The sequence below is a fragment of the Callionymus lyra genome, chromosome 11 (genome assembly GCF_982586985.1).
Source record: "Callionymus lyra chromosome 11, fCalLyr1.hap1.1, whole genome shotgun sequence".
NCBI classification, from domain to species: domain Eukaryota; kingdom Metazoa; phylum Chordata; class Actinopteri; order Syngnathiformes; family Callionymidae; genus Callionymus; species Callionymus lyra.
This window is the reverse complement of record NC_141828.1, coordinates 2,163,963-2,230,000: the sequence shown is the minus strand read 5'-3', so window position 1 is coordinate 2,230,000 and position 66,038 is coordinate 2,163,963. Positions and strand designations below refer to the sequence as shown.

The 66,038-nt window shown below is 39.4% G+C and overlaps 1 protein-coding gene across 2 annotated transcripts; it reads right to left on the bottom strand.

Annotated features, from left to right (window-relative positions):
• Positions 1-6,014: 6,014 nt before the first annotated feature.
• Positions 6,015-60,284, bottom strand: oprm1 (opioid receptor, mu 1). 2 transcript variants are annotated; one of them, XM_087802031.1, is made up of 6 exons: positions 59,899-60,284; positions 18,625-18,971; positions 16,874-17,049; positions 12,385-12,563; positions 9,776-9,962; positions 6,015-8,222 (listed from the first exon to the last, which is right to left on the bottom strand). In XM_087802031.1, exons 1-6 carry the CDS (start codon positions 60,141-60,143, stop codon positions 8,217-8,219), a joined length of 1,140 nt encoding a protein of 379 aa, XP_087658157.1. In that variant the 5' UTR covers positions 60,144-60,284; the 3' UTR covers positions 6,015-8,216. The 2 variants fall into 2 exon arrangements, with proteins under 2 accessions (XP_087658157.1, XP_087658158.1); XM_087802032.1 differs by having other exon boundaries at positions 9,779-9,962.
• Positions 60,285-66,038: the final 5,754 nt, after the last annotated feature.

Sequence of the window (66,038 nt, the reverse complement as noted above, 5' to 3'; positions counted from 1 at the left end):
CATGTCGCTGTGACATCATGACCCATGACATCATGTCGCTGTGACATCATGACTCATGACATCACGTCACTGTGACATCATGACCCATGACATCACGTCGCTGTGACATCATGACTCATGACATCATGTCGCTGTGACATCATGACTCATGACATCATGTCGCTGTGACATCATGACCCATGACATCACGTCGCTGTGACATCATGACCCATGACATCACGTCGCTGTGACATCATGACCCATGACATCACGTCGCTGTGACATCATGACTCATGACATCATGTCGCTGTGACATCATGACCCATGACATCACGTCGCTGTGACATCATGACTCATGACATCACGTCGCTGTGACATCATGACTCATGACATCATGTCGCTGTGACATCATGACTCATGACATCACGTCGCTGTGACATCATGACCCATGACATCACGTCGCTGTGACATCATGACTCATGACATCACGTCGCTGTGACATCATGACCCATGACATCACGTCGCTGTGACATCATGACTCATGACATCATGTCGCTGTGACATCATGACTCATGACATCATGTCGCTGTGACATCATGACCCATGACATCACGTCGCTGTGACATCATGACCCATGACATCACGTCGCTGTGACATCATGACCCATGACATCACGTCACTGTGACATCATGACTCATGACATCACGTCGCTGTGACATCATGACTCATGACATCACGTCGCTGTGACATCATGACTCATGACATCACGTCGCTGTGACATCATGACCCATGACATCACGTCTCTGTGACATCATGACTCATGACATCACGTCGCTGTGACATCATGACCCATGACATCACGTCTCTGTGACATCATGACTCATGACATCACGTCGCTGTGACATCATGACCCATGACATCACGTCGCTGTGACATCATGACTCATGACATCACGTCGCTGTGACATCATGACTCATGACATCACGTCGCTGTGACATCATGACCCATGACATCACGTCTCTGTGACATCATGACTCATGACATCACGTCGCTGTGACATCATGACCCATGACATCACGTCGCTGTGACATCATGACTCATGACATCACGTCGCTGTGACATCATGACTCATGACATCACGTCGCTGTGACATCATGACCCATGACATCACGTCGCTGTGACATCATGACTCATGACATCACGTCGCTGTGACATCATGACTCATGACATCACGTCGCTGTGACATCATGACTCATGACATCACGTCGCTGTGACATCATGACTCATGACATCACGTCACTGTGACATCATGACTCATGACATCACGTCGCTGTGACATCATGACCCATGACATCATGTCGCTGTGACATCATGACCCATGACATCACGTCGCTGTGACATCATGACTCATGACATCACGTCGCTGTGACATCATGACTCATGACATCACGTCGCTGTGACATCATGACTCATGACATCACGTCGCTGTGACATCATGACTCATGACATCACGTCACTGTGACATCATGACCCATGACATCACGTCGCTGTGACATCATGACCCATGACATCACGTCGCTGTGACATCATGACCCATGACATCACGTCACTGTGACATCATGACTCATGACATCACGTCGCTGTGACATCATGACTCATGACATCACGTCGCTGTGACATCATGACTCATGACATCATGTCGCTGTGACATCATGACCCATGACATCACGTCGCTGTGACATCATGACCCATGACATCACGTCACTGTGACATCATGACTCATGACATCACGTCGCTGTGACATCATGACTCATGACATCACGTCGCTGTGACATCATGACTCATGACATCACGTCGCTGTGACATCATGACTCATGACATCACGTCTCTGTGACATCATGACTCATGACATCACGTCGCTGTGACATCATGACCCATGACATCACGTCGCTGTGACATCATGACTCATGACATCACGTCGCTGTGACATCATGACTCATGACATCACGTCGCTGTGACATCATGACCCATGACATCACGTCGCTGTGACATCATGACTCATGACATCACGTCGCTGTGACATCATGACTCATGACATCACGTCGCTGTGACATCATGACTCATGACATCACGTCGCTGTGACATCATGACTCATGACATCACGTCGCTGTGACATCATGACTCATGACATCACGTCACTGTGACATCATGACTCATGACATCACGTCACTGTGACATCATGACTCATGACATCACGTCACTGTGACATCATGACCCATGACATCACGTCGCTGTGACATCATGAGTCATGACATCACGTCGCTGTGACATCATGACTCATGACATCACGTCGCTGTGACATCATGACCCATGACATCACGTCACTGTGACATCATGACCCATGACATCACGTCGCTGTGACATCATGAGTCATGACATCACGTCACTGTGACATCATGACCCATGACATCACGTCGCTGTGACATCATGACTCATGACATCACGTCGCTGTGACATCATGACTCATGACATCACGTCGCTGTGACATCATGACTCATGACATCACGTCACTGTGACATCATGACTCATGACATCACGTCGCTGTGACATCATGACCCATGACATCATGTCGCTGTGACATCATGACTCATGACATCACGTCGCTGTGACATCATGACCCCAGAAGAGACGAGGCGTCCACTCGACTGGAGATTTAGTCACGACCCGTTGTTCGGGCGAAGAGTTTAATCGGAGCTGTTTCTAGAAAAATCAATTTAACGATACTTTTCACACCAGAGATGGTGTTGGATTCCGGTGTGAACGGACCGAGAACCCAGACCAGAGCTTTAGCCTTTTATCTCACATTGAAAAGGTAAGATTTGAAGTCTAGGTCCATCAGAGTATTATATATGTCAGATTTACACAAATGTAACCGAAGCTTCAAACCGTCATGTAACCGGTTACACAACAAACATTTCATCTTTTTATTGCAGTTGTTTTATGTAAGAACTAGAGGGTTCTGTCTACATTCAAACACCACAGTATTACTTCATCAGTCACCACAGTATTACTCCATCAGTCACCGCAGTATTACTCCATCAGTCACCGCAGTATTACTCCATCAGTCACCACAGTATTACTCCATCAGTGACCACAGTATTACTCCATCAGTCACCACAGTATTACTCCATCAGTCACCACAGTATTACTCCATCAGTCACCACAGTATTACTCCATCAGTCACCACAGTATTACTCCATCAGTCACCGCAGTATTACTCCATCAGTCACCGCAGTATTACTCCATCAGTCACCACAGTATTACTCCATCAGTCACCACAGTATTACTCCATCAGTCACCGCAGTATTACTCCATCAGTCACCACAGTATTACTCTATCAGTCACCGCAGTATTACTCCATCAGTCACCACAGTATTACTCCATCAGTAAGTAAGTAAGTAAGTAAGTAATATATATTTATATAGCGCTTTTCGAGACCAGGGTCACAAAGCGCTTTAACAATCAAAACAATACTCAAAACAGTACATACTTCAAAGATCAAGACAACACCGAGAACAACACAGGAGTTCGAGAAATTCAAGGAAAAACCTGCACAAATAGAAACGTCTTAAGATGTTTCTTAAAGGAGTCAGTAGATCATCAAGAGCAAAGAGAGAGAAGATCGTTCCAAAGCTTAGGAGCAACAGCCTGAAAAGATTTCTCTCCTCTGGTCCTGAGCCGTGTGCGTGGAACCATAAGTAGATTCTGATCCACAGACCTCAGACACTGCAGTATTACTCCATCAGTGACCACAGTATTACTCCATCAGTCACCACAGTATTACTCCATCAGTCACCACAGTATTACTCCATCAGTCACCGCAGTATTACTCCATCAGTCACCACAGTATTACTCCATCAGTCACCGCAGTATTACTCCATCAGTCACCACAGTATTACTCCATCAGTCACCACAGTATTACTCCATCAGTCACCACAGTATTACTCCATCAGTCACCACAGTATTACTCCATCAGTCACCGCAGTATTACTCCATCAGTCACCACAGTATTACTCTGGGAGTCATTGCAGTATTCCTCTATCAGTCACTGCAGTGTTACTCCATCAGTGACCACAGTATTACTCCATCAGTCACCACAGTATTACTCTATCACCACAGTATTACTCCATCAGTCACCACAGTATTACTCCATCAGTCACCACAGTATTACTCCATCAGTCACCACAGTATTACTCCGGGAGTCATTGCAGTAATCCTCTATCAGTCACTGCAGTATTACTCCAACAGTCACAGCTGTATTACTCCATCAGTCACCACAGTATTACTCCGGGAGTCATTGCGGTATTACTCTATCAGTCACCACAGTATTACTCCATCAGTCACCGCAGTATTACTCCATCAGTAACCACAGTATTACTCAGGGAGTCATTGCAGTATTCCTCTATCAGTCACTGCAGTATTACTCCATCAGTGACCACAGTATTACTCCATCAGTCACCACAGTATTACTCCATCAGTCACCACAGTATTACTCCATCAGTCACCGCAGTATTACTCCATCAGTCACCACAGTATTACTCCATCAGTCACCGCAGTATTACTCCATCAGTCACCACAGTATTACTCCATCAGTCACCACAGTATTACTCCATCAGTCACCGCAGTATTACTCCATCAGTCACCACAGTATTACTCCATCGGTCACCGCAGTATTACTCCATCAGTCACCACAGTATTACTCCATCAGTCACCACAGTATTACTCCATCAGTCACCACAGTATTACTCCATCAGTCACCACAGTATTACTCCATCGGTCACCGCAGTATTACTCCATCAGTCACCACAGTATTACTCCATCGGTCACCGCAGTATTACTCCATCAGTCACCACAGTATTACTCCATCGGTCACCACAGTATTACTCCATCAGTCACCACAGTATTACTCCATCGGTCACCGCAGTATTACTCCATCAGTCACCGCAGTATTACTCCATCAGTCACCACAGTATTACTCCATCGGTCACCACAGTATTACTCCATCAGTCACCACAGTATTACTCCATCAGTCACCACAGTATTACTCCATCAGTCACCACAGTATTACTCCATCAGTCACCACAGTATTACTCCATCAGTCACCACAGTATTACTCCATCAGTCACCACAGTATTACTCCATCAGTCACCACTGTATTACTCCATCAGTCACCACAGTATTACTCCATCAGTCACCACAGTATTACTCCATCAGTCACCACTGTATTACTCCATCAGTCACCACAGTATTACTCCATCAGTCACCGCAGTATTACTCCATCAGTCACTGCAGTATTACTCCATCAGTCACCACAGTATTACTCCATCAGTCACCACAGTATTACTCCATCGGTCACCGCAGTATTACTCCATCAGTCACCGCAGTATTACTCCATCAGTCACCACAGTATTACTCCATCGGTCACCACAGTATTACTCCATCAGTCACCACAGTATTACTCCATCAGTCACCACAGTATTACTCCATCAGTCACCACAGTATTACTCCATCAGTCACCACAGTATTACTCCATCAGTCACCACAGTATTACTCCATCAGTCACCACAGTATTACTCCATCAGTCACCACTGTATTACTCCATCAGTCACCACAGTATTACTCCATCAGTCACCACAGTATTACTCCATCAGTCACCACTGTATTACTCCATCAGTCACCACAGTATTACTCCATCAGTCACCGCAGTATTACTCCATCAGTCACTGCAGTATTACTCCATCAGTCACCACAGTATTACTCCATCAGTCACCACAGTATTACTCCATCGGTCACCACAGTTAGAAACACTACGTCACACCTTTAGAATCATCGCTGTCTTCAGTCAAAACTAACAAACGAGAAGAAATCAAAGGCAGCATCGATCATTTACAAATACTTTATACATTTATATTATTATTATTTATATATTATTTATACATTTTTTGAATAGAATAAAGCGCAGAAGAGAAAGAGAGAACAGGGATCACAATACTTTATTTACATTCAGTCATATTTCATGACGATATACCAGTAAGACACGATGGAAAGCTGTAGATATTCTATATTACAGTATTTCTTCCGGAATACGATGAAGAACATCAAGTAGTTGTACTTCAGTGAAACTACTCGTCCAGGTGATCATGCAAACACAAGAGCTTCACTTATTTGTTTGTCAAATTATTTTCACCAAATAAATACATTTAAACTCTGTTGATCTTTTTCTTCCACTTCTTCGCAATAAACACAACATTTTTGATACGCATTTTAAAAGATAAATATTCTAGTATTGTATAAAAGGACAAGAACACACAGCATAATAAGAAATACATCGTTTTTCTCCTTTATTGTCCAAGAACTACCTAAAAATCAAAGCATATTTCCTGCTTCATGGATAAAATACAATTCAAACTTCAAATGTTGTGAATCATGTCAACTTGTCTCTGTTCGTCAAATACTTTAAGAAGGAATCGAGATAAAGTTCTTTATTTAACGGTATTTTACTCTGAATGTTCATTCTTTCATTTACATTACGATCACAACACATTATTTCATGTTCAGCTACTGACGTCTTTTATAGTCAACAACAGGAAGTGGTCGACGTGGTTCTTTTTGTTTCTAATCGATCAATATCTATTCTTCACTGCGATTGAAACGAGGCTGTATTTGTTGAGCAGCCGTCGTGACTCTGAGGGTATTTGTTGAACATTTTTATAGACAAAAGTTCAATGATTAGAAAAAGTATTTTCACTCTGCATCCACTTTTTATTTACAACGCGAATGACAAATGTATTTTTTTAATACAAATATAAAAAAGTCATCTATATAATATAACGAGCGTATTTGATGACACGGTTGTTAACTTTATACAAGAGGATTCATCAGTTATGGCTTTTATGACGTTTTCATTCCGAGTGGAAACATGAAGAATATACTTTAATGGATTCTGATGGAAAAGTTAATCATTTATTATTTTAAGAAAACTCAGAATTTCTTAAATGCTTTTTGCTTCATATATATATATGTTTATGTAACAGCGAGCGTTAACTTGTAAAGTAGACGAGTCATGATTTATATCTTCACTTTTCTACATTTGAAGAAACATTTCCTTCAGGCTCCTCAGAAAAGAGTGGACGACACACAGAAGAGCGACGGTCAAGGCAACTGTTGAGCAACACTTCACGAGAGCACGAGTCCAAATGGTCAGATTTACAATCGAGGCTGATTAAAACACATCAGCAGTGATGAAGGCCGGGCGGCGGCTGTAATGGCTGCTCGAGGTTAATCATCCACTCAGATGCATCTGCGCCGTAAAACACTAACACGTGGTCGTCGCTCGGCAAACACCGCTTTAGTGCTTCAGCCCAAGAGTTCAAACACAGCCGAGTGCTTTCTGTACATTCACTGGAGTTCAAGACTTTCTGTGGAAAAAGAACGTCGGACGCGTCGAGCTCTGAGTGATGCCTTCGATGACCCGCGATATAATCGCACAAACTGAAGCAAAAATGATCAAATATCTGGCAAATAAATCTTCAGATGTGTTTGATTCTTGTGGTTTGACTTGTGTGTGTTTTGATCTGCGATCGTAGGCGACACTCGACCTCATGACCAACTCACTCTCTCACTCCATCCTTTCGTCCACAAAACAAACGACTCTCTCTCCGTCTGATCGACCTCAACCAGAGTCATAAACATCCCATAATTAGGTCTGATATACAGAAACATATGTGCATGTTTGAGATTGATTGACGATGAAATCAGTATCTCAGCGACACGAGGCATCGAACGTACGGAGATGAAAACACGAGAGGAAACGATAACGACTGGAAAGGAAATGGCGATTAATCTTGTTTGGTGACGTTCAGAGCGATCGATGGACGAGGAGCTGCGATCAATGAGGCAGAACAACGACAAGAACATGTCGAGCTTCACGTTCCATCCTCAGGTTGAAGCCAAACAGCTGCAGAAAACAAAAGGTTCGAAGGATGTCGATGCTTCAGGAGATACGTTGGATGGTGGAGCTGCTACATCCCATGATGCGTCCGTTGATGCCTTCAGGGAGCAGCTTTGACCTTCCGGGGTCAGAGCCCCGTGGTGACCTGGGTCAGCTCCGAGTTGAGGTCGTCGTTAGCTGCGCCGCCGCTGCAGCGAGAATCTGCCGACGACCTCTCAAGGGCTAGTCATACCTGAGGAGAGAAGGTGGCTTTAAAACACACTCCAGACTGAACCCACCTTTGAAGAACGTGACGCCGGATCCATGACAACCTTTCCTTTCTTCTGACTCACAATCAAAAGCTTTTTTATGAAACAAAAAGCTACTCTTGAAGGAGATGGAGAAAAGTAAAATACTATTTTTTAACACTGTTTTCTGCTGCTGATCCAGGATCTTCACCACGTCATCGGATCCAGGATCTTCACCACGTCATCTGATCCAGGATCTCCACCACGTCATCTGATCCAGGATCTTCACCACGTCATCTGATCCAGGATCTTCACCACGTCATCAGATCCAGGATCTTCACCACGTCATCTGATCCAGGATCTTCACCACGTCATCTGATCCAGGATCTCCACCACGTCATCTGATCCAGGATCTTCACCACGTCATCTGATCCAGGATCTTCACCACGTCATCTGATCCAGGATCTTCACCACGTCATCTGATCCAGGATCTTCACCACGTCATCAGATCCAGGATCTTCACCACGTCATCTGATCCAGGATCTTCACCACGTCATCAGATCCAGGATCTTCACCACATCATCTGATCCAGGATCTTCACCACGTCATCTGATCCAGGATCTCCACCACGTCATCTGATCCAGGATCTTCACCACGTCATCTGATCCAGGATCTTCACCACGTCATCTGATCCAGGATCTTCACCACGTCATCTGATCCAGGATCTTCACCACGTCATCTGATCCAGGATCTTCACCACGTCATCTGATCCAGGATCTCCACCACGTCATCTGATCCAGGATCTTCACCACGTCATCTGATCCAGGATCTTCACCACGTCATCTGATCCAGGATCTTCACCACGTCATCTGATCCAGGATCTTCACCACGTCATCAGATCCAGGATCTTCACCACGTCATCTGATCCAGGATCTTCACCACGTCATCAGATCCAGGATCTTCACCACGTCATCAGATCCAGGATCTTCACCACATCATCTGATCCAGGATCTTCACCACGTCATCTGATCCAGGATCTCCACCACGTCATCTGATCCAGGATCTTCACCACGTCATCTGATCCAGGATCTTCACCACGTCATCTGATCCAGGATCTTCACCACGTCATCTGATCCAGGATCTCCACCACGTCATCTGATCCAGGATCTTCACCACGTCATCTGATCCAGGATCTCCACCACGTCATCTGATCCAGGATCTTCACCACGTCATCTGATCCAGGATCTTCACCACGTCATCTGATCCAGGATCTCCTCTATAGTCTTACTTCGACTGTAAAGTGTCTTGAGATAACTTTGTTATGATAAGACACTAAAATAGAATTTAATAAAATTCTATTTAATTAAATTATATTAAATTAAATTAAATTAAATTAAATTAAATTAAATTAAATTAAATTAAATTAAATTAAATTAAATTAAATTAAATTAAATTGCTCTTTCTCAACACAGGTTCTGTCGATGGTTCAAGAGACACTTTAACCTCCGTGGACAGATGTTCTAGTATTTATAAATGCAGGAACATGCACTGCAACAACTACCTGCTGGTTGGATCTCTCTGCCGTGTTCCTGCTGTTGTGATCCCTCTGCGGGGCCTTCCTGCCGGTGGCCCCGGTGCGGGACGAGGTCTGGATCTCCAGCACGGACGGACTCGGGGTGCAGAACTCCCTGAAGCAACGTTTGAAGTTTTCGTCCAGGTAACCGTAGAGGACGGGGTTGAGACTACTGCACACAGAACACAGAAGAAAGTATCAGAGAAGAACCTCTTAACAAACACTCGCCTTCTATTCAGGATTCAAAGACCAGCACCAACGACCAAGTTCTATTTCCAGCCTTGTCTCTTGTGTCCACTGGAGATGCTTTTAACATCCACAGGAAAAAAACGACTAAAAGTGTGTTTTTTCACATGAACTTAAAGCCTTATAGACGCAACAATGATCATCATGAACATGTTGAACATCTTTCTATGAATCCATATATATATACAATATATGCAAATAATAACATAAATAATCCATAAATATACAATATATATATATAGGAAGGTAGAACTTTATTGATTGTTAACTTTTATTAAAATTGTTTTTTTTCCAATTAGACACAGCAATACAGCAATTATTCATAAAAATTAAAATGAAAGAAGAACAAGAACAAATAGAAATAAAGAGAAAGTACAAGATGATACAATCTAAGTCTAAAGATAAAGTAAGTAAGAATCACATCACAGAAAGAAAACAAAGGATACAAAGACTAATATAGAATAGAACATCATGATACTGTAACATAAATGTAAATTATTTATATATATATAATAACATACATAATCCATATATATATTATATACATAATCCATAAATAAAATGTCAAGAACTTTAATTCTGATCATAAATATTATATTCAATAAAACAGAACGATTTCCAGAATGTCCTTCACAAACGACCCCTGACCTCTCAGTGAAGGTCAGGGAGGATAAACATGTCTGGTTTACATTTGAAGCATAACTATTACAAAATACTTACACAATATACTTCCAGAACTTCTTATGTTTTTGTTAGTTGTTCAAATATTTTAAATCGTTCCAATTTGAAGACATTTTAACCTCAATCTGTTCAGAGTAAGTAAAGTTCAGCTCCTTGAACAAATGAAAGTCTAGAGTGTAGGTTTTATAGAAAGAAACGTTTGATCTTGAATGAAACCATTTCAATCTTTCATTCTGTTGTACGAGGACACCTGAGCCACACCTGTGGTCTGAGATCTTCTATCGATCATGTATCTGTGACAGTATTGATCTTTGAGCTCATGTTCATCAATAACAGTTTCCACTCGACGGCGTGAGAGACGATATTTGAAGGTGATGAAAGGACAAGGGATGGAGTGGTTGGAGAAGGAGGGAAATAAAAGAGAAAATAAGACACAATCTAAACATCAGCTTTAAAGGCGGCTGGACTCGCTGTATCCTCTCGTCCTCAGTCAACGCTGGGATCTAGCAAGATTTTATTCTTTCTTTGGCTGCACAGAATGTAATGATAATAATAATAATAATAATAATTATAATAATATAATAATAATAATGTGATCTATTCATGATCAGACCTTCCATCAGTGATCTGATCCAGACTTACACCCCAGCTCGGGCTCTGAGGTCTGTGGATCAGAATCTACTGATGGTTCCTGAACTTCTGGACCAGAGGAGAGAAATCCTTGCAGCTAAAGTTTTAAAACTAAAACTCTGGTTATTGCTCCTGATGATAAGGTTCCAGGGTTGAGTCAATACTTGAGTGACTTGAAACCTGGTGTTATATTTGATAAATGTCTCGAGTTCAACACGGAACAAAACTGACACAAACTGTTTCAACTGAGAAAAATCTATAAACTTAGGAAAATGTTGTCACAACATGATCTGGATCTTATAATCCATGCGTTTGTTTCTTCTCGTCTGGACTATTGTAACAGTTTATGTTCATGTCTAAACCAGAAGGATCTTCTCGTCTGCAGTTCATACTAAACTCTGCAGCCAGAATTCTGAGCTGCTCTAGTAGAAGAACTCACATTTCTCCTTCAAACTCTTCACTGGCTGCTCTAGTAGAAGAACTCACATTTCTCCTTCAAACTCTTCACTGGCTGCTCTAGTAGAAGAACTCACATTTCTCCTTCAAACTCTTCACTGGCTGCTCTAGTAGAAGAACTCACATTTCTCCTTCAAACTCTTCACTGGCTGCTCTAGTAGAAGAACTCACATTTCTCCTTCAAACTCTTCACTGGCTGCTCTAGTAGAAGAACTCACATTTCTCCTTCAAACTCTTCACTGGTTTCTTTCAGGATCATTTTAATATTCTGGTTAAATTGTATAAGCGCTTTGTGACCCTGATCTAAAAAAGCGATCTATAAATATAAATGACTTACTTACTTAATGTAACCATAACTGCTGCCATCTAGTGGCCAGAAGTTTAAGTCAATACTGGAAGTTAAACAAAAAACCAGACTCAGGGTCGACATCATCCAAAAACTTGATCCAAGTCAACCCTTGAGTAAAGTAAAGATAAGTCAGAAGATAAAACACAACATAAACAAGACAGAAACACAAGAAAGCACCAAAATATTATTGTTTGCAAGAGGTTTGACACTGAGCTGCAGTACTCGTGCGCACCTGTTGGTGTAGCCCAGAGCGATGCAGAAGTGCCAGGTGATGGTCTGCAGGGTGGAGCTGGGGATGTTGATCAGAGCCGTGATGATCACGAAGATGTGGATCGGCGTCCAGCACACGATGAAAACGGCCACAACCACCAGAACCATGCGTGTGATGCGGCGCAGGTTGCGGTCCTTCTCCTGCGAACACAAGTATTTACGTGAATTAAAGTAAGATATTCAGTGAAACATTGTTTACAACATCTGTGGTGGTTGATTAAAATATACACGTTTATAATACTGTGTTTTTCAGACCTGGAGGCTCGTGACGAGGCCTCGCAGAATAATACTACAGATCCTTGCAGTATATAGAGTATTACTATAAAATCTTGTGTCGTTCTATGTAGCCCCGCTAAGTAATACTACAAAGCTTCGCAGTGTAATACTACATAGCCTTGCTAAGTAATACTACATAGCCCCGGCTAAGTAAAACTACAAAGCTTTGCAGTTTAATACTACATAGCCTTGCAGTGTAATACTACATAGCCTCTTTAAGTAATACTATGTAGCCCCGCTAAGTAATACTACGAAGCTTTGCAGTGTAATACTACATAGCCTTGCAGTGTAATACTACATAGCCTCTTTAAGTAATACTATGTAGCCCCGCTAAGTAATACTACGAAGCTTCGCAGTGTAATACTACATAGCCTTGCAGTGTAATACTACATAGCCTCTTTAAGTAATACTATGTAGCCCCGCTAAGTAATACTACAAAGCTTCGCAGTGTAATACTACATAGCCTTGCTAAGTAATACTACATAGCCCCGGCTAAGTAATAGTACAAAGCTTTGCAGTTTAATACTACATAGCCTTGCAGTGTAATACTACATAGCCTCTTTAAGTAATACTACGTAGCCCCGCTAAGTAATACTACGAAGCTTCGCAATGTAATACTACATAGCCCCCCTAAGTAATACAACAAAGCTTTGCAGTGTTATACTACATAGCCTCGTTAAGTAATACTACGTAGCACCCTTAAGTAATACTACATAGGCTCACTAAGTTATACTATGCAGCTCTGCTGAGTAATACTATGCAGCCTCACTAAATGTATTTATGTATTTATTTGATTGTATTTACATGTATTAATGGATCTTTGTTTGGATGGATGTATTTTTGTGCTGGACAAAATACTTTCTCCTCCGGGGATCAATAAAGTGTCTGTCAGTCTATCTATCTAAATAATACTACGTAGCCTTGCAGAAAAATACTATGAGGCCCCGCAGATTAATACTACAAAGCCTTGCGGTGTAATACTATGGATCCTCGCTGGGTGATACTATCGAGTATTACTACAGAGCTGTGTGGAGTATTACAACAAAGCTCCGCAGAGTAATACTAGGAAGCCTCGTGTTTATTCTGAATACTGGGATACCATCGTGACGAGGGAACATGTACTGAGTCATTACTGAATACTTTTCTTTCACTGTATTTGTAAATACTGTGCGTCTCGGATGCAATATTGACAGGAGCAGCAGAACGACTGTAACGACTGTAATGGAGACGAAGTGTTTCTCACACACACTGAGTGACGCGAACAACTGAACTCATTACTAGCTCTCTCTCTCTCTCTGTCTCGCTCGCCCACAGAACACACTCCTGTAATTGAAACTTTCCTTCAACGATGTAAACGTCTGACAAATATGTTCCTCTGAACATTAAACCCAACTTTAATGATAGAAAACCTACAAGAGTTTTGTGCCTCAGAGACAAACGAAGACACGTCCAGACGAAGTAAAGACAAGAGAGAACGAATGTTACTTTAGAGAAAGAAAAGTGTTGCCAGAATAAATCAAGATAAGAGCAGGTCTGTCGTCATATCTGTCCAGCGTTCTTGAGGTCACGTCGTAACTCATGAAGCCCTGATTTAATTTCTCCTGATAATTAAAGTGCACAATAACAGACTATCTTCACTGCAACATCCATTGAAGAGACGAGTTCAGCTTCTAAATGTAAATAAAGCTGAGCTTCAGTGAAAAGATGTTTTCAATCCACATTAACTAGTATTTTAAAGTTCGTCAAGTACATCATCAATCATAAGTAGATTTTATTAATAAATTAACACTTTTTTTTTTAAACATTGCGTTTGATATTGAAATTTCAATAATTAGTAAAAACATTTATTAAATTAAAAAAAATCAATTTGTAACCTTTAAATACATAAAGATGTTGGTTTAACAGTGTAGACATGTTTGACCAATCGCAGCAGAGTGGGTGTGGTTATGGTCAACAAAGTGTTTTTCAGTGGGCGGAGCTTAAGTTCAATTTCTAATGTCATATATATGCAATAGAGTCACACATCACAACAACACACACACACTGATGATACACTAGAGTCACACATCACAACAACACACACACACTGATAGAGTCACACATCACAACAACACACACACTGATGATACAATAGAGTCACACATCACAACAACACACACACACTGATAGAGTCACACATCACAACAACACACACACTGATGATACAATAGAGTCACACATCACAACAACACACACACACTGATGATACAATAGAGTCACACTTCACAACAACACACACTGATGATACAATAGAGTCACACATCACAACAACACACACACACTGATGATACAATAGAGTCACACTTCACAACAACACACACTGACGATACAATAGAGTCACACTTCACAACAACACACACACACTGATGATACAATAGAGTCACACTTCACAACAACACACACACACTGATGATACAATAGAGTCACACATCACAACAACACACACACACTGATGATACAATAAAGTCACACATCACAACAACACACACACACTGATGATACAATAGAGTCACACATCACAACAACACACACACTGATGATACAATAAAGTCACACATCACAACACACACACACTGATGATACAAGAAAGTTACACCTCACAACAACACACACACACGGATGATACAATAAAGTCACACATCACAACACACACACACTGATGATACAAGAAAGTTACACATCACAACAACACACACACTGATGATACAATAGAGTCACACATCACAACAACACACACACTGATGATACAATAAAGTCACACATCACAACAACACACACTGATGATACAATAGAGTCACACATCACAACAACACACACACACTGATGATACAATAGAGTCACACATCACAACAACACACACACTGATGATACAATAAAGTCACACATCACAACAACAGCACACTGATGATACAATAGAGTCTCACATCACAACAACACACACTGATGATACAATAGAGTCACACATCACAACAACACACACACTCTGATGATACAATAGAGTCACACATCACAACAACACACACTGATGATACAATAGAGTCACACATCACAACAACACACACACTGATGATACAATAGAGTCACACATCACAACAACACACACACTGATGATACAATAGAGTCACACATCACAACAACACACACACTCTGATGATACAATAGAGTCACACAACACAACAACACACACTGATGATACAATAGAGTCACACATCACAACAACACACACTGATGATACAATAGAGTCACACATCACAACAATACACACACTGATGATACAATAGAGTCACACATCACAACAACACACACTGCTGATACAATAGAGTCACACATCACAACAACACACACTGATGATACAATAGAGTCACACATCACAACAACACACACACTGATGATACAATAGAGTCACACATCACAACAACACACACACTGATGATACAATAGAGTCACACATCACAACAACACACACTGATGATACAATAGAGTCACACATCACAACAACACACACACTGATGATACAATAGAGTCACACATCACAGCAACACACACACACTGATGATACAATAGAGTCACACATCACAACAACACACACTGATGATACAATAGAGTCACACATCACAACAACACACACACTGATGATACAATAGAGTCACACATCACAACACACACACTGATGATACAATAGAGTCACACATCACAACAACACACACTGATGATACAATAGTCACACATCACAACACACACACTGATGATACAATAGAGTCACACATCACAACAACACACACACTGATGATACAATAGAGTCACACATCACAACAACACACACACTGATGATACAATAGAGTCACACATCACAACAACACACACGCTGTTCTTGGTAAAATGTTTTGTTGATATTTACACACATCAATTCATCTTATAATAATAATAATAATACAAATAATAATAATAATAATAATAATAATAATAATAATAATAATAATAATAATAATAATAATAATAATAATAATAACAATAATAATAATAATAATAATAATAATAATAATAATAATAATAATATATTTCATCAAACATCTTCAAAGTGCTGGTAATGTAAGAACACCACGACACCGAGACGACGCTGCTTCAGGTGAACACACCTGTGAGCCCGACAGCATGCGAACACTCTTGAGCCTCAGGATCATGAGTCCGTAGCACACAGTGATGATCAGCACCGGCATGATGAAGGCGAAGATGAACACGCAGATCTTCAGCAGGGTGTCCCAGTACCAGGACGGGTGAGGGAAGATCAGCTTACAGTCCACGATGTTGGAGGCTGTCGAGCAAAAGATGTTCTCAAGAGTCTTCAGATGAAATGAATCTGACAGAAAGTGGAGATGTTTCCAAAATCTGATCTATTATTATTTTACATATAGTTTTGTATTATTATTATTATTGTACATGTAGTATTGTATTATTATTATTGTACATGTAGTATTGTATTATATTATTGTACATTAATTATTGTATTATTATTATTGTACATATAGTATTGTATTATTATTATTGTACATATATTATTGTATTATTATTATTATTGTACATGTAGTATTGTATTATTATTATTGTACATGTAGTATTGTATTATTATTATTGTACATATAGTATTGTATTATTATTATTGTACATGTAGTATTGTATTATTATTATTGTACATATAGTATTGTATTATTATTATTATTGTACATATAGTATTGTATTATTATTATTGTACATGTAGTATTGTATTATTATTATTGTACATATAGTATTGTATTATTATTATTGCAGATGTAGTATTGTATTATTATCATTTAACATATATTATTGTATTATTATTATTGTAGATGTAGTATTGTATTTTTATTATTGTACATATATTATTGTATTATTATTATTGTATTATTATTATTGTACATGTATTATTGTATTATATTCTTGTACATGTAGTGTTGTATTATTATTATTGTACATATAGTATTGTATTATTATTATTGCAGATGTAGTATTGTATTATTATTATTGTACATATATTATTGTATTATTATTATTGTACATGTATTATTGTATTATATTATTGTACATATAGTATTGTATTATTATTATTGTACATATAGTATTGTATTATTATTATTGCAGATGTAATATTGTATTATTATTATTGTACATATATTATTGTATTATTATTATTGTACATGTATTATTGTATTATATTATTGTACATATAGTATTGTATTATTATTATTGTACATATAGTATTGTATTATTATTATGGTACATATAGTATTGTATTATTATTATTGTAGATGTAGTATTGTATTATTATTATTGTACATATAGTATTATATTATTATTATTGCAGATGTAGTATTGTATTATTATTATTGTACATATAGTATTGTATTATTATTATTGTAGATGTAGTATTGTATTATTATTATTGTACATGCAGTATTGTATTATTATTATGGTACATATATTATTTTATTATATTAATGTACATATATTAATGTATTATTTTTATTGTACAAGAAAATTCTCCAATTTATTCTTCTCTCAATATTATGAAATAATTCTGCTTTGATTATAAAAGTGATCATAATATTGAACGTTAATATTTAAACATTGACATTTTTGAATAATTTTTTGAATAATGGATTTCAGTATTTATTTTCTTTTATACAAAATATTGTTGTTGTTTTTTACACATAGTTTTTTTTTTTACATTAAAAAGGCTAATAATGAAAAATGAGAATTTTTACAATTTATTTTTATAATTTTTGGAATTTGAACAATATTTATTTCAAAATCTCTATATTTAATATTTATAATACTGACATATTTATGTGTTGAATCACAGCGACCGACGCACCTGAGTCTGTGGACGCCATGAACATGACGGGCAGCCCGATGGCCGAGGACAGGATCCAGTTGCAGACGTTGACGATCTTGGCGTTACGAGGCGTCCTGAAGTCCAGAGCCTTGACCGGGTGACACACGGCCACGTAGCGGTCGATGCTCATGGTGGTCAGAGTGAAGATGGACGTGAACATGTTGTAGTAGTCGATGGACATCACCATCTTGCACAGCACGTCTCCGAACGGCCAGGTGCCCATCAGGTAGTTGACGCTCTGGAAGGGCAGCGTGCTCGTGACCAGCGAGTCGGCCAGAGCCAAGTTGAAGATGTAGATGTTGGTGGCAGTTTTCATCTTCGTGTATCTGTGAGGAGGAACATCACTGAGGTCTGGATCTTTGCATCAACATTGAATTAACTAGAGGAGAGTCTTCGAGAGTGTTTTGATAGTATCAGGATACAAAGATATATAGTGATAGTGTAGTAACAAGTGTATATGTGTAGTATTGTCCAGTACTTGACTCTGGTGTTGTGATAGTGTAGTAACAAGTATATATGTGTAGTATTGTCCAGTACTTGACTCTGGTGTTGTGATAGTGTAGTAACATGTATATATGTGTAGTATTGTCCAGTACTTGACTCTGGTGTTGTGATAGTGTAGTAACATGTATATATGTGTAGTATTGTCCAGTACTTGACTCTGGTGTTGTGATAGTGTAGTAACATGTATATATGTGTAGTATTGTCCAGTACTTGACTCTGGTGTTGTGATAGTGTAGTAACATGTATATATGTGTAGTATTGTCCAGTACTTGACTCTGGTGTTGTGATAGTGTAGTAACAAGTATATATGTGTAGTAACATGTATATATGTGTAGTATTGTCCAGTACTTGACTCTGGTGTTGTGATAGTGTAGTAACATGTATATATGTGTAGTATTGTCCAGTACTTGACTCTGGTGTTGTGATAGTGTAGTAACATGTATATATGTGTACTATTGTCCAGTACTTGACTCTGGTGTTGTGATAGTGTAGTAACAAGTATATATGTGTAGTAACAAGTATATATGTGTGGTAATTGCGAGTACTCGACTCTGGTGTTGTGATAGTGTAGTAACAAGTATATACAGTATGTGTAGTATTGTCCAGTTCTTGACTCTGGTGATTTGATAGTGTAGTAACAAGTATATATGTGTAGTATTGTTGAGTACTTGACTCTGATGTTGTTTATAGTGTAGTAACAAGTATATATGTGTAGTATTGTTGAGTACTTGACTCTGATGTTGTTTTTTTTTTTTTGTTTTTTTTTTTGTTTTTTGTTTTTTTTTTAGAATCCCTTATTAGTCCCGCGAGGGGAAATTCAGCCATTCACACATACTGATGGGAGTAGGCTGCACACTTGCGCCAAGTTCACCATCAGGAGCAATCGGGGTGAAGTGTCTTGCTCAGGGACACAACGACACAAGCTTGTCTGGAGCTGGGATTGAACCTGCAACCTTTTGGACTGCAGGCAACCACTCTACCATCTGAGCTATGTCGCCCCCGTTTATAGTGTAGTAACAAGTATATATGTGTAGTATTGTCCAGTACTTGACTCTGGTGTTGTTTATAGTGTAGTAACAAGTATATATCAGCTCAGCAGGAGGTGAAGCGATGCTTGAGGGAGGCAAAGGACACCTACAGGAGGAGGTTGGAGGAGAAGCTGAGCCGAGAAGAAATAAGAGAGGTCTGGGATGGTGTTAAAACCATCACTGGACACAAGACCAAGGCCTCTCTGACTGCAGTGGACACGGTGGAGGAGGCAAATGGACTGAACAACTTTTTCAACAGGTTTGAGCAGGTCACCTCACCCTCACTGCTGCCCGCCTCAGGACCTGCCCCACCTTCTTGTGCCCCCCTCAGCTCCACAGAACCACTTCCCAGCTTCACCTCACTCCAGGTACAGGATGTACTTCGGAGGATTCGTCCAGGGAAGGCTGCTGGTCCTGATAAGGTGTCTGCTCGACTGCTAAAGACCTGCTGAACTAGCTGAGCCGCTCCAGCATGTCTTCAACCTCAGTCTACGGCTGGGGAAAGTACCAACTCTGTGGAAGACTTCCTGTATCGTTCCAGTCCCTAAAAAGATCCGACCGACTGTGCTGAACGATTACAGACCGGTGGCACTGACTTCGCAGCTGATGAAGACACTGGAGCGGCTGGTCCTCAAACATCTCACGCCACAAGTCCAGCACGCGCAAGACCCCCTGCAGTTTGCCTACCAGCCAGCAGTTGGTGTGGAAGATGCCATCCTTCACCTCCTGCATCGGACCTACTCCCACTTGTATAAAGGAAGCGGTTCAGTGAGAATCCTGTTCCTGGACTTTTCTAGTGCCTTCAACACTATCCAACCCACTCTGCTGCAGGACAAACTGACTAAGATGCATGTGGACCCTGGTCTGGTCTCCTGGATTACGGACTATCTTACTGATCGACCACAGTATGTCAGGCTGAAGGACATCAAGTCTGACACTATGGTGTGCAGTACAGGAGCACCTCAGGGGACAGTACTGGCCCCTCTCCTCTTCACCATCTACACTTCAGACTTCTGCTACAACTCAGAGCTGAGTCTCATCCAGAAGTATGCTGACGACACTGCCATTGTTGGATGCATCAGGGACAACAGCGAAGACGAGTACAGGAGTCTGATACGTGACTTTGTGGACTGGAGTGAGAGGAACCACTTGCAGCTGAACACCTCAAAAACCAAGGAGCTGGTCTTGGATTTCGGGAGGTCCAGGACAAAGCCACGTCCAGTGTCCATCAGAGGCGACGAGGTGGAGATAGTGGACAACTATAAGTACCTCGGTGTGTGGATGGACAGTAAACTGGACTGGTCCTGCAACACAGACCATGTATATAAGAAGGTTCAGAGTAGACTTTACTTTCTGAGGAGGCTTCGATCATTTAACATCTGCAAGAAGCTCCTCTGCATGTTCTACCAGTCTGTGGTGGCCAGTGTCCTGTTCTATGCTGTGGTGTGTTGGGGTGGAAATGTGTCCAAGAGGAGTGTCAACAGGTTGGACAGGTTGATCAGGAGGACTGGTTCTGTGGTTGGAATGAAGCTGGACTCACTGGTGACAGTTGCTGAGAGGAGATCATTGAACAAACTACTGTCCATCATGGATGATGACAGTCATCCTCTGAACACTGTCATCAGTGAGCAGAGAAGCAGATGAAGCACGAATGCTCCTACCCAGGTGCAAAACAAATAGACTCAGGGACTCATTCATGCCTCGGGCTATTAAATTGTACAATTCTGAGTTCGGGGGCAGGAGTGGAGTGAAAGTATCATGATGTTCTATGTTAGTCTTTGTATCTTTGTCTTTGTTGTTTTTCTTTCCTTGACCTATGTTCTTTGTCTTTGTCTTTAGACTTAGATTGTGTCATCTTGTTCTTCCTCTTTATGTTCTTCTTATTTTATTTTTTATGTATTATTTTTTATTGTTTATGAAAAATTGCTGGCTATTGGTAAAAAACTATTTCCCAAAGGAGGGATCAATAAAGTTTTACCTTACCTTACCTTACCTTATATGTGTAGTATTGTCCAGTTCTTGACTCTGGTGATTTGATAGTGTAGTAACAAGTATATATGTGTAGTATTGTTGAGTACTTGACTCTGGTGTTGTTTATAATGTAGTAAGTACAAGTATATATGTGTAGTATTGTTGAGTACTTGACTCTGGTGTTGTTTATAGTGTAGTAACAAGTATATATGTGTAGTATTTGCGAGTACTTGACTCTGGTGTTGTGACTATTATTCCACACCCAAATATCACAACAATTTAATCTTTTTTTGTTGTTGTTTTAACTATTGTCTCTATTTTAAAACATGTGTGTTTATAGTTGGTTTATAGTTAAGCTGGAAAAAACATTTATTGTGTTTATTATTATGTTAATTTTGTTGAACTTGTTTGGTCTTATTTTTAAGCTCAAAACAATAAAATCACGCCTCAGACCAGCAGATACACGTGTTTGTGTATTTTGTGTTATTGTGTAGATCCTAGTACTTCTGCAGTAGAACTCAGACTCGGATCTTGTGTCGAGGACTTCAGTCCTTGAGCTCAACATGACATCAACTGATCCGTGTCTCGACTCAAAAGATTGTTATTTGTCCGCAAATGAGAAAAGTGACAGAACATTAGATTCTTTCTCTTCGTCTCATTCCGAGGAGAAAATCAAGAATTACAAACAAGTCTTCTGGCTCAGCTCTTAGAAGCTTCAATAATCTGTCGACTCACGTCACGAGCCACGAGTGAAACTTTGAGTTGGACTCAAGCTGTCGACACTTCAGTTCCTGCACAAACACTGATGTCTACAAACATCTCTGGGCGTAATTCAAGGTACTTTGAGGTACAATATCTTCAGGCTCGTGTCGTGAAGCTCAAACGAGATCTTGATCCCCTGAAGTCACACAGCTGCAGTGATGAGTTCACAGAGAGGGAGTGAGAGGAACTTTTCTCCAGGTGAGCGTTGAGGACCTTCATCAGTGGTTCGACTGAACGTTAGTCGTTGTCTCTCGTGGTTGAGCACGAGCTCAGGGATGGACATGTTTTCAACGACCTTCAAACACCCCAGAAGACACTTGTCCTGGAACTAAAGACTTGGCAGAAAGTTGGACGGATGTTGTGCTAAGAGAGTCCAGAATTAGAACCTATGTATTACTCTCAAGAGATAACGACTCATGAAGGTTTGAAGGTCACCAAAGTAGTTGATGGAGAAAATGAGTCTTTCTTCTTCTAAATGTGTGTTTTATGTCTTCTTAACAAACCTCATTGATCTTCATGATTCAGGAGATAAACAAATCTCAAAACTCCCAGTGACTCTTCATGATGACACGTGTCTCCTGGGGTCGTGAGATTGTTTTCATTATTATTATGTTGTTCATAATCAACATCTTGCAGAAGAGATAAGGCCATTGATCGTAGTTTGGAATAAATATTGATTTGACAATGACAAGTATGAGCTAAAATATGATGTTTTTATGATGACTTTCCTCAAAATGCTTTTTTCTCTTTATGTCTTTATTTCTTTTATTTATTTATTTATTTTTCTTTATTTCTCTTTGTTCTTGTTCTTATTTTATTTTGATTATTTTTTTATAAAAAATTGCTGTATTTGCTGTGGCTATTGGAAAAAAACAATTTCCCGAATGAGACCTGCTGAGGATCAATAAAGTTCTACCTTACTTTACCTTACCTTACCTTACCTTACCTTTAAATGTTGAGAAAGCATTATTTCACGTGTTAAACCTGCCACGATATTAAATTAAATTAAATCATCTGAAACTATTCATTGGGTAGATCTCGAATCTAAATTGATTGAAAACAAATAATATAAATGAATTCATTATAAAATGAATAATAATGAAAAATAATTACAAACGAGGATTTTAAACAGTACAAATATGATCAATTATATGATCAATAAAATGATATGACGGTAGACGGAACCTCGTACTGATGCTCTTTGTTTGAAAGTCAATCTAACTCTACCGGGGGCTCCTACACTCGCTTCCGATTGGATGACCTCTGGATGACCCCTGGATGACCCTTCCATACCGCGATCCAATCAGATGGTCTTATCATTCAGGTGAGCGTGTTGTCGTGTTGTGTTAGAAACCTGCGGCGAGAAGGTCTTTCCTGGTAAGAAAAGCTTCCGGTGCCTCGCGTCGCTCACGGTTCGGCTCTGAACGAATCAAGACGATCTGTTCGATCGAGATTCTAGAGTCGCTCGCCTCGGCTTCAGCGTCGGCCATGTTGATGATGACGTGAAGCCCTGACCAGGGGGCGGAGACAGAAGGGACCAATCAGCTTCTTCACAGTTGGGTCGAAGCGGGTCAAGAGATCCCAGCCTGTCAGGGCAGCGAGTGCAGGAGCCCCCGGTAGAACCAGGACGACACCCAGACTAAGTTACGATGACTCGACCTGTTGTCTCTGTGTGTGTGTGTGGCTGTGATGAAAGATGGACCCGCCTCTCGTCGCTTCTGATTGGTTGATACTGTGCGGTGACTTCTGTGATTGGATAGATTTATGCAAAAAAGGACAGAGTGTATTATCATCAAAAACAAATCAATACAAATGATCAAATGATCAAATATAAGCGCGAGAGACGTCAAGTGTGTTGTGTGAGAATGTGTCAGATGCTGAGATGATCCTCCTGAATCTTGAAAATGAACTAATGTGATCCAGAAATGTTCGGTAAGAAGCTGCAGCTCTTGATTCAAACCTGTGACATTTCTGATGATATTTCAAGTGACATCACACGACGTCCCAGTCGTCCAGGAGACAGGATGACATCACCTTCGTCTTCTCCTTGACTTAATGAAACAACTTTGACTTCAGTTTCCTCGAGTGTCAATCACAAGCCTTCAAACATCTGCAAGTAACAGTTCATGAAATACAATTATCAACAGCAGCAGCTTAGTTTCCTTGTTTCATGCTCGATTGGCTGAGAGAATTGAACCAGCAGACGACACAGTAACAGCTGTAACTCACTGTTAAGCCGAACACAAGAAGGAGTTTAAAGTCTTAAATATCCAATTATTGAACGATGGTGTTGCCAAGTTTTGTATCTTCTACACGGACGACATAAGTTTATTCACACTTTGTTGGCTTGAGTTAACAACCGCACGTTCGTATTTACCTTCAAAACAACAGAAGTGTAAGAAAACACTGATATTTTATATTAATGTGCATTAAAACATATTAAAGCAACAGCATGTAACATTTCTATAGAAGTATATCGGATTATTTTGGTTTAATCCTTTGGATTCAATCATTTATAAATTGAAAGCTTTCATTTTTACACGTGTAGTTTGATATTATAATTCCAGTCATTAAATGTTTGTAATTTCGTAGTTTTCTAAGTTCAGTATAAAAATGTTGCTATAATTCTATAACAAATGTTTTCAGACAAAGTAATGAAAGACTGTTTTAGGTTAAGTTAAGATAAAACTAGAAACTGACACAACAAGAGCTGTTTTATGAACAAATGAATAAAACAAAGTTAATAATTTACGACTTGTAGTAGCACTTTTTCCATGATAGGGGGAGCCACAAACCCTTTTTTAAAAACTGCAAATATGGCCTTTAACAAAAGTAGGAAAAATTTAGCAAACACACTCTTTTAAATATGTTCTTCCTTCCAGATCTGAGTGGATGATTATTATCTGTTTACTTGGATCATTGAAGGCAAAACAATCAATTATCAAATGTTCTTCCTTCATATTTTTAAATCGTAAGCCTGGTCAAGTCAGAATCTGACGATTTACTAAATGAGCTGTTGGAGAAAAGTCATGATCAAGTGTGTGAACTTATGAAGGACAGAGTCTCAGAATAACTTTGTTTAGAGAATCAGAGTCGAGGGACTTTATTAAGTAATAACTTCAAAACGGAGCGTCATGATGAATGAACGACAGCATTTTGAAGAAGACGACTTCAACATTTACTCCATGTGTCAGGAGAGTTGGGTTTAACATTAGGTGACCTTTAAGGGCATCGCTAACTTTAACGCTGTTAATCAAACGTCCTACTTTTAGAGACATAAAGGGAAAAGAGAAAATGCACTGAAGTGCCTCCGCCGCTCATCTGATACATGGAGAGGGATCTCATTGAGAGTATTTCCCATCAAGGTCCTTGTTGAGAGAAAAAAAAAAAAAAATTCCTTCACTTTATCAAATCAATCTGGCCAAAGATTTTACGAGTCCATCCTCGTCGTCCACGGTTTTGAAGTTCATTGTCTTTCTTGTCTTGATCAAACAAAAATGAAACGTTACGATCATCTGAAGCAACACAACTGTGAACGATATCGTGCCAGAGGCTCTAGGTATAGACGAAGCATCTGTGACGTCACCATCTTGAACCAGGATAAGAAAAAAAGATGCAGGTTTGATGAGACTGTATTAAAAAAATAAAATAAAAGTGAGCTAGCATACCTGCTAAAGAGGTAATGGGCTCAAACCCCAAAACAAATGTTTATTTAATTCAATATTAAAGAGAAAGCAGATGTTGCTGGTTTTGGATTTATCAGTTGATTTTCTTCTAGATATTGAGAGTCATTTCTGTTTATGTTTGTAGTTTTCAGATGATTTTAATGTTGTATAAATACTGCCAGATATTCAACAGGTTAATTTAATCAAATGCTGCTGATACTTGCTGATAAATATTGCAGTATTTAAACATATTATCATGACGCTCTTGAGAAGTAAAAGTCCTATATTGTGATGGATGTAAAATCTTCAAGTTGTTTCCAGAGTATTTGTTGTTGATCTCTCTGTGGTTTTAAGACAAATGGCAGCGAATCCTATCTGAGAACAAATGGCTCAATGATCTGAAGCGAGTCGTGGTTTTGTGTAAACATCATAAAAGACTAAAACCTCAGAGCAGCAGAGAATATTCAGAGCTGCTTCACCAACATCCATTCACTGAGATTTCATTAAACAAACAAAATGATTCCTGCGTCCTTGAGACCAGACGGACATAAAAACATCATCAGGAAAGTGAATGAAAGCGAAAAATCAAGAGCAATTCAAGCTTTTTTAGAGTCAAAAAGAACATCTGTTGGCACTTCTATCATTTGAAGGCAGAGAGGAAGCCATGGATCTTAAAATCAACTGAATAATTCCTTCCAATGAGATCATGTAAAATTCATGACCTTCCATCAACTCATCAGTCTCCTACGTCCATCATCATCATCATCATCATCATCATCATCATCATCATCACCGTCGCTGCTCAACTGTCTTTTTCAAGGCAAAGTCGCTGGATTCAATCACTGATGCTTGAAATACATGTTTTTAATTTATCTCTCACATGAATTATTTGTATTAGCAGTAAATGTTTTAATGCTTGAGAGGTTCGTCGATGACGATGATTCTCTTCTTCATCTGAAGGTAGATTTTTTTATTGGGTCAGGATCTGTGAAAAAACTTCATTCGTAAACCGCCGTCCTGGATTTATTCTTCCGCGCACGAGCTCTTTGTCGTCCTCACGGCCGTCGCTCATGGTCGCCGCCTGACAAAGGTTGAAGGAGACAAAAGCTTCCTGACGACCGAACGACACCTGAGGCGACGATGAAGTGAGCGGAATATATTTACACACAAATTGAGCGTTACGTTGTCCATGCTCCGGTGGCAGGTGTTGACCCAGAACAACAAGAATCACGTGCCGACGGTGACTTGTATCAACGTGAACCGAGAATCTGACGAAGGTTTGTTTTAAATACTATTGAGGAGAAGAATCTAAGTTTGTCGTTGCCGTTGAAGCGAACGCTCTTTCCTGTCTAATGAGTTCAGCACATTCGTTTGATCCAAAGAGTAACATTTTAGAATTAAAACAGTCAATTTATTGATAGTAAAGTATGATTACAAAAGTAGGCCTTACAAGACCTTAAATACAACAGTTAACAAAGAAATGCAAATTGTTCAGTAATACCAGAAGTTCCGAGCTCGGTCCAGACTCTGTCAGACATCCTGGTTCACCCACCAGATCCTTCCTGAGAGTGGCAGCTAATCTTTAGGTCGTCCTTTCTTTTAAAGACCTCTAGACACTCCCAAAATAAGTTAAGTAAGTTCCCCAAATCTGACTCCATCATGAACAACAGATGTTGTTTGACATAATCACTGACCTAAACAAAGAATCTTCAGACTTCCTTCACACTTGTTATCTCAAACCAGGTCTGTAGACCATCAATTCTGTGTCTTGACATTTTAAGAGTCGAAAACAAACAAGGACAGCATTTCCACGTGGCTCCATCCTTCTCTTACCAATAATGTCCTTCACAGTCAGCACTTCTAACACAATGGCACCAAGGTCCATACAAGTTAAGGAATAGATGCCCAGAGCCCCTGAACCCTGAACCTTTAAACCCCAAACCTTTTGAACCCTGCTGCCTGGAAAAGGCAGCTGTCGTCAGACAGAATACAAGAAGATGTTTAAGATCTGAATAAGAGATAACATTATCAATGTTTAACAATTGAGTACATCTGAAAGAGGACATACATTCAACCCATCAATGAATACACATATAGGGAAGTCATTTTGAATATGTCTTCACCGTGCAGCAAGACTTGTTTTATGGGATGGAGCCTCTTGAACCGCAGCAGAGCGAGGAAGCTTTCAAGCTGTCATGTTGGCGGATGTTCGTACATTTTCCATTTTTCATGCTTCCGTCTCGTGGCAGAAAACAGATGTTGTTTGTGTTTCATTCGCTGGTGTTTATTCAAGGGATCTTCACTGAGGTGAGACGCAGGTAAAGACGACCAGAGGAACGAAAACAAAGCATTCATGAAGTGAAACTTCTCTTGGATCGAGACAAACGATATTTACACAGAAAAGATCTGCTCAGTGTCTTCGGTAAACATTTGCGGTTGAATTCCCTGCATGTTGTCCGATGTTTATGTTTCAGGAAGACGGAGTGACCTATGGAGTGAGACGTAGGATGTGCGGGAACACGAGCGTCATGTTTGGTTTTTTTAAAGCAACATTTCGATGATGATGACGACATGTTGTTGCATCTCATGATTTCTCCGACGTTCACTGAATCCCTGCTACTTGGATTCTGTGGTCACCATGGCAACCCCTGCAACCCCCTGGATGCAGTAGATTCAAGTCACGGGGACGCTCATTAAAAGATAATTGAAGACGAGAGAGACAGAACGGAGACTCGGGCAGTAATAGCCGAGCCGGCGCGGAGGTCCTTAAACCTGGGACGATAAAAAAAAATAAAAAGAGGATGATGGGTCTGTGGACGTGCCAGCTCATTTCATGCTTCTGCCTGGAATCCCTTATTGGCTTCAGGAGCCACAGAATTGCCTCCTCACTCCAACAAGTCTCAACTAATGCTCAGGTTTGAAGCTCTGGGAATGTTGGCGACTTGATGGACGAGCAACGAAAGACCCTCGGTTGCTGCACCAAGATCAGTGTTGACACAGTTTAACACAGTTGACTTCACTCTAAACAAATAACACTTTTGTCTTTGCTTCTATTTTTAAGAGATGAACTCAAAGATCTAAAAGATTTCTCTCAAATCTTTGTCCAAACCTGTGACAGTGAACTTCTCCTTTGGGATCCTCACCTCATACTCAGGTGTGTCAGACCAAGAGGATCAGAGTCTCAAATCACATCCTTCTTGTTAAGACACAAAATAAACTGTTACAATAGAGTAAACGACACAAACACATTATAAGATCCAGATCCTGTTGTGACAACATGTTCTTCAGTGTTGAACTAGAGACATGTCTTTGTCAAATACAACACCAGGTTTCTCAGTTTGACAGACTGACCTAAGTCACAAGTACTGACTCAACCCTGAACCTTATAAGGATCTTCTCGCCTGCAGTTCATACAAAACTCTGCAGCCAGAATTCTGAGCCGCTCTAGTAGAAGAACTCACATTTCTCCTTCAAACTCTTCACTGGCTGCCAGTTTCTTTCAGGATCATTTTAAAATTCTGGTTCTTACTTTCAGATCTATTCATGGTCAGACCTTCCATCAGTTATCTGATCCAGACTTACACCCCAGCTCGGGCTCTGAGGTCTGTGGATCAGAATCTACTGTTGGTTCCTCGCACACGGTTCAGGACCAGAGGAGAGAAATCCTTCCAGACTGTTGCTCCTAAGCTTTGGAACAATCTTCCTCTCTCTTTGGGCTTGATGATCTACTGACCCTTTAAGAAACATCTGTGTTTGATGATCTACTGACTCCTTCAAGAAACATCTCTGTGTTTGATGATCTACTGACTCCTTCAAGAAACATCTGTGTTTGATGATCTACTGACTCCTTCAAGAAACATCTGTGTTTGATGATCTACTGACTCCTTCAAGAAACATCTGTGTTTGATGATCTACTGACTCCTTCAAGAAACATCTCTGTGTTTGATGATCTACTGACTCCTTCAAGAAACATCTGTGTTTGATGATCTACTGACTCCTTCAAGAAACATCTCTGTGTTTGATGATCTACTGACTCCTTCAAGAAACATCTGTGTTTGATGATCTACTGACTCCTTCAAGAAACATCTGTGTTTGATGATCTACTGACTCCTTCAAGAAACATCTCTGTGTTTGATGATCTACTGACTCCTTCAAGAAACATCTGTGTTTGATGATCTACTGACTCCTTCATGAAACATCTGTGTTTGATGATCTACTGACTCCTTCAAGAAACATCTCTGTGTTTGATGATCTACTGACTCCTTCAAGAAACATCTGTGTTTGATGATCTACTGACTCCTTCAAGAAACATATGTGTTTGATGATCTACTGACTCCTTCAAGAAACATGTGTTTGATGATCTACTGACTCCTTCAAGAAACATGTGTTTGATGATCTACTGACTCCTTCAAGAAACATCTGTGTTTGATGATCTACTGACTCCTTCAAGAAACATCTCTGTGTTTGATGATCTACTGACTCCTTCAAGAAACATCTCTGTGTTTGATGATCTACTGACTCATTCAAGAAACATGTGTGTTTGATGATCTACTGACTCATTCAAGAAACATGTGTGTTTGATGATCTACTGACTCCTTCAAGAAACATCTCTGTGTTTGATGATCTACTGACTCATTCAAGAAACATCTGTGTTTGATGATCTACTGACTCCTTCAAGAAACATCTGTGTTTGATGATCTACTGACTCCTTCAAGAAACATCTGTGTTTGATGATCTACTGACTCCTTCAAGAAACATCTGTGTTTGATGATCTACTGACTCCTTCAAGAAACATCTCTGTGTTTGATGATCTACTGACTCCTTCAAGAAACATCTGTGTTTGATGATCTACTGACTCCTTCAAGAACATCTGTGTTTGATGATCTACTGACTCCTTCAAGAAACATCTGTGATTGATGATCTACTGACTCCTTCAAGAAACATCTGTGTTTGATGATCTACTGACTCCTTCAAGAAACATCTGTGATTGATGATCTACTGACTCCTTCAAGAAACATCTGTGTTTGATGATCTACTGACTCCTTCAAGAAACATGTGTGTTTGATGATCTACTGACTCCTTCAAGAAACATCTGTGTTTGATGATCTACTGACTCCTTCAAGAAACATCTGTGTTTGATGATCTACTGACTCCTTCAAGAAACATCTTAAGACGTTTTTATTTGTTCAGGCTTTTCCTTGATTTTCTGGAACTCCTGTTGTGTTATCAGTTTTATCCAGATCTTTAAAATATATACTTTATTGGATATTGTTTTGATTGTTTAAACGCTTTGTGACCCTGGTCTGGAAAAGCTCTCTATAAATACAAATAACTTACTTACTTATCATCAGGAGAAATAACCAGAGTTTCAGTTTTGTCCACATTTAGCTTCAAAGTGTTTTCACTCATCGTAGGATTCCTGCTGTCACATGAGGTGATGTTCTTGGATGCAGAACAATGATGACCTCATGATCATGTCACGGTATATCAGTCCATACCATGACCCTGCCGGCACCATGTGGATCCACAACAGTGACATCACAGACCTTCTCACCCACACACGCCGTCGACCATCTGCCCTGAACAAGTGATTCATCCATGAAGAGAACATCTCCAACGTGGCAGACGCCATCCAACATGAGCAGTCGTCCCCTCATGACCACGAACTGGAGTCGGGTCGAGACCCTAGGAGGACGACGAGAGCTTCCCTGAGAACATTTGTGACGGTTTGTGCAGAAGTTCTTTGGTGATGACAGCGATTGTTGAAGCAGCTGCGAGTGTCTCGGACCATCTATGAGGTGAAGGTGCTGGAGGTCCTGGGTTGGTGTGGTGACATGTGGTCTGCAGGTGTGAGGCGGGTTTGATGTCCTGCCATAGTCTCTGACACGCCTTTGGAGACGATTTATCGTAGAGACATGATCGTTCAATCCCCGATCAACAATCTCTGGTGGACCTTTCCTGCTGTCAGTCAATCGCACTTCTGTGGCTTCTTGTGTTCTGATGCAAGTGAACCGTTTTCTTTGAGTGCGTCCAGACACACCTGCAACTATCATCCAATCATCTCTGACACACCTGTGAGGTGATGATCCCGAAGGACATGTTCACTATTACAGGTTTGGACGGATTTGTGAACAACTGTTGAGAGAAATTGTATTTTGTGTTTGTAGAAAAGGTTTTAGATTGTATTCTGCTGTGTGTACTGTCAAGAGTGTATTGCTATGTATCGCCTTACAACGATACGATACATTGTGATAGTGTAGTAACAAGTATATATGTGTAGTATTGTCCAGTACTTGACTCTGGTGTTGTGATAGTGTAGTAACACGTATATATGTGTAGTATTGTCCAGTACTTGACTCTGGTGTTGTGATAGTGTAGTAACACGTATATATGTGTAGTATTGTCCAGTACTTGACTCTGGTGTTGTGATAGTGTAGTAACAAGTATATATGTGTAGTATTGTCCAGTACTTGACTCTGGTGTTGTGATAGTGTAGTAACAAGTATATATGTGTAGTATTGTCCAGTACTTGACTCTGGTGTTGTGATAGTGTAGTAACACGTATATATGTGTAGTATTGTCCAGTACTTGACTCTGGTGTTGTGATAGTGTAGTAACACGTATATATGTGTAGTATTGTCCAGTACTTGACTCTGGTGTTGTGATAGTGTAGTAACAAGTATATATGTGTAGTATTGTCCAGTACTTGACTTTGGTGTTGTGATAGTGTAGTAACAAGTATATATGTGTAGTATTGTCCAGTACTTGACTCTGGTGTTGTGATAGTGTAGTAACAAGTATATATGTGTAGTATTGTCCAGTACTTGACTCTGGTGTTGTGATAATGTAGTAACAAGTATATATGTGTAGTAGTGTCCAGTACTTGACTCTGATGTTGTGATAGTGTAGTAACAAGTATATATGTGTAGTATTGTCCAGTACTTGACTCTGGTGTTGTGATAGTGTAGTAAAAAGTATATATGTGTAGTATTGTCCAGTACTTGACTCTGGTGTTGTGATAGTGTAGTAACAAGTATATATGTGTAGTATTGTCTAGTACTTGACTCTGGTGTTGTGATAGTGTAGTAACAAGTATATATGTGTAGTATTGTCCAGTACTTGACTCTGGTGTTGTGATAGTGTAGTAACAAGTATATATGTATAGTATTGTCCAGTACTTGACTCTGGTGTTGTGATAGTGTAGTAACACGTATATATGTGTAGTATTGTCCAGTACTTGACTCTGGTGTTGTGATAGTGTAGTAACACGTATATATGTGTAGTATTGTCCAGTACTTGACTCTGGTGTTGTGATAGTGTAGTAACACGTATATATGTGTAGTATTGTCCAGAACTTGACTCTGGTGTTGTGATAGTGTAGAAACAAGTATATATGTGTAGTATTGTCCAGTACTTGACTCTGGTGTTGTGATAGTGTAGTAACAAGTATATATGTGTAGTATTGTCCAGTACTTGACTCTGGTGTTGTGATAGTGTAGTAACAAGTATATATGTGTAGTATTGTCCAGTACTTGACTTTGGTGTTGTGATAGTGTAGTAACAAGTATATATGTGTAGTATTGTCCAGTACTTGACTCTGGTGTTGTGATAGTGTAGTAACAAGTATATATGTGTAGTATTGTCCAGTACTTGACTCTGGTGTTGTGATAATGTAGTAACAAGTATATATGTGTAGTAGTGTCCAGTACTTGACTCTGATGTTGTGATAGTGTAGTAACAAGTATATATGTGTAGTATTGTCCAGTACTTGACTCTGGTGTTGTGATAGTGTAGTAACAAGTATATATGTGTAGTATTGTCCAGTACTTGACTCTGGTGTTGTGATAGTGTAGTATCAAATATATATGTGTAGTATTGTCCAGTACTTGACTCTGGTGTTGTGATAGTGTAGTAACAAGTATATATGTGTAGTAATTGTGAGTACTTGACTCTGGTGTTGTGATAGTGTAGTATCAAGTATATATGTGTAGTATTGTCCAGTACTTGACTCTGGTGTTGTAGTATTTACAGAACACATGACTCTTGACGAAGTCGTAACTGATTTCATTTGTTTAAAATAGAGTCACTGTATCCTCTTGTCCTCAGCCATTGCCTCATTTTTCAAGTTGCAAAAATGAATCGCACGACAAAAAAAGAGTATTTTTTATTTTATACACTATTGTATTTTATTTTAAAATATAAAGCATCAAAGAGCTATGAAAAACGTGCCACATTTTTGTTCCTTCTTTTCAAACTCAGTTGGTTTTCACAGCAGTTCTCATGCATCACGACACGTGTGATTCCTGCTGGTTCAGAAGACGTTAAGGAGGAAACAGAAGCTTCACATCTGCTGCTGCCGCTGGCTGCACCGTGATGGATGGAGGTGTGAGTCTGTGTGCGTCCGTGTGGGTTTGTGTGGGTCTGTGTGGGTCTGTGTGAGTCTGTGTGAGTCTGTGCCAGTCTGTGTGAGTCTGTGTGAGTCTGGCGTGGGTTTGTGTGGGTCTGTGTGAGTCTGTGTGGGTCTGTGTGGGTCTGTGTGGGTCTGTGTGAGTCTGTGTGGGTCTGTGTGGGTCTGTGTGGGTCTGTGTGAGTCTGTGTGTGCGTCTGTGTGGGTCTGTGTGGGTCTGTGTGGGTCTGTGTGAGTCTGTGTGGGTCTGTGTGGGTCTGTGTGAGTCTGTGTGGGTCTGTGTGGGTCTGTGTCGGTCTGTGTGAGTCTGTGTGGGTCTGTGTGGGTCTGTGTGGGTCTGTGTGGGTCTGTGTGAGTCTGTGTGAGTCTGTGTGGGTCTGTGTGAGTCTGTGTGGGTCTGTGTGGGTCTGTGTGGGTCTGTGTGGGTCTGTGTGGGTCTGTGTGAGTCTGTGTGGGTCTGTGTGGGTCTGTGTGGGTCTGTGTGAGTCTGTGTGGGTCTGTGTGGGTCTGTGTGAGTCTGTGTGGGTCTGTGTGGGTCTGTGTGGGTCTGTGTGGGTCTGTGTGGGTCTGTGTGGGTCTGTGTGAGTCTGTGTGGGTCTGTGTGGGTCTGTGTGAGTCTGTGTGGGTCTGTGTGGGTCTGCGTGAGTCTGTGTGGGTCTGTGTGGGTCTGTGTGAGTCTGTGTGGGTCTGTGTGGGTCTGTGTGAGTCTGTGTGAGTATGTGTGTGCGTCTGTGTGAGTCTGTGTGTGCGTCTGTGTTAGTCTGTGTGAGTCTGTGTGAGTCTGTGTGTGCGTCTGTGTATGCGTCTGTGTGAGTCTGTGTGTGAGTCTGTGTGCGTCTGTGTGCGTCTGTGTGAGTCTGTGTGAGTCTGTGTGTGAGTCTGTGTGAGTCTGTGTGTGCGTCTGTGTGCGTCTGTGTGAGTCTGTGTGAGTCTGTGTGAGTCTGTGTGAGTCTGTGTGTGCGTCTGTGTGAGTCTGTGTAAGTCTGTGTGTGCGTCTGTGTTAGGAGAGTCAATTCAAGGACATTAACTTGTTAACGGCTCAGAATCTCCTCCATGTGTCGATAACTACGTCAAGATGTTAAAGTCTCGTCGTTGATGTTGAAGAAGCAACAGTCGACTCCAACCATTCATTGCAGAATAAATGGTTAAGTTTAGTGTTTAACTCCATTAATAGATGCGTGATGTCATGGATCTCTGGAGACAAACTCATGGATCATGTCGACCGTCGAGGATCACTGGAGGCGTCAGTGCTGAAGCTAACAAGCTCCAGTGTTGGATCACAAATGGACCAGTTTCTGACGGAAAATCTTTAGGAAGCACAAGAAATTCAGATGAAGATGAAGATGAAGATGAAGATGAAGATGAAGATGAAGATGAAGATGAAGATGAAGATGAAGAGGAAGATGAAGATGAAGATGAAGATGAAGATGAAGAAGAAGATGAAGATGAAGATGAAGATGAAGATGAGGATGAAGATGAAGATGAAGATGAAGAGGAAGATGAAGATGAAGATGAAGATGAAGATGAAGAAGAAGATGAAGATGAAGATGAAGATGAAGATGAAGATGAAGATGAAGATGAAGAGGAAGATGAAGATGAAGATGAAGACGAAGACGAAGACGAAGACGAAGAAGAAGAAGAAGAAGAAGAAGAAGAAGAAGAAGAAGAAGAAGAAGAAGAAGAAGAAGAAGAAGAAGAAGATAAAGGAGATGATGATGAAGATTATGATGATGAAGATGAAGATGAAGATGAAGATGAAGATGAAGATGAAGATGAGATGAAGATGAAGATGAAGATGAAGATGAAGATGAAGATGAAGAAGATAAAGGAGATGAAGATGAAGATGAAGATGAAGATGAAGATGAAGATGAAGATGAAGATGAAGACGAAGATGAAGATGAAGATGAAGATGAAGATGAAGAAGAAGATGAAGATGAAGACGAAGATGAAGATGAAGATGAAGATGAAGATGAAGAAGAAGATGAAGATGAAGAAGAAGATGAAGATGAAGATGAAGATGAAGAAGAAGATGAAGATGAAGACGAAGACGAAGGTGAAGATGAAGATGAAGATGAAGAAGAAGATGAAGATGAAGATGAAGATGAAGATGAAGATGAAGAAGAAGATGAAGATGAAGACGAAGACGAAGATGAAGATGAAGATGAAGATGAAGATGAAGATGAAGATGAAGAAGAAGATGAAGATGAAGAAGAAGAAGAAGATGAAGATGAAGACGAAGATGAAGATGAAGATGAAGATGAAGAAGAAGATGACGATGAAGACGAAGATGAAGATGAAGATGAAGATGAAGAAGAAGATGAAGATGAAGACGAAGACGAAGGTGAAGATGAAGATGAAGATGAAGAAGAAGATGAAGATGAAGACGAAGACGAAGACGAAGACGAAGACGAAGACGAAGGTGAAGATGAAGATGAAGAAGAAGATGAAGATGAAGATGAAGATGAAGAAGAAGATGAAGATGAAGACGAAGACGAAGATGAAGATGAAGATGAAGATGAAGATGAAGATGAAGATGAAGATGAAGATGAAGAAGAAGATGAAGATGAAGAAGAAGAAGAAGATGAAGATGAAGACGACGATGGAGATGAAGATGAAGATGAAGATGAAGATGAAGAAGAAGATGAAGATGAAGACGAAGACGAAGATGAAGATGAAGATGAAGAAGAAGATGAAGATGAAGACGAAGACGAAGGTGAAGATGAAGATGAAGATGAAGAAGAAGATGAAGATGAAGACGAAGACGAAGACGAAGACGAAGACGAAGATGAAGATGAAGATGAAGATGAAGATGAAGAAGAAGATGAAGATGAAGACGCAGATGAAGATGAAGATGAAGATGAAGATGAAGATGAAGATGAAGATGAAGATGAAGATGAAGACGAAGATGAAGAAGAAGATGAAGATGAAGATGAAGATGAAGATGAAGATGAAGATGAAGATGAAGACGAAGATGAAGAAGAAGAAGAAGAAGATAAAGGAGATGATGATGAAGATGAAGATGAAGATGAAGATGAAGATGGAGATGAAGAATACGATGAAGATGAACATAAAGATGATGATGATGAAGATGCAGATGTAGATGTAGATGAAGATGAAGATGAAGATGAAGATGAAGATGAAGATGAAGATGAAGATGAAGATGATGATGTAAATGAAGATGAAGATGAAGATGATGATGAAGATGATGATGAAGATGCAGATAAATTTGTATTTCAAACCATCATTAAATCAGTGAAAGTGAAACAAGGCTCTGACGATCATCTCTTGTTCCTGATGCTTCTAATGACTGAAGTCACAACAACTGTTTCATTATCGACGATGACGAGGAAAAGACATAAAACCACCGGAGATGAAGACACGTGTGGTGCCTTCAGGGACCCACGGAAATCTGTGTCGAGCCTCATCTCGACCTCGTCCTGAAGACGGTGTTGTTGTGATGATGAAGAGTCGTTCTCATGAAGCGACTCAAGAGTTCCTCTGATGATTCATCTGATGTCAGCGAGTGAAGCTTCAAGAAACACATGGTTTTATTCTCACGAACAGCTTCATCAGAGACTCATGCTGGAGACACACGTGGACGAGACTCAGATGTTCAAGAAGATACAGTTCCTGTTGTTCCACTGATCCACCTCTGGAGTCACAACGACCTTCAGTTTCACACAATGAGGTTATTTAAGTTGTTTCTATTGAAGCCTTTCCTATAGAGAAGAAGAATGATGTCATCGACCCGTAGAGTCTACTTTATATTCTCTAGTCAGAGAGAAATAATATCTTCAATGTTCCTTTTTATTTCAATTTGACTCACACTTGCTCTTGTATCGACCAATAATGTCTGAAGAAACATCTTAGTGTGTAGTTAAAGGCAACTAAAGTGTGTGAGTGTTCGTGATGTGTGACTCTATTGTATCATCAGTGTGTGTGTGTTGTTGTGATGTGTGACTCTATTGTATCATCAGTGTGTGTGTGTTGTTGTGATGTGTGACTCTATTGTATCATCAGTGTGTGTGTGTTGTTGTGATGTGTGACTCTATTGTATCATCAGTGTGTGTGTGTTGTTGTGATGTGTGACTCTATTGTATCATCAGTGAGTGTGTGTTGTTGTGATGTGTGACTCTATTGTATCATCAGTGAGTGTGTGTTGTTGTGATGTGTGACTCTATTGTATCATCAGTGAGTGTGTGTTGTTGTGATGTGTGACTCTATTGTATCATCAGTGAGTGTGTGTGTTGTGATGTGTGACTCTATTGTATCATCAGTGTGTGTGTGTGTTGTGATGTGTGACTCTATTGTATCATCAGTGTGTGTGTGTGTTGTGATGTGTGACTCTATTGTATCATCAGTGAGTGTGTGTTGTTGTGATGTGTGACTCTATTGTATCATCAGTGTGTGTGTGTTGTTGTGATGTGTGACTCTATTGTATCATCAGTGAGTGTGTGTGTTGTGATGTGTGACTCTATTGTATCATCAGTGTGTGTGTGTTGTTGTGATGTGTGATTCTATTGTATCATCAGTGTGTGTGTGTTGTTGTGATGTGAGACTCTATTGTATCATCAATGTGTGTGTGTTGTTGTGATGTGTGACTCTATTGTATCATCAGTGAGTGTGTGTTGTTGTGATGTGTGACTCTATTGTATCATCAGTGAGTGTGTGTTGTTGTGATGTGTGACTCTATTGTATCATCAGTGAGTGTGTGTTGTTGTGATGTGTGACTCTATTGTATCATCAGTGAGTGTGTGTGTTGTGATGTGTGACTCTATTGTATCATCAGTGTGTGTGTGTGTTGTGATGTGTGACTCTATTGTATCATCAGTGTGTGTGTGTGTTGTGATGTGTGACTCTATTGTATCATCAGTGAGTGTGTGTTGTTGTGATGTGTGACTCTATTGTATCATCAGTGTGTGTGTGTTGTTGTGATGTGTGACTCTATTGTATCATCAGTGAGTGTGTGTGTTGTGATGTGTGACTCTATTGTATCATCAGTGTGTGTGTGTTGTTGTGATGTGTGACTCTATTGTATCATCAGTGAGTGTGTGTTGTTGTGATGTGTGACTCTATTGTATCATCAGTGAGTGTGTGTGTTGTGATGTGTGACTCTATTGTATCATCAGTGAGTGTGTGTGTTGTGATGTGTGACTCTATTGTATCATCAGTGTGTGTGTGTGTTGTGATGTGTGACTCTATTGTATCATCAGTGAGTGTGTGTTGTTGTGATGTGTGACTCTATTGTATCATCAGTGTGTGTGTGTTGTTGTGATGTGTGACTCTATTGTATCATCAGTGAGTGTGTGTGTTGTGATGTGTGACTCTATTGTATCATCAGTGTGTGTGTGTGTTGTGATGTGTGACTCTATTGTATCATCAATGTGTGTGTTGTTGTGATGTGTGACTCTATTGTATCATCAGTGTGTGTGTGTGTTGTGATGTGTGACTCTATTGTATCATCAGTGTGTGTGTGTGTTGTGATGTGTGACTCTATTGTATCATCAGTGAGTGTGTGTTGTTGTGATGTGTGACTCTATTGTATCATCAGTGTGTGTGTGTTGTTGTGATGTGTGACTCTATTGTATCATCAGTGAGTGTGTGTGTTGTGATGTGTGACTCTATTGTATCATCAGTGTGTGTGTGTTGTTGTGATGTGTGACTCTATTGTATCATCAGTGAGTGTGTGTTGTTGTGATGTGTGACTCTATTGTATCATCAGTGAGTGTGTGTGTTGTGATGTGTGACTCTATTGTATCATCAGTGAGTGTGTGTGTTGTGATGTGTGACTCTATTGTATCATCAGTGTGTGTGTGTGTTGTGATGTGTGACTCTATTGTATCATCAGTGAGTGTGTGTTGTTGTGATGTGTGACTCTATTGTATCATCAGTGTGTGTGTGTTGTTGTGATGTGTGACTCTATTGTATCATCAGTGAGTGTGTGTGTTGTGATGTGTGACTCTATTGTATCATCAGTGTGTGTGTGTGTTGTGATGTGTGACTCTATTGTATCATCAATGTGTGTGTTGTTGTGATGTGTGACTCTATTGTATCATCAGTGTGTGTGTGTGTTGTGATGTGTGACTCTATTGTATCATCAATGTGTGTGTTGTTGTGATGTGTGACTCTATTGTATCATCAGTGTGTGTGTGTTGTGATGTGTGACTCTATTGTATCATCAGTGTGTGTGTGTTGTGATGTGTGACTCTATTGTATCATCAGTGTGTGTGTGTTGTGATGTGTGACTCTATTGTATCATCAGTGTGTGTGTGTTGTGATGTGTGACTGTATTGTATCATCAGTGTGTGTGTGTTGTGATGTGTGACTCTATTGTATCATCAGTGTGTGTGTGTTGTGATGTGTGACTGTATTGTATCATCAGTGTGTGTGTGTTGTGATGTGTGACTGTATTGTATCATCAGTGTGTGTGTTGTGATGTGTGACTCTATTGTATCATCAGTGTGTGTGTTGTGATGTGTGACTCTATTGTATCATCAGTGTGTGTGTGTGTTGTGATGTGTGACTCTATTGTATCATCAGTGAGTGTGTGTTGTTGTGATGTGTGACTCTATTGTATCATCAGTGTGTGTGTGTTGTTGTGATGTGTGACTCTATTGTATCATCAGTGAGTGTGTGTGTTGTGATGTGTGACTCTATTGTATCATCAGTGTGTGTGTGTGTTGTGATGTGTGACTCTATTGTATCATCAATGTGTGTGTTGTTGTGATGTGTGACTCTATTGTATCATCAGTGTGTGTGTGTGTTGTGATGTGTGACTCTATTGTATCATCAGTGTGTGTGTGTGTTGTGATGTGTGACTCTATTGTATCATCAGTGAGTGTGTGTTGTTGTGATGTGTGACTCTATTGTATCATCAGTGTGTGTGTGTTGTTGTGATGTGTGACTCTATTGTATCATCAGTGAGTGTGTGTGTTGTGATGTGTGACTCTATTGTATCATCAGTGTGTGTGTGTTGTTGTGATGTGTGACTCTATTGTATCATCAGTGAGTGTGTGTTGTTGTGATGTGTGACTCTATTGTATCATCAGTGAGTGTGTGTGTTGTGATGTGTGACTCTATTGTATCATCAGTGAGTGTGTGTGTTGTGATGTGTGACTCTATTGTATCATCAGTGTGTGTGTGTGTTGTGATGTGTGACTCTATTGTATCATCAGTGAGTGTGTGTTGTTGTGATGTGTGACTCTATTGTATCATCAGTGTGTGTGTGTTGTTGTGATGTGTGACTCTATTGTATCATCAGTGAGTGTGTGTGTTGTGATGTGTGACTCTATTGTATCATCAGTGTGTGTGTGTGTTGTGATGTGTGACTCTATTGTATCATCAATGTGTGTGTTGTTGTGATGTGTGACTCTATTGTATCATCAGTGTGTGTGTGTGTTGTGATGTGTGACTCTATTGTATCATCAATGTGTGTGTTGTTGTGATGTGTGACTCTATTGTATCATCAGTGTGTGTGTGTTGTGATGTGTGACTCTATTGTATCATCAGTGTGTGTGTGTTGTGATGTGTGACTCTATTGTATCATCAGTGTGTGTGTGTTGTGATGTGTGACTGTATTGTATCATCAGTGTGTGTGTGTTGTGATGTGTGACTGTATTGTATCATCAGTGTGTGTGTGTTGTGATGTGTGACTCTATTGTATCATCAGTGTGTGTGTGTTGTGATGTGTGACTGTATTGTATCATCAGTGTGTGTGTGTTGTGATGTGTGACTGTATTGTATCATCAGTGTGTGTGTTGTGATGTGTGACTCTATTGTATCATCAGTGTGTGTGTTGCGATGTGTGACTCTATTGTATCATCAGTGTGTGTGTGTTGTTGTGATGTGTGACTCTATTGTATCATCAGTGTGTGTGTGTGTTGTGATGTGTGACTCTATTGTATCATCAATGTGTGTGTTGTTGTGATGTGTGACTCTATTGTATCATCAGTGTGTGTGTGTTGTGATGTGTGACTCTATTGTATCATCAGTGTGTGTGTGTTGTGATGTGTGACTCTATTGTATCATCAGTGTGTGTGTGTTGTGATGTGTGACTGTATTGTATCATCAGTGTGTGTGTGTTGTGATGTGTGACTGTATTGTATCATCAGTGTGTGTGTGTTGTGATGTGTGACTCTATTGTATCATCAGTGTGTGTGTGTTGTGATGTGTGACTGTATTGTATCATCAGTGTGTGTGTGTTGTGATGTGTGACTGTATTGTATCATCAGTGTGTGTGTTGTGATGTGTGACTCTATTGTATCATCAGTGTGTGTGTTGTGATGTGTGACTCTATTGTATCATCAGTGTGTGTGTTGTGATGTGTGACTCTATTGTATCATCAGTGTGTGTGTTGTTGTGATGTGTGACTCTATTGTATCATCAGTGTGTGTGTTGTTGTGATGTGTGACTCTATTGAAATTCAAATCGATCAATTCTTCAGACATTCTCAGTCTGAAGGGAAGGATCAGAGATTCTGTGGCGTCCTGACGCTCGTTTAGTCTCCTCACAGGGATTTGAACCCTCAACCCTGCAAGACTCTTTCTTCACCTTCTTTCCATCAGCCTTTCTTTCTCAGGGATTTGAACCCTCAACCCTGCAAGACTCTTTCTTCACCTTCTTTCCATCATCTTTCAAAAACATTCTTACTCCACATTCCACCTACATTTCCGCAGCAGAATAAAAATCCATTTCGTGTTTTGAATCCATCAGTAACGGAACGACGAGATGAAGTCTTGAAAACTGAAGTGTTCCGCACTGACATGTGTGTTTGTTGGAAAACAAGCTTTGAAACGTGAAGAATAAAAATGTTTTTAAAAGCCTGAATTAAATGAAATGATCATTTTGGAAACACTTGCTATTCTAAATAAAAACATGAACTAAATTGATTGATTCATTTTCTACTCGACTGTCCTTCATGTGCTTCTCGTCTCTTCCTGGTTTTATTGTGTAGTCCATCGGTGTGTGTCCCAAATTGTTCACTTACACTTCATATTTTGAGTACACAAGTGCGTCTCAATGAGCAGTGTGTGAAAATGGAGCGCGCTGTGCACAGTATACTTAAAGACAGTGCACTTGCTTGTGCAGTGCTGGACAGTGTTGTTCTGTCTCAAATCAAATGCTGTGTCAAACATACTTGTCTTAGTGCACTGGTTAGTATCATCAGGATAGTGTACTAACTAGTAACTAATCCTCCACAGATAGTATGTCTCAAATCAAACTCTGCTGCTACACACTAACAGGAAATGACACGACGGCTTCTTCTTCTACTACTATTTAAGGATGATTTCAACCAGCTGTAGGAACACTATCATCGACACTTGACACTTTTCTCCAATAACAATTTAGTAAGTTGTGTTTCATTGTGTTATTACTTTTGTTATTACTTTTTTCAGTTTAGCTTCAGTTTAGCTTCAGTTTATCTTCAGTTTAGCTTCAGTTTATCTTCAGTTTAGCTTCAGTTTATCTTCAGTTTATCTTCAGTTTAGCTTCAGTTTATCTTCAGTTTATCTTCAGTTTAGCTTCAGTTTAGCTTCAGATTATCTTCAGTTTAGCTTCAGCTTAGCTTCAGTTTATCTTCAGTTTATCTTCAGTTTAGCTTCAGTTTAGCTTCGGTTTATCTTCGGTTTATCTTCAGTTTAGCTTAATTTTATCTTCAGTTTATCTTCAGTTTAGCTTCAGTTTATCTTCAGTTTATCTTCAGTTTAGCTTCAGTTTATCTTCAGTTTAGCTTCAGTTTAGCTTCAGTTTAGCTTCAGTTTAGCTTCAGTTTATCTTCGGTTTATCTTCAGTTTAGCTTCAGTTTATCTTCAGTTTATCTTCAGTTTAGCTTCAGTTTAGCTTCAGTTTAGCTTAATTTTATCTTCAGTTTAGCTTCAGTTTAGCTTCAGTTTAACTTCATTTTAGCTTCAGTTTAGCTTCAGTTTAGTTTCAGTTTAGCTTCAGTTTATCTTCAGTTTAGCTTCAGTTTAGCTTCAGTTTAGCTTAATTTTATCTTCAGTTTAGCTTCAGTTTAGCTTCAGTTTAACTTCATTTTAGCTTCAGTTTAGCTTCAGTTTAGCTTCAGTTTAGCTTCAGTTTAGCATCAGTTTAGCTTCAGTTTAGCATCAGTTTAGCTTCAGTTTAGCTTCAGTTTAACTTCAGTTTAGCATCAGTTTAGCTTTAGTTTAGCTTCAGTTAAGCTTCAGTTTAGCTTCAGTTTAACTTCAGTTTAGCTTCAGTTTAACTTCAGTTTAGCATCAGTTTAGCTTCAGTTAAGCTTCAGTTTAGCCTCAGTTTAGCTTCAGTTAAGCTTCAGTTTAGCTTCAGTTTAACTTCAGTTTAGCTTCAGTTTAACTTCAGTTTAGCATCAGTTTAGCTTCAGTTAAGCTTCAGTTTAGCTTCAGTTTAACTTCAGTTTAGCTTCAGTTTAACTTCAGTTTAGCATCAGTTTAGCTTCAGTTAAGCTTCAGTTTAGCTTCAGTTTAACTTCAGTTTAGCTTCAGTTTAACTTCAGTTTAGCATCAGTTTAGCATCAGTTTAGCTTCAGTTAAGCTTCAGTTTAGCTTCATCTACGTCACTAAGATGGAGGACGTCGAGGGTGGAAAGTGTTCATCGATCCACACTTGAGTGCTCATAGTGCACTATATTTTCACACACTGCTCATCGGGACACGCTTGTGTTCTCAAAATATTAAGTGCAGTGGGACACAAGTGGAACACAACACACACATTTGGGACTCACACACCCACTGTGTGTTTCAGTCGTGCTCACTTCCTGTTGTGCTCCTGATGTTGTGTGTTTGAAATCTGTCAGTCTGTGTCGTGACGTCAAGGAGTCGCTGGTGTGTTGTTCTACTAAAGTGTCGCTTCACTGTCGGCTGATGTTGTTTTTCATCAGTGCCTCGTGCTGTTCTTTCTGTTTGTTCTTGATCATGAACGAGTTCCATCTTTAATCCTGTTTCCTGCCCCGGACATCGACTAATGGTCGGATTATTTTCACAGTAATCTGTGTGTTTTTTGAGTTACAGGCAGAAATGTTTGTACGACGGTCGTGACCAACGCTCACTTTTCTGTGTCATTATAGCAACATAATTAATTACTGCAATGAAAACATCCAACTCTGTCTGAAAATGATGTTTTTTTAATAAACCAATTAGACCTTTTCTTCTGAAAATAATGATATTCGTTATAATCAGGTTGTTTATAATGACTAATTATAATTTAATATTGTGATTCGCTAACTGACTGTATCAAGATAAACTTCCTGTCGCCTCAGGCCTATCAATCAAACACCAGATCCTGGATCAGTTTTCTTACAACACTTGGTTCTGTGGCTTGATGTTGAGACACGAGGGTTTCAACGAGACTCTGACGAACACCAGCAAGTGAAGAACATCTTTAGTTATAGTGTCAAGACCTCCAACATTAATCCCAGGGAATTTATCGGATTATATCAAAATCGCTGTTTCTGGGCCAAGATGTCGAGCGTTTGAAGAAGTTGCTTCATGAGGATCTCAGAGAAGAAGATGATAATTCTCGGTCCAGGGATTTGCAGGATTGATCATCTTAAAAAAAGACTTTTATGTTCACAAAGTCGTTTAAATTAAAGTTTTTTTTCTTTGTTTCCTGTAAAGAAGTAAAAAATTTACATTTTCTTCTTGCATATGTCAATATTCAATTTTATTTACCGTTTTAAAAATGAATGCAAACACCGTCTCCATTGCAACCTTTGGTTATTAATGTGACATAAAACACGATTGCTTTCATTTCTGCGATTGAAGACGATGTTTAGAGAGAAGTGACTGAAGGTTTGTCGAAGGTCTGTGTGATCTTGTGAGTCGACAAAACAACGACGTGATGCATCAGCGACGATCGTTTCAACGTCTTTCAACATCATGGAAAGGACACTTTGTTTTCGACATAAAGTCACAACTTGTCGACGTTCGTGCGATTGATGAGGATTCTCGCCTCAATCTGGCTCTTAACGGTTATTGATCCTGGAGACGTTGAATCTGTGAAGTACGAGGAGTCGTGCGTCCGTCAAGACTCTATAGGCTGATGGATGAATGAAGGGATTTGTTTTCCACATTGTGCCAAAAAAACAAATGATTGAGTCACAAAAACAAGGAAAGAAAAGTGTTTTTCAAACCTTACACCAGGAAAATATTAACACATACTATCACTGATCACAATATGACCTTTTTAAAAGTTTTACCCTGAACTCTTTGGCAAGGCAGTATTTTTTATTCGTTTGAAACATAAGTTCCACTTCATGCATGCTCTGCCCTCTACAGGCCGTCGCTATGGGTTGTGGTAAGTAATATAGTATATATATATATATTATATATGTGTGTGTGTGTATATATATATACATATTATATATATATGTGTGTGTGTGTGTATGTATATATATATATATTACATATGTGTATGTGTGTATGTGTATATATATATTATATATGTGTGTGTGTGTATGTGTATATATATATTATATATGTGTGTATGTGTATGTGTATATATTTATTATATATGTGTGTGTGTATGTGTATATATTATATATGTGTGTATATGTATGTGTATATATATTTATTATATGTGTGTGTGTGTATGTATATATATTATATATGTGTGTATGTGTATATATATATATTATATATGTGTGTATGTGTATGTATATGCGTGTGCGAGTGCGAGTGCGAGTGCGAGTGTGTGTGTGTGTGTGTGTGTGTGTGTGTGTGTGTGTGTGTGCGTGTGCGAGTGCGAGTGCGAGTGCGAGTGTGTGTGTGTGTGTGTGTGTGTGTGTGTGTGTGTGCAGCAACAGCCATCAATAGCTGCTGATGCATCAATAGCTGCTGCACTGAGACACAAACAAGCCGTCGAGGGAGACGCAGCCAAGACAGAGTTCAGATCACAACAGATGCTTCTGTTCTCATTGATCCACTGCTTCTGACTCTCAATCCTTCAGAGACTCAAACCATTTGTCCAACGTGTCGCCTTTACAACGTGATAATCAGAGTCCATCCAACTGCAGCTTCCACTTGTTCTGGAGTGAGAGTGATGACGTGTTACACTATTTGTACACAAATACACTTGAATATTGTGAAATCTAAGTAAGTAAGTAAGTCATTTGTATTTATATAGAGCTTTTCCAGACCAGGGTCACAAAGCGCTTAAACAATCAAAACAATATTCAAATCAAAAAAATAAATATACTTTAAAGGTCAAGATAAAACTTTATAAAGTTGCTCTGAAATCTGGACGAACGAGAGGTTACGAGAGTCCATTATGACGCAATAATGGCTTCACTCCTCCACAAAAAAACAGACAATCAAACAAATAAAGATCATTTATTGTTGTACTGTGAAGCTTTAATTCGTATTTTTGTTAGCATTATTAGCAACAGAGTTGTGAAAGGTTAACATGAAAGATTGATTGTATTGTTTCTAGCTCCCCCCAGTGTCAGAACAGTGTAACAGCTCTCTAGACCACACTAGCATGTATCGTACGTTTGGTCAGAATCCGGCGACTGTGAGTCGACGACAGCAACAGGCGCTGAATCAATTTGTGACTAAACTAATTCAATAGTAATAAACGTGATGGATCACATGTTAGTGGCAGCTTTTATTTCCCACGAGTTTGTTTTCATATCAGACTCTGGTTTATTCGACCGAGGAGACGCTGTTATGTCCGAAATACATCTTTAAAAATACCCTGAAGCTGAGTTAGATTACGTGTGTAATTAACAAAAGTATCATTTAGGAGGAAGATGTTATCACAAGAAGATCTTTAATGAGAAAAGAACGATCAGTGCAGCCTTGTTTGATCAACAGATGTTTGTTGTTCAGTATAAATGGATTCTTTTAAGGAAAACATCACAGAAATTACATCTACTTTAAATAATTATGAAATGTTGTGTATATTCTGAAAATATTACATAAACACACATACACACACATACACACATACATATATATAAAAGCACACACTGATATGTAAACACACACAAATATATATACACATATATTTATACACACACGCGCATGCACACACTGATATATAAACAGACACACATATATATACACACATATTTATACACACACATGCATGCACACACTCATATATGAACACAAACACATATATATACACATATTTATACACACACTCATGCACACACTGATATGTAAACACACACAAATATATATACACATATATTTATACACACACGCGCATGCACACACTGATATATAAACAGACACACATATATATACACACATATATATACACACATATTTATACACACACACTCATGCAAACACTGATATATAAACACACGCATATATATATATATATATATATATATATACAGTATACACACACACATATATACTGTACACGCACACACACACACACATATTTACATTTATATACACACACACTCATATATATACAGTATATACACAAACAGGAATACCTTTTGTATATAAATATATATATATGATATATTGAATATATATATATATATAGTTAGAAAGTCAGTAATTTATATTTGTAGAGAACTTTTCCTGACCAGGGTAACAAAGCGCTTAAACAAATAAAACAATATTCAATAAAATATATGCTTAAATGTTCAAGACAACATAGAGACAAACATAAGAGTCTCAGAGAATCAGGGAAAAGCAGTTTTATCAGAAATATAAAACCTCTTCTCTTGTAATGTCAACATAAGTACAAGAAGTATTTGACAAAAAGGGTTCCAAGACTATGCAGTTACACTGTTTTGACTCTAGATGGAGCCAGAAACAATCTTTTAAAGCTACACATTGTTTCTTTAACAATAAATTATCTCCCGAATCCAACATCTTTTTGCCGTGGATTCTCGTTGAAATGAAACTACGACTTCTAAATGGATCAACGCGATCTTTTGTTTTCTTAAAGAGCAAAAATGAAGGAAATATTTGTGCCAGTATTTAATGTGATCTAAAGTGTTGGCAGCAGCTCCGAACACAAAGTCCTGGTTCAAGACAGAGCGTCTCCAAGCTTGTTGTTGGTCTCAGATACAGCTGGTGTTTTGGAGGTGAAGGAGCTGATGTGGAGGAGAGAAAGTGGTTAGGGAGTCATTTTGCACTCACTATTCTCAAATCTAGTGTTTCCATGGTAACAGGAAGCACTCAGCACCGGCGGCTTCATTCCACGATCCACAATTGATTCTTCCTACTGTGAAGCACATGCTCTGGTGTTTGTTTCCTCACCAGAAGTTTACACAAGTGCAACAATTACCACAGGAAGAGGTTTTTAAGAGGAAGTGAAGAGGTTGTGATTCTTTTTTTCTGCCTTTTAATCGCTCATTATTGTCTTCAAGGCAACAAAGTGGGGAAGAGAGACCTGCGATCAGAAGAACATCAGGGAGAACTATCAGATAAGTGGCTGTCGAGCTTCAGTCAGAGGAAGAATCACATGAAAAAATGGACGGATTTCAATGATTTCTGGGATCTTATCTTTTCTATGTTAAATCTTCTCTCTCACTTTTAATCACGGTCCACACACACTCAGCTGGCGTTGAATCTACCTCTGGTGGAAGTAGGCTGCAACGCAGCGCTCCAGGTTTAAGAGTCTTGCTCAAGGACAACAATAATAACAACAATAACAACAACAACCTTCTGAGCTGCCTCTGATGATCTCTAACCTTCTACACACTTACAGAAAACCATGTTAGTGAAGGTCAGGCTGACTGGACAACCCCCCCCCCCCCATTAGAACATCAACCAATGGGATGCTTTCTTTGTCAGAAGCTCCGCCCCTTGAGTGGAGCACTAAGAGATTTGATTGGATCAGACCTGTCGTTAAAGATTAAGTGAGAGGGTCGTCAGGGACGGATAATTATGTTATCAACTCATGGTCAGAACTAAAAGACATTTAATGTCTGCAAATGTTCTTTTATTTTGTTGGATCATCGACGCACTTTACTTTTTTAATCTTATTTTAGTGGCTTAAAGTCTGCGGTGAAGTCGGACCTCTTTGTTTACGTCCTCAGATGTTTTTCATTTTCCAAAACACAACTGTCGGGAAGATTATACCATAATTATTATTAGTAGTAGTATTATTATGATGTACTTTTCTCCTCAGTGAAGATAGTCTGAGACCTTTAAACTTCACTCATTTTCTACTCACCCTCAGGGTTGAGATTATTTTCAGAGTAATGTAATGTAATGTTCTTTTTAGAGTTGTAGACAAAAATGTATGTTTATATGAAAGTCACGATCATTTGTTTTCAAAACAAAATATGTCCAAACACTCACTGTATCCTCTCGTCCTCAGTCATCATTCTTCCTGTAGCTGTGGAGGACGTAACGACTGCTGCCATCTAGTGGCCAGAAGCATGCCAATGTAAAGTTTATAGTCTTTGTTTACAAAAGGTTGGAGGATCATGACTAAATGAACTTTACGTTCCGTGAGAGACGCGTCCAGACGTCTTGAGACGCCTCGGTTGTGCATATTTCTTCGTTTTACTTTCGACAAACAGAGGATAAAATAATCTTCCTCTTCTTCTCACGTCCAGAGTGCAAACATGTCCTCTCTCTCCTATTCTCTACCTTCGTGGGCTTGTGTTGGTCACAGTTTGACTCTTTTTTTCTGACTCAGTCTCGGAGCGAAACAACAAAGTCGTCCACGTTAAGAGCCATTATTTTGAAGGTTCCGAGGTCATGCGAGCGACTCCTGTGGGCGAGCACTTTTGTTTGGTGGCTCGACACCTGACGCCTCTTCAGCGGCGGCCGGTGGACACGGAACTGAATACAAATGGTGACGAGAGCCGGTTGTTGTGGAGCTTTAACCCCCCTGTTCGCCGTCAAGCTGATCTCGTCAGCAGCACAGCAGCGAAGCCAGACCTCGGGCTGCACACACGTGCGAGGAATGATGTGAAACTCATGTTGTTTAAAGCACACACTGGAGAGAAGTAGCTGCAAGAAGCTGCTGATTCACTATTTAAATCGGTTGGAAAAGCTGCGCGGAACAAAAGAGGCTAATAGCATTGAACCCTAAAAGATCTGGATGAACAAAATAAATTGCATCTTTTGTGTGAACGACGAGTTTCCCTGAACAACATAAATAACTGTCTCTGACTGACCAGGCTTTAAAAGACAGAGAGAAATAAAATATCTCCTGTGACTTATTTGAATCAAAGTTTCTGCTGAAACCTTGGTTAAGCCTAGAATATTCGGTGAGATCTTTATTAAGGAATACATTTGTTTTTTAAGTTTGTCACTGTATCCTCTCGTCCTCAGTCATCACAAGGATCTCACAGGATCTCAAGCTCCCTCTAGCTGTGGAGGACGTAATGACTTACAACAAACCTTGAGCAAGATTTTTTTTTTTTTTATCTTGTTACGACTTTTTTCACCATTACTACCTGCATCTTAGAGGAATGACTTAAGTCCAGGTGTGTGTGTGTCAAGAGTGTGTTGATTTATATATAGTAATACTGTAGTAACAAGTATATATGTGCAGTATTGTCCAGTACTTGACTCTGGTGTTGTGATAGTGTAGTAACAAGTATATATGTGTAGTATTGTCCAGTACTTGACTCTGGTGTTGTGATAGTGTAGTAACAAGTATATATGTGTAGTATTGTCCAGTACTTGACTCTGGTGTTGTGATAGTGTAGTAACAAGTATATATGTGTAGTATTGTCCAGTACTTGACTCTGGTGTTGTGATAGTGTACTAACAAGTATATATGTGTAGTATTGTCCAGTACTTGACTCTGGTGTTGTGATAGTGTAGTAACAAGTATATATGAGTAGTATTGTTGAGTACTTGACTCTAGTGTTGTGATAGTGTAGTAACAAGTATATATGAGTAGTATTGTCCAGTACTTGACTCTGGTGTTGTGATAGTGTAGTAACAAGTATATATGAGTAGTATTGTCCAGTACTTGACTCTGGTGTTGTGATAGTGTAGCAACAAGTATATATGAGTAGTATTGTCCAGTACTTGACTCTGGTGTTGTGATAGTGTAGCAACAAGTATATATGAGTAGTATTGTCCAGTACTTGACTCTGGTGTTGTGATAGTGTAGTAACAAGTATATATGTGTAGTATTGTCCAGTACTTGACTCTGGTGTTGTGATAGTGTAGCAACAAGTATATATGAATAGTATTGTTGAGTACTTGACTCTAGTGTTGTGATAGTGTAGTAACAAGTATATATGAGTAGTATTGTCCAGTACTTGACTCTGGTGTTGTGATAGTGTAGCAACAAGTATATATGTGTAGTATTGTCCAGTACTTGACTCTGGTGTTATGATAGTGTAGCAACAAGTATATATGTGTAGTATTGTTGAGTACTTGACTCTAGTGTTGTGATAGTGTAGTAACAAGTATATATGAGTAGTATTGTTGAGTACTTGACTCTAGTGTTGTGATAGTGTAGTAACAAGTATATATGAGTAGTATTGTCCAGTACTTGACTCTGGTGTTGTGATAGTGTAGCAACAAGTATATATGTGTAGTATTGTCCAGTACTTGACTCTGGTGTTGTGATAGTGTAGCAACAAGTATATATGTGTAGTATTGTCCAGTACTTGACTCTGGTGTTGTGATAGTGTAGCAACAAGTATATATGTGTAGTATTGTCCAGTACTTGACTCTGGTGTTGTGATAGTGTAGTAACAAGTATATATGTGTAGTATTGTCCAGTACTTGACTCTGGTGTTGTGATAGTGTAGCAACAAGTATATACGAGTAGTATTGTCCAGTACTTGACTCTGGTGTTGTGATAGTGTAGCAACAAGTATATATGAGTAGTATTGTTGAGTACTTGACTCTAGTGTTGTGATAGTGTAGTAACAAGTATATATGAGTAGTATTGTCCAGTACTTGACTCTGGTGTTGTGATAGTGTAGCAACAAGTATATATGTGTAGTATTGTCCAGTACTTGACTCTGGGGTTGTGATAGTGTAGCAACAAGTATATATGAGTAGTATTGTCCAGTGCTTGACTCTGGTGTTGTGATAGTGTAGCAACAAGTATATATGAGTAGTATTGTCGAGTACTTGACTCTGGTGTTGTGATAGTGTAGTAACAAGTATATATGAGTAGTATTGTTGAGTACTTGACTCTAGTGTTGTGATAGTGTAGTAACAAGTATATATGTGTAGTATTGTCCAGTACTTGACTCTGGTGTTGTGATAGTGTAGTAACAAGTATATATGTGTAGTATTGTCCAGTACTTGACTCTGGTGTTGTGATAGTGTAGTAACAAGTATATATGTGTAGTATTTTCCAGTACTTGACTCTGGTGTTTTGATAGTGTAGTAACAAGTATATATGTGTAGTATTGTCCAGTACTTGACTCTGGTGTTGTGATAGTGTAGTAACAAGTATATATGTGTAGTATTGTCCAGTACTTGACTCTGGTGTTGTGATAGTGTAGTAACAAGTATATATGTGTAGTATTGTCCAGTACTTGACTCTGGTGTTGTGATAGTGTAGTAACAAGTATATATGTGTAGTATTGTCCAGTACTTGACTCTGGTGTTGTGATAGTGTAGTAACAAGTATATATGTGTAGTATTGTCCAGTACTTGACTCTGGTGTTGTGATAGTGTAGCAACAAGTATATAGGAATAGTATTGTCGAGTACTTGACTCTGGTGTTGTGATAGTGTAGTAACAAGTATATATGAGTAGTATTGTTGAGTACTTGACTCTAGTGTTGTGATAGTGTAGTAACAAGTATATATGAGTAGTATTGTCCAGTACTTGACTCTGGTGTTGTGATAGTGTAGCAACAAGTATATATGTGTAGAATTGTCCAGTACTTGACTCTGGTGTTGTGATAGTGTAGTAACAAGTATATATGAGTAGTATTGTCCAGTACTTGACTCTGGCGTTGTGATAGTGTAGCAACAAGTATATATGTGTAGTATTGTCCAGTACTTGACTCTGGTGTTGTGATAGTGAAGCAACAAGTATACATGTGTAGTATTGTCCAGTACTTGACTCTGGTGTTGTGATAGTGTAGTAACAAGTATATATGTGTAGTATTGTCCAGTACTTGACTCTGGTGTTATGATAGTGTAGTAACAAGTATATATGTGTAGTATTGTCCAGTCCTTGACTCTGGTGTTGTGATAGTGTAGTAACAAGTATATATGTGTAGTATTGTCCAGTCCTTGACTCTGGTGTTATGATAGTGTAGTAACAAGTATATATATGTAGTATTGTCCAGTACTTGACTCTGGTGTTGTGATAGTGTAGTAACAAGTATATATGTGTAGTATTGTCCAGTCCTTGACTCTGGTGTTGTGATAGTGTAGTAACAAGTATATATGTGTAGTATTGTCCAGTACTTGACTCTGGTGTTGTGATAGTGTAGTAACAAGTATATATGTGTAGTATTGTCCAGTACTTGACTCTGGTGTTATGATAGTGTAGTAACAAGTATATATGTGTAGTATTGTCCAGTCCTTGACTCTGGTGTTGTGATAGTGTAGTAACAAGTATATATGTGTAGTATTGTCCAGTCCTTGACTCTGGTGTTATGATAGTGTAGTAACAAGTATATATATGTAGTATTGTCCAGTACTTGACTCTGGTGTTGTGATAGTGTAGTAACAAGTATATATGTGTAGTATTGTCCAGTCCTTGACTCTGGTGTTGTGATAGTGTAGTAACAAGTATATATATGTAGTATTGTCCAGTACTTGACTCTGGTGTTGTGATAGTGTAGTAACAAGTATATATGTGTAGTATTGTCCAGTCCTTGACTCTGGTGTTGTGATAGTGTAGTAACAAGTATATATATGTAGTATTGTCCAGTACTTGACTCTGGTGTTATGATAGTGTAGTAACAAGTATATATATGTAGTATTGTCCAGTACTTGACTCTGGTGTTATGATAGTGTAGTAACAAGTATATATATGTAGTATTGTCCAGTACTTGACTCTGGTGTTATGATAGTGTAGTAACATGTATATATGTGTAGTATTGTCCAGTACTTGACTCTGGTGTTATGATACTGTAGTAACAAGTATATATGTGTAGTATTGTCCAGTCCTTGACTCTGGTGTTATGATAGTGTAGTAACATGTATATATGTGTAGTATTGTCCAGTACTTGACTCTGGTGTTATGATTGTGTAGTAACAAGTATATATGTGTAGTATTGTCCAGTCCTTGACTCTGGTGTTGTGATAGTGTAGTAACAAGTATATATGTGTAGTATTGTCCAGTACTTGACTCTGGTGTTGTGATAGTGTAGTAACAAGTATATATATGTAGTATTGTCCAGTACTTGACTCTGGTGTTGTAGTATTTACAGACCACATGACTCTTGACGAAGTCGAAACTACTTTCATTTGTTTTCAAACCAAAATATGTCCAAAAATCAGCTTTAAAAGCGGCTGGACTCACTGTATCCTCTCGTCCTCAGTCATCATTCTTCCTTTAAGTGGAGGACCTGATTACTGCTGCCATCTAGTTTTTTCACCTTTTAACTACTTTACTACATGAGATGTGAATGTTGAGTTAAAAACTAGAAGTTTTTGTCACCATTTTATTTTATCATGATCTGAACAATGCGGCGTTAACAAGTGAGAATCACACACTCGCTGATCAACACATCTACACACACCTCAGCGAACCACCATTCTTTTTTTAAACCTGCCACGTGATTAAATACAATCACCCAGAGGCTTGTGTTGGATTTAATATCTGTCTTTATAATCTCTGGGTTTCCAGGAAAACGTCAAGTATTTATTTTCCGAGCGAGTGATGGACACGCGTCAGACGGAGGAGAAGAAGTCTCTCTTCAACATCCTGTCATTGTTTTGAAGACACTTGAAGACAAACACACAAGACACGCCGTGACTTTTGACCTGATGTGACAGTTGAAGAAGATCATTTCTCCAGGGCTGACGAGCAGAGAATCACAACTCAACGCACGATCGCAACACAAATAATATTATTGTTACTATTTATTTTATTATTTAAATATACTTCATAAATAATTGATACAATCAGTTTGTGATACAAATATGTTAATACGTCCTGGTTCAGGGTCGAGGACAAGAGCGACTGAACCACTTGGTTAAAATAAATAAATAAAATGACCAATGTTTTGGTGCTGGTGGGTGGAACGGTCCATAAGGACGGGGGTGTTTTGTATCTTTAAGTGCTTGTTTTTCACTTGACTTGTTAAGCAGGGATTTATTTTTTATTTTTTAATGAAATGATTGAAAGAAATGTTTTCATTTTGCTGATCATAGAAAAGAATAAACAGTTTTTTTATATCTGACGTCTCTTTCTAAAGATTTCCAGTGAGAACCATGGCCTCAGACAGCTCAGTTTCAACCGTGAGAGGACAATGATCCTCACGTTAGTCTCGGAGACGAAGGAAGCGACTGAGCTTGGAACCGTGGTCACGTGACGTGGAGCGAGTCACTGCGTGGGTTTGAAGACCATCATCACTGAAGGTCGTGCCTGCAGGCGCGTGACGACCAGCGTCAAAGACGCTTCATTAGTGAAATTAACGCGGCCTCGAATCCGTCGATCGTTTCAAGGGTGACTTTTGCCGCCATGTTGACGACCGTGTGTCGCTCATTATTCGCCGCCTTCACGACAACCTTGCTGTGGTTTCACACGTCGGGCCTGAGAAGCTGCTCAGAGCTTTGACGTCCGCTTGAGACTCGGAGAAGAAACGTGATCCATAACAAGGTTTTAAGCCTGGGAGGAAAATCATAAAACAACAAGAGTCTCATTTTGTCAACAAACACAAATGTGTGGAAAATCATAAACTGCAGTTCTACTCTTCTGCACTGGGTGGAGCCAGAAACAACAATATCAATATTACTTATTGCAACTTTAATACAACCTTTTTCGTCGCGACTACATTTCTCCTCATAATGTTCAACGCTGTATTGAACAGCTGGACTAGCAAGTATTTCATTTAGTAGTTTTACAGGATAACAACTGTTTGTGATTTCACTCAAAGAAACAGTGTCTTTGTTGTATCCGGATTATTATTTTAAAATAATTAATTATTCTTGACCATGGTATATTCATATTCTTTTTTCTATTCTAATTTTATTTTTATGCTGCTGTATTAATATTAAACAGCACTGTATGTATTGCTACCTAGTATTTCTATTTTTTGGTCTTTCAAACTATATTGAATTTTTTATCATTAGTATTATGGTTTATATTTCAATGATGTACATGAACAAGGATATGCAAGGATATATATATATATATATAACTTTATACATTATGAATTATAATTAACTAAATGTATAAACCTGTAAATGGCAGCAGTCGTTACGTCCTCCACAGCTACAGGAAGAATAAGGACTGAGGACGAGAGGATACAGTGAGTCCAGCAGCTTTTAAAGCTGATGTTTGGACATATTTTGGTTTGAAAACAAATGAAAGGTAGTTACGACTTCATCAAGAGTCATGTGGTCTGAAAATACTACAACACCAGAGTCAAGTACTGGACAATACTACACATATATACTTGTTACTACACTATCACAACATCAGAGTCAAGTACTGGACAATACTACACATATATACTTGTTACTACACTATCACAACATCAGAGTCAAGTACTGGACAATACTTCACATATATACGTGTTAGTACACTATCACAACATCAGAGTCAATTACTGCACAATACTACACATATATATACTTGTTACTACACTATCACAACACCAGAGTCAAGTACTGGACAATACTACACATATATACTTGTTACTACACTATCACAACATCAGAGTCAAGTACTGGACAATACTACACATATATACTTGTTACTACACTATCACAACACCAGAGTCAGGTACTGGACAATACTACACATATATACTTGTTACTACACTATCACAACACCAGAGTCAAGTACTGGACAATACTACACATATATACTTGTTACTACACTATCACAACACCAGAGTCAAGTACTGGACAATACTACACATATATACTTGTTACTACACTATCACAACACCAGAGTCAAGTACTGCACAATACTACACATATAAATACTTGTTACTACACTATCACAACAGCAGAGTCAAGTACTGGACAATACTACACATATAAACTTGTTACTACACTATCACAAGACCAGAGTCAAGTACTGGACAATACTACACATATATACGTGTTAGTACACTATCACAACACCAGAGTCAAGTACTGCACAATACTACACATATATATACTTGTTACTACACTATCACAACACCAGAGTCAAGTACTGCACAATACTACACATATATATACTTGTTACTACACTATCACAACACCAGAGTCAAGTACTGGACATTGCTACACATATATACTTGTTACTACACTATCACAACACCAGAGTCAAGTACTGGACAATACTACACATATATATACTTGTTACTACACTATCATGATATATCACTATATAAGTATATATATACAGTATATATATATATATATATATATATATATATATATATATATATATATATATATATATATATATATATATATATATATATATATATATATATATATATATATATATATATATATAAGAAACATTATGGGATTAATATCACTTAAACTGATGCGTTCAAAGACACCTTCCATCATGATACTGATCAGACCCACGTGACACTGGTTGATCGAGTGGTTCTTGTTGTGTAGACACACCTGGACTCAAACAACATGACTTGAGAAACACACACCCACAGGTGTGTACAGGAGTGTATGACGTGTTGTTGGAACAACTCAGAGCTTCACAACGTACGGACATACACAAGTCACACAACACAACACAACACAACACAACACAACACAACACAACACAACACAACACAACACAACACAACACAACACAACACAACACAACACAACACAACACAACACAACACAACACAACTCAACACACACCACCCACCTGACGATGATGTACATGACCAGCACGTTGCCCACCAGCCCGACCACACACACGATGGAGTAAAGCGCCGTGATGACGATGGCGATGATGACCGGGTTGGTGTCCAGGCTCGCCCCGGACAGCCCGCGCTCGCCCTCGCACCGCCCCTGGCTCAGGTTCCCGTCGCTGCCTAAGTTCCGACACAGACTGTTGTTCCCGTGAAGAGACATCTGTGCTCGGTACTCGCTGTCCGAGATGTTCTCCATGGTCCTCGCGGGAGGTGGGCTGGAGAGAGGAGGAGGTGCAGGAGGTGCAGGAGGCGCAGGAGGTGCAGGAGGTGAAGGAGGTGCAGGAGCTCCAGCGGCTGCAGGGACCGAGGATGGAGAGAGAAGGAGGAGAGAGAAGGAGGAGAGACGCGTCTTCTCCTGCCTGTGAGAGTTCACTGACGACCCTCGCACTTCCAGCGGGACACACTCCTCTCCTCCCTCTCCTCCCTCCCTTCCCCTCTTCCCTCGCTCATTTATCATGTCTTTCCTCCTTATTTTTTCCCTTTTTCTCATTTATTTCCTTCTCACTCCATCTCTCTTTCCGCTAACTTCCTCTTTCCTCTTCCCTTTCTTCCCTTTTCTCCTCTTCTTCTTCCTCCTCCTCTTCTTCTTCCTCTCCTTCCTCTTCTTCTTCCTCCTCTTCTCCTTCTCCTTCTCCATCTGCTTCTCCTTCTCTTTCTCCTTCTCCGTCTCCTTCTCCTTCTCCTTCTCCTTCTCCTTCTCCTTCTCCTTCTCCATCTCCTTCTCCTTCTCTTTCTCTTTCTCCTTCTCCTTCTCTTTCTCTTTCTCCTTCTCCTTCTCCTTCTCCATCTGCTTCCCCTTCTCCTTCTCTTTCTCCTTCTCCTTCTCCTTCTCCTTCTTCCTCGTCTTCGTCTTCTTCTTCTTCTATTATTCTTCTACTTCTTATTATTCCTCTTCCTCTTCTTCTTCTTCTCCTCCTTCTCCTTCTGCTTCTCCTTCTCCTTCTCCTTCTCCTCCACCTCCTCCTCCTCCTCCTCCTTCTCCTTCTCCTTCTCCTCCTCCTCCTCCTCCTCCTCCTCCTCCTCCTCCTCCTTCTCCTTCTCCTTCTCCTCCTCCTCCTCCTCCTCCTCCTTCTCCTTCTCCTTCTCCTTCTTACTCGTCTTCGTCTTCTTCTTCTTCTTCTATTATTCTTCTACTTCTTATTCCTCCTCTTCTTCATCTTCATCTTCATCTTCATCTTCATCTTCATCTTCATCTTCTCCTTCTCCTTCTCCTTCTCCTCCACCTCCTCCTCCTCCTTCTCCTCCTCCTCCTCCTCCTCCTCCTCCTCCTCCTCCTCCTTCTCCTTCTCCTTCTCCTTCTCCTTCTCCTTCTCCTTCTCCTTCTTACTCGTCTTCGTCTTCTTCTTCTATTATTCTTCTACTTCTTATTCCTCCTCTTCTTCATCTTCATCTTCATCTTCATCATCATCTTCATCTTCATCTTCATCTTCATCTTCATCTTCATCTTCATCTTCATCTTCATCTTCATCTTCATCTTCATCTTCATCTTCATCTTCATCTTCATCTTCATCTTCTCCTTCTCCTCCTCCTTCTTCCTCTTCTTACTTTCTCTTCTCTGAATCCCTTCATTCACAGGTTCCTTCATATTCTTAAAAGTCTGCGTCTTGAAGTCTTTTCCTCATTTATCGTCTAAACGTTGTGCAGCTAAAGATATGAATAAGAAAAATGATGAAAAACATCAAATACGTTTATGAACCGAACAAGAAAAACCTCGACTAACGACTGATTTCTTCATGAATGTTTCTGTTCTTGATGAAGTAAAAACAAAATGGTTTCTAGTGACGAAGATCATTATTTGTTGATCCGTGCAAACGAGTCTCAGGTCTCGTTGACTCGATGTCGTCACGTCGAGACACGAGCAGATGATCCTAAAGACCTTGATCAACATAATGTTCTCACGACTCTCAGAACATCTGGAGAACGTGACCTTCAAACTGTCAAACTCTTCCTTGTGTTTGTGAGACGCTCACAGACTTATCTTAACTTATCTCAACTGAGAGACTTTTACTCTGAAAAATTGAAAAGCTTCTTATCATTTCCTCTTCCTGTCAGTTCAAGGACGTGTAAACTTCTGTAACTTTATTTATAATAATCACCAGAAACATCTGATACAACATATCTCTCATCCTCGTGTCATCAGTTCTTCAACGTTTACAGTCAACAAGATACATGTTTTTATTTACAACATAAAGAAAGTTCAACATTTAAATCATATACACAAATACACACATATATACACACACACACACACACACACAAATACACAAACACCTACATACAACGAAACACAACTACACTCATACTCACAAACTCACACACCTACAGACACATTTATACAAACATACACATCTACAAACAGATACACAAACACACACACACACATTCACACATTTACACAAACACACACATCTACAAACAGATACACAAACACACACACACACATTCACACATATACACAAACACACACAGACCAAAACAGACCTACAAACATATGAATAAAATCACACAGACCAACACCTGAACACCCCCACACGCACATATACACACACACACACACACTGTATATATCATACACACACACACACACATGATGGAGTCAGGCGAGTGTTGTATCGCCATGGCAACAGGAGAGAGTCCCAGGAGCTCCAATCAACAATAAATCCTCTTAAAGTCTCAATATTTGGTTTGAGGTCAAATTCTTGTGAAAAGTCGACAATAGAAGTAAAAAATCCTGATGTCGACAGTTTTTAACTAAATCCTCGTCGTAATCTTGATTATTTTAATCCAGTTGTATCATGTAGTGTGTGTGTGTGTGTGTGTGTGTGTGTGTGTGTGTGTGTGTGTGTGTGTGTGTGTGTGTGTGTGTGTGTGTGTGTGTGTGTGTGTGTGTGTGTGTGTGTGTGCATGTATCCATTAATGTGTGTGTGTATTAATGTGTGTGTGTGTGTACCTATTAATGTATGCGTGTGTGTATGTATTAATGTATGCGTGTATGTGTGTGTGTATTAATGTATGTGTGTGTGTGTATGTATTAATGTATGTGTGTGTGTGTGTATGTATTAATGTATGTGTGTGTGTGTATGTATTAATGTATGTGTCTGTGTGTGTATGTATTAATGTATGTGTGTGTGTGTATGTATTAATGTATGTGTCTGTGTGTGTGTATTAATGTATGTGTGTGTGTGTATGTATTAATGTATGCGTGTGTGTGTATGTATTAATGTATGTGTGTGTGTGTATGTATTAATGTATGTGTCTGTGTGTATGTATTAATGTATGTGTCTGTGTGTATGTATTAATGTATGTGTGTGTGTGTATGTATTAATGTATGTGTCTGTGTGTGTATGTATTAATGTATGTGTCTGTGTGTATGTATTAATGTATGTGTCTGTGTGTGTGTATTAATGTATGTGTGTGTGTGTAATGTATTAATGTATGTGTGTGTGTGTATGTATTAATGTATGCGTGTATGTGTGTGTGTATTAATGTATGTGTGTGTGTGTATGTATTAATGTATGTGTGTGTATGTATTAATGTATGTGCCTGTGTGTGTATGTATTAATGTATGTGTGTGTGTGTATGTATTAATGTATGTGTGTGTGTGTATGTATTAATGTATGCGTGTATGTGTAAGGTAAAGTAAGGTAAGGTAAAGTAAGGTAAGGTAAGGTAAGGTAAGGTAAGGTAAAGTAAGGTAAGGTAAGTTAAGGTAAGGTGAGGTAAGGTAAGGTAAGGTAAAGTAAGGTAAGGTAAGGTAAGGTAAGGTAAGGTAAGGTTAAGTAAGGTAAGGTAAGGTAAAGTAAGGTAAGGTAAGGTAAGGTAAGGTGAGGTAAGGTAAGGTAAAGTAAGGTAAGGTAAGGTAAGGTAAGGTTAGGTAAGGTAAGGTAAGGTAAAGTAAGGTAAGGTAAGGTAAAGTAAGGTAAGGTAAGGTAAAGGAAGGTAAGGTAAGGTAAGGTAAGGTAAGGTAAGGTAAGGTAAGGTTAGGTAAGGTAAGGTAAGGTAAAGTAAGGTAAGGTAAGGTAAAGTAAGGTAAGGTAAGGTAAAGGAAGGTAAGGTAAGGTAAGGTAAGGTAAGGTAAAACTTGAGGAGGTCTCCTTGTCATGTGTGAATGTTTGATGAGGTTTTATCTCCTGAGAGTTTCAAACTTGTGTTGAAGGTTCAGATCCATGTGATGATGTCACAGGTGTCGCTGACGTGGACTCATGAATAAACCATGGGGTCGTGACCCCTGCGACAATGATTGACAGCCAAATGTTGGACGAGAAAACTTCCGGCCTCTAGATGGCAGCAGTCATTAGGTCTTCCACAGCAAGGAAGAATGATGACTGAGGACGAGAGGATACAGTGAGTCCAGCAGCTTTTAAAGCTGATGTTTGGACATATTTTGGTTTGAAAACAAATGAAAGCAGTTACGACTTCATCAAGAGTCATGTGGTCTGAAAAATATGTAAAAGTATGTTTTGTTATATAATTATTCTTACTATTGTAAATATTAAAAACTATGAATATTAATACAAAACTAAAACAACAAATGTATTTTAAATATAACACATAAACTAGTCATTCTGATGATGTCATACACGCTCTGATGATGTCATACATGCTCTGATGATGTCATACACGATCTGATGATGTCATACGCGCTCTGATGATGTCATACACGATCTGATGATGTCATACGCGCTCTGATGATGTCATACACGCTCTGTTGATGTCATACACACTCTGATGATGTCATACACGCTCTGATGATGTCATACACGATCTGATGATGTCATACACACTCTGATGATGTCATACACGCTCTGATGATGTCATACACGCTCTGTTGATGTCATACACACTCTGATGATGTCATACACGCTCTGATGATGTCATACACGCTCTGATGATGTCATACACGCTATGATGATGTCATACACGATCTGATGATGTCATACACGATCTGATGATGTCATACACGATCTGATGATGTCATACACGCTCTGTTGATGTCATACACGCTCTGATGATGTCATACACGCTCTGATGATGTCATACACACTCTGATGATGTCATACACGCTCTGATGATGTCATACACGCTCTGATGATGTCATACACGCTCTGATGATGTCATACACGCTCTGATGATGTCATACACGCTCTGATGATGTCATACACGCTCTGATGATGTCATACACGATCTGATGATGTCATACACACTCTGATGATGTCATACACGCTCTGATGATGTCATACACGCTCTGATGATGTCATACACGCTCTGATGATGTCATACACGCTCTGATGATGTCATACACGATCTGATGATGTCATACGCGCTCTGATGATGTCATACACGCTCTGATGATGTCATACACGATCTGATGATGTCATACACGATCTGATGATGTCATACACGATCTGATGATGTCATACACGCTCTGTTGATGTCATACACGCTCTGATGATGTCATACACGCTCTGTTGATGTCATACACGCTCTGATGATGTCATACACGCTCTGATGATGTCATACACGCTCTGATGATGTCATACACGATCTGATGATGTCATACGCGCTCTGATGATGTCATACACGCTCTGATGATGTCATACACGCTCTGATGATGTCATACACGCTCTGATGATGTCATACACGCTCTGATGATGTCATACACGATCTGATGATGTCATACGCGCTCTGATGATGTCATACACGCTCTGATGATGTCATACACGATCTGATGATGTCATACACGATCTGATGATGTCATACACGATCTGATGATGTCATACACGCTCTGATGATGTCATACACGCTCTGATGATGTCATACACGCTCTGATGATGTCATACACGCTCTGATGATGTCATACACGATCTGATGATGTCATACGCGCTCTGATGATGTCATACACGCTCTGATGATGTCATACACGATCTGATGATGTCATACACGATCTGATGATGTCATACACGATCTGATGATGTCATACACGCTCTGTTGATGTCATACACGCTCTGATGATGTCATACACGCTCTGTTGATGTCATACACGCTCTGATGATGTCATACACGCTCTGATGATGTCATACACGCTCTGATG

Excerpts from the sequence above, each read along its gene's own strand:
- oprm1 (XM_087802031.1), bottom strand. The coding sequence starts at position 60,143 with ATGGAGAACATCTCGGACAGCGAGTACCGAGCACAGATGTCTCTTCAC. Across the intron at positions 18,972-59,898 it reads GTCATGTACATCATCGTCAG|ATACACGAAGATGAAAACTG; the intron begins GTGGGTGGTGTG and ends TCCTCCTCACAG. Across the intron at positions 9,963-12,384 it reads GCTCTGGGCTACACCAACAG|TAGTCTCAACCCCGTCCTCT; the intron begins GTGCGCACGAGT and ends TTCTGTGTGCAG.